At 41.0% G+C, this 72,089-nt stretch overlaps 3 protein-coding genes and 1 pseudogene across 4 annotated transcripts; 1 reads left to right on the top strand and 3 right to left on the bottom strand.

Annotated features, from left to right (window-relative positions):
* Positions 1 to 9,480: 9,480 nt before the first annotated feature.
* Positions 9,481 to 18,337, bottom strand: LOC145446646 (uncharacterized). Its single transcript, XM_080324997.1, has 7 exons — positions 18,210 to 18,337; positions 17,660 to 17,803; positions 17,314 to 17,481; positions 15,692 to 15,781; positions 11,597 to 11,701; positions 10,999 to 11,059; positions 9,481 to 10,942 (listed from the first exon to the last, which is right to left on the bottom strand). The coding sequence occupies exons 1-7, from the start codon at positions 18,252 to 18,254 to the stop codon at positions 9,621 to 9,623; spliced, it is 1,935 nt and encodes a 644-aa protein (XP_080181123.1). The 5' UTR covers positions 18,255 to 18,337; the 3' UTR covers positions 9,481 to 9,620.
* Positions 18,338 to 25,337: 7,000 nt separating this feature from the next.
* Positions 25,338 to 28,541, bottom strand: LOC145446197 (glutathione S-transferase 2 pseudogene; annotated as a pseudogene).
* A 4,013-nt stretch (positions 28,542 to 32,554) lies between these two features.
* LOC145445820 (uncharacterized) lies at positions 32,555 to 60,421 on the top strand. Of its 2 annotated transcripts, none has more exons than XM_080323961.1 (28): positions 32,555 to 32,838; positions 32,898 to 32,993; positions 37,605 to 37,686; positions 37,856 to 38,001; positions 38,798 to 38,904; positions 40,031 to 40,163; positions 40,398 to 40,453; positions 40,517 to 40,697; positions 40,759 to 40,899; positions 41,127 to 41,272; positions 42,024 to 42,214; positions 42,317 to 42,448; positions 42,892 to 43,033; positions 44,617 to 44,734; positions 44,794 to 44,975; positions 46,418 to 46,682; positions 48,140 to 48,312; positions 48,876 to 49,050; positions 49,112 to 49,351; positions 49,440 to 49,601; positions 51,272 to 51,309; positions 51,442 to 51,574; positions 52,504 to 52,737; positions 55,363 to 55,530; positions 56,335 to 56,454; positions 58,629 to 58,705; positions 58,823 to 58,962; positions 60,105 to 60,421. In XM_080323961.1, exons 1-28 carry the CDS (start codon positions 32,688 to 32,690, stop codon positions 60,265 to 60,267), a joined length of 4,092 nt encoding a protein of 1,363 aa, XP_080180087.1. In that variant the 5' UTR covers positions 32,555 to 32,687; the 3' UTR covers positions 60,268 to 60,421. The 2 variants fall into 2 exon arrangements, with proteins under 2 accessions (XP_080180087.1, XP_080180086.1); XM_080323960.1 differs by having other exon boundaries at positions 32,556 to 32,838; positions 49,434 to 49,601.
* Positions 60,422 to 65,155: 4,734 nt separating this feature from the next.
* Positions 65,156 to 68,546, bottom strand: LOC145446198 (neuronal pentraxin receptor-like). Its single transcript, XM_080324435.1, has 4 exons — positions 67,505 to 68,546; positions 67,106 to 67,190; positions 66,464 to 66,493; positions 65,156 to 66,065 (listed from the first exon to the last, which is right to left on the bottom strand). Exons 1-4 carry the CDS (start codon positions 67,577 to 67,579, stop codon positions 65,428 to 65,430), a joined length of 828 nt encoding a protein of 275 aa, XP_080180561.1. The 5' UTR covers positions 67,580 to 68,546; the 3' UTR covers positions 65,156 to 65,427.
* Between the last annotated feature and the right edge of the window lie 3,543 nt (positions 68,547 to 72,089).

The following is a 72,089-nucleotide window of genomic DNA, read 5'->3' as shown; positions in this document are numbered from 1 at the left end:
GCTTTGTACTACACGTTTCGTATGCTACGATACGGTCAATCAAGGTTTCAAGGCTTCAACAGTGAAAACTATAATTCTCGTTTATAAATTAACTTCCAGTGGCGAGGAGCGTATAATTCCAGTACTCGAAAAAACCGTATTTTAATACTCGATTCAGATTCGAGTACTCGAATCATTATGCCCAGCCGTACCACAAGACACTGTCGCTACAATAACAGTGAAATCAGAGATGGGCGGATTCCCAAATTTTGGGATCCGAATCTATCCGGATACAGCTGGCGGCAGGTTATCCGTGGGGAAACACCTGGTAACCAAAGTCACCAAAGTCATAGTTGAGTGACTTTGCTGGTAACAAGCAGAGGCGGCCACTAGAGGCACACATGTGTAGATTTACGCAGAGTACACTCTGATTTACGTGCCCGAAATTTTCGAAGATACCATAGCTTAGCGTTGCCATACGTCCGGAATTTCACTGTTCAATCTAGCGTCCGGGAGGAATTTCTAAAATAAGCCAAATGTCCGGAATTTTGAAGACTTGGCGTAGGCTCATAACTTATTCGTAAATAAGCATAAAAACAATATTTTTGGGGAATTTATTTATGCTCATGCATGATATTTTTCTTCGTGCTGCGCGTGAGCTGCTATCACCATAGCCTTTATATAGCCCTTATGAAGGCTATGCTATCACATTGATTGATTTTAATATGGAGACTACCACCCTCGCAAAAAAATGCAATAAAATATAAAAAAAAAACTTCATTTACTGGAATAAGCCTAATTGTAATAGCAATTATAGGAGAACGGTATATTTCTAGAGATCGTTAAATCGTCTAAATGCTTGATTCAAAGATAGTGATTCCAAACGGTGGGTGGTCGGGTGGTCGTCTGCCTTTATTCTGGGGTTTGCGAATATGTTGACGTAATCGGCTTCCAAAATAGCCCGAGAGTAAGTCTGGGCAAAGGTGCTGACGTCTTTTAGTAATCAGCTCGTCAAATTCTGATCTGGGCCACGGAACATTTTCAAATTGGAGATGGAGTCGCGACCATAAATGGTTTGTAACCCATGGATGTTGGGTGTTTATAAAGCTCCGTGGCGCGCACCGGCAAATGGCTGATAAACAATCCTATCGGTAGGACATGAACATGACTTAACCATGTGCAATTACACTCCCTCTAACGCTAACTCTGATCATGTGTATGGAGAGCATTAGCTATATAGTAATATATGGAACGACCAATATTATTGACAGAATTCATTCAAATAATTTAACGACCAGATGCATTTATAAATCAGATTCACATAGCAAGCACCCCACCCCCAGAAGTTGCATCGATTACTGTCGTAAACTCACTATTGCGTTGAATAACGAACTGAAGCTTCATTAAAGCAAAGGTAACCAATGTGGCTTTAAGAAACATAGAACATAACCGACAGCAGAACAGAAGAGAAGAGAATGACACGGTAACGATAAGGCGACACTGTACTGTTCAACGTAACTAATCAGAGAAAGAATAATTATTGCCTAATTGCGGATCACCACATTCTACCCCCCTTGCATTTTGTAAATTCACATATAAAATGACACAAGAATATCAATGACTAACAAAATTACCATACCGATCAGGCTGGCGCCTAACTCTAGTTGAACGCCGAAGCTCGACGTCTAGATTTCTACTCGAATCATCTGGTACATCCTCTGAATGGTTAGATTCTTGACGCTCTTCATCAGATGACTTCAACTCAACGTTAGAAACTTCGCAACTTGGCTCGTGGCCATCGATATCAACAGAACAAGGTTCAGCTTGTTTCGTTTAAGGATTAGTCGACGGTGTTTCTTCTCCAGTAGGAAAACGGGCCAAATCGTTGAGTGAGACTTTGGACTCGCGGCCGTTAGGAAAACGAACACGTGCGTAAGTCGGGTTGGCTTCAAGAAGTTCGACCTCAGAACATAGTTCGTCGCCCTTGTTTCCGACAAATTTGCGTAAGAAAACTGGCCCCGGTGTCAATAGCCAGGATGGCACGCTATTCCCCACCATACCTTTTCTTGGAAAGGAAAAAAATCGGTCATGCGGTGTTGAATTAGTTGACGTGCAAAATAGCGATCGAACTGAATGTAGCGCATGAGGAAGGGCGTCAGCCCAACATGATTCTGAGACTCCGGTTGATTTCAAAATGAGTTTGATAGTTCGCCATAATGTTAGATTAAGGCGTTCGCACTGCGAATTTCATGTTGGGTGGTAAGGCGTAGTGAAGCTAGTTGCAACCCCGCGAGAATGTAAATAATCCTCGACTTCCTTGGACACGAAAGCGGTGCCTCGGTCACTGTGAACGTATCCCAGAAGTCCAAAAACAGCGAATAGTGTCGACAAACACGAAACGACGGTTAGCGCGGAAGTGTTGCGACATGGAAAGGCGAACGAACGGAAAACGTCTATATTCGTCCATGACAACGAACATGAAAGGGGATTTGTTAGATTTCAAAGGCCCTTTGAAGTCTACGTTGATTCTTTCCCAAGGTTTCGTTGCTTTCACAAGCACTTGCGGATTGCATTTGTAAAAATTTGGCTTGATTTGAGCACAAATGCGGCAACGAGCGCAGGTCTCACGGACGTCATTTAGGGAGAACGAGAGATTTGTCGAACGAACGAAATGATGCAGCCTTGTGACTCCTGGATGACCCAGAGTGTTGTGTATGCGATTTAGATTAGAACTAGGGCTGGGCAAAATCGAGTACCTGAGTGATTCGATTCTGAATCACGTAATATGCTTTTATGCCACCACAAAGAATATACGGTAATGCTTGTTATCCATCACATTAATGGTACTTTGGCGTTTTTTCGACCATGCCGATTTTATTGCACTTGGTGACAATGTTGCGGGACGATCATGACTTCGGAAATCTACTAGTTCGGGCAACTTCGTAGCTTTGTACTACATTTTCGTATGCTACGATACGGTCAATCAAGGTTTCAAGGCTTCAACAGTGAAAACTATTGTCGAAACTATAAATCTCGTTTATAAATTAACTTCCAGTGGCGAGGAGTGTAAATTCCAGTACTCGAAAAAACCGTATTTTACTACTCGACTCGAATCATCATGATATGAATTTTGTCGAGAAGTTCTATTGCGGTATATCGTAAGTCGAACTTTCTTCAAAATAGGAATAGACAGACGACGACACGAAATTCGTTAAGATCTTCAACTTGTCAATCTGTGTATCTTGATCAAATGATGAAAGAAAATTATCGAAGGTCTTCTTCCAATGCTTATACTGTTTTTCAGCAGAGGTGGAGTCCGGACTGATATCGACCTTGTCTGGTTTCAGAATCCTTTCTGCCATAATTCTATGTTGCTTAAATTGTCGTAAACGGACTATTGCGTTGAATAACTAGGTGAAGCTTTATTAAAGCAAAGGTAACAAATGTGGCTTTAAGCAACATAGAACACAACTGACAGCAGAACAGAAGACAATAAAATGACACGGTAACGATAAGGCGACACTGTACTGTACAACCTAACTAATCAGAGAAAAGTAATTATTGCCTAATTGCGGATCACCACAATTACCCTATAGCAGGGGTTCTCAACCCGCGGCCCGCAGACGTTTCTTTTGCGGCCCGCGACATCTTTCATTATGAACGCAATTATTACTGACACGGTATTGTTACATATTAATTTAGCTGCTTAGCTCTCTTATCTCTATTTCGTTTAATTAATCATTTCTGATGTGTTGGTTTCTTGATATATGTTTGAGTTTAGATTCTTATTGTTTTGAATCTGTATTCGGTTGGACTCTGGTTCACGACAATCCCGATATACGTAGTAAATATTTTAAAGAGTGTTCCACTCACCGCGAATGGTTTGAACAGAAACAATAGCAAGGAATGGGCAATTAAACGGCGAAAACTTCGGGTTTGTAACTCTGCGTGGAACAATGAATTTACTTTCTCAGATATAAATGGAAGACCGTTGTGTCATTCTTGTCGAAGAACAGTTTTTGTATGTCATAACGTTTGGAGTTCATATCGCTTGATCTTATAAATAACGTGTCAAACCACGTAATCCATATTTCGAGGCATTTAAAATTGCCGACGACGTTGCAGACAGGGTTGTAACCAAGTCACAAGGCTCCGAGTCATAAGTCAATGTCACTTAGATAGTTTTGACTCGAGTCAAGTCGAGTCATTTTCAATTCACCACCGAGTCAAGTCCGAGTCCAAGTCATCGAGCAGAGGTTCGAGTCCGAGTCATGGTATTATGACTCGAGTCCGAGTCATTGTATTGACTGCTCAGTTTCCAGTTAAAGTCTTGTTAAACCCACTTTTATACGTCTGTTTGGTGTTTTCGAAGGGTTTCCATTTATAATATACTAATTTTCCTCACTTTTAGCAGTTTCTGGTTGCGTTTTCTAGTACTAGTACCAATAGACCAATCCCAATAGGGTGGTTACTTTACTATTCTTCGAAATGACAATGAAATGTCGGTCTTGGCCGTCTGAGTCTCGAGTCATATGACTTGATTCGAGTCATGCGCAATGACTCGAGTCCAAGTCGAGTCAATACATAGATTGACTCGAGTCGAGTCATATCTGTATTTTGAGAAAATGACTCGAGTCAAGTCGAGTCATAAGAAAATCGTGACTCGAGTCCAGAGTTGGGATGACTCGAGTCATGACTTGACTCGAGTCAGACTCGAGTCACTTTTTTCGTATGACTTGACTTGACTCGAGTCACTTTGCTAAAATGACTTGACTTGACTTGACTCGGCGTATCAGAAATGTGGATTGACTAGTGACTCGGAGCAAAATTCACGAGTCAATTTCAAGTCATCAAGTAATCGGTGTCTATAAAAATCACTGTATCTTGCATATGTTCGGATTGTTCTCGAAACGCTGGTGTCACCCGTGAGAGCGACCAATCATTGAATGACCGTGAATTTCACTGAGCCTCCATTGTTCTCTCACAAATAAAGTGACCGCAAACGAAGTGATCAAAGCTTACAGCTTACGTTGTCGTAAACTAGTAGTAAAGTAATAAAATAGAAAAATGTCAATTTCTGTTCTCACCTTAACCAAACCTCTTGCTTTATTGAAATTGAATCCGACTATAGTTTATACTTTAAATAGTCCTCAACCGTTGGCGCAGGCTCGAATTGTATCATAAAAATTTGTAAGTGGGTAATGTATTGCATCTTAGCAATTCGTTTCTCTATTCTCTATTTTGGCTGGTATGTATAAACTGACGGCTGTACAATTACTTACGTAGTTTAACAGTTCTACGTATATATATGAGCGATACATCGCCTTCCTGCGTGTAAATTTAACTCCATATTCGTTTGTCGGTTCGGAATCAGTGATTACTCAATCTGTATTTCAGACAGCGAGCAAAATGCAATGACGTAATCATGCCTCATTCTTCGAAAGGGCAACTTGACTTGGATTGTGACTTGACTCGTGACTTGACTTGACTTGACTCGACTTGACTCGAGTCACCTCCAAAAATTGAGTGACTTGACTTGACTCGAGTCAAAATGTGCAATGACTCGAAATGACTCGTGACTCGAAGGCAGTGACTTGATCCCAACACTGCTCGAGTCTGACTCGAGTCATTACAACCCTGGTTGCAGACAAATCGTTCAAAATTTCTGGGAATATCGCTAAACCCAAGAAATTTACTAGAGAAGGTGTGATTTCAATAAAACTCTGCGAGTAGCCTATTTGATGTTTCCGGAACTTGGCAACAGTGCATGACAACAGCACCTGACACATGTCGAAGCTACAGTTGTCTGATTCAACCATGACGAAAAGAGTTACAGCAATGTTAGTCGATCTTTTATTGCATGTTCTGAAACAAGTAGTCACGTAGACTACTTTATCCTAGCTTTGGATGAATTCACAGACTTTGCACGGTTATTATCTGAGTGCATTTTGTCAGATGGGACATATTTGACGAGAAAATTCAGGCTGGGCCAACGTGGGAGGGGGAGCAGCGAAAAACATCAACTTGACAAAGCTAAATAATGTAACTATAGTGATGCAGGGGGCCCTGCCATGCAATGAAAGGAGAAGGGTTGATCGGTTTGCTCAGAAATGACCCCCAACGCCAGACTTCTTCTCATATAACTGAGAGCTCAGTGATAATGGCTTATTCTGTTACGAAAACGTTACCGTAATTTTATACTTGCTCTCTACCTGTTTGAAACAGAGAGTTCGGTTCTCCGTTGAAAGGGTTTAAAGGGGCATATACCGGCCTGTATACGACTGGTAAATAGGCTACAGTAACCTAAATTTAATAGTAGCCCACAAATACATGGTAATAATGTTTTGCGGCCCGCAGCGTCTTTTGCTGTCAAAATGCGGCCCGCGATACAAGGGAAGTTGAGAACCCCTGCCCTTTAGTGTGGGCTCAAAATCATTGTATATTTGGGTGGGAGGAGGCTGGAAACATTTGCTTTCGGCCCCGGTTACACAACACACAGTAACACACTGAACCGGATCGTGATTCGTGAAAAGCACCTCTACCGACAAGATAGCGTAATGGTTAAGCGTCCGGCTTCTTGATTGGTAGGTCGTGGGTTCGATTGCCGGGCGGGTCAGACCAAAGACCTGATCAGTAACGCTGGTATACATGGCTTCCCTGATTGGCGCTCATGCAATACTGGGATAGCATGGAGGGGTGGTGCATGACTCAGAAAGCCGTAAATGCTATATCTGCACTTCCTTGTCCAGCGGCATATGCACATCATGCACTCATGCCATGCATATGCGCAGACCGTGTGTATGTGTATCATGTGTCGGTGTATATGCAGCAAAAACATCAAGGCCAAAAATAAACTACGTCCTTTCGTTTCCTCTGGTCTCTGAGCAAAGCTTTGCAGTTTGCTGGTGTGACGTCATGAATCAATTTGAAATCCACTAGTGGGGGCTGAAGAGAGTCCGAGATTTGGGTTTCTGAAATATGGTAACCCTACCATAATCGCTCCCTCGGCTACACTGGTAAATCTTGGTCTGGGAGAGGGTCCAAATGGAATAGTAATAAATGCAAATACCAATTATATTTAGGAAATTCAGTCATTAGTATAAAATTATTTAGCGCTTGGCGCGACTAGACTGCAAATCCAGGCTAACTATAGTCAGCGGGTGGTGACAAGGCCGGTCGTCGGAACAGGATCCAGCATTTTTCAAAAAATAGTTGAGATCGGATCAAATCCAGTTTCCGGTGGTTTTGCCGGATTTCCTTTCTGTTTGAATCCCAAACTATATTCTTGCACCTACTACAAGGGTGATAACTAGGGCGATTATTTTTTGAAATTGCAAAGAAGTCAGAATTTGGTCAAATTTGTAGCGTATTTCATCACAGTAAATATTGCCCATCATAACGTTTGAAACTACCGTTTCGCAATCTAGCATTTTCCCATCATATCGTAATCTAGTAGCCCATCATGGCGTGTCCTAATCTGGAAAAGAGGGCTCTGAAATTTTGAGCATTAGATCTGTTTTGCAGACCACAGTAGTTAGGGTAAATGTGCGATTTGCCCGCATACACCCTAGATCCTGGTGCGTGTTTTAGATTTCAATAGGCTCGGTTGTACAAAGTGACGCTTGTTGTCTGTCTCATACTGTCGCGAAAGGATGTGCTGCCTGCTTTTCATCAAATTATGGCCATAATATGAATACAAATGCCACTGTGACAGTCGGTACGTAGGACGCACATCTCAACGCTTGCTAGAACGTATCAGACAGCATGTTCATAAGAGGCATCGCAGTCTCCTGATTCTGAAAATGTCACACAGCAATGTAAACACACATCAAAATCCCAATCGTACAGCCAAGTGTTGGCACACAGTTCTTCAATTGGCCAGCATTTGATCGACAACCCGTCTTGCGCCTCAAACTATTCAGACGACATGTTTACAGTTTTATCCAAGGGTAGATCCATATTTCATTTAACAGCTTTGGAATCCACTTTCATCAAACTAAACAACCGGTCCTTTGTCGCCAGAAAGAATTTTTATATTATCTTAAAATTCCACACTAGTTGTCGTTGCTTAGCTGTTCGTCCGTAATTTTGTACAATTTTTTTCTGTGTTGCTGCATTGTCTCGTTGTATTTGTATGTTATTCCTCACGGGAACTACTTCTTCAAGTTGCTTGTTGCTATATACGTTGCATTGTTACTATTGTTGAATTTCCATTCATGTTATTTATATATTTTCATTATTGCGTCACAATTCGCCATTTGGTTTTGAATCCATCTCTGTTCTGTATCCTTTATCGTGCTGGAAGCTCTTGATAAAAGGCACACGAAAAGTTCTTCGAGTCAATAAATATGAATTTACTGTTAAAAGCCGTATATCAATTATATAAATCATAGCTTGTCAATCACTAATAACATGTCGCTTATTAATTGCAAGATGTAACACATGGTGACGGATTTACGAACATTGGTTGACACGTCTCAAGAGCAACACCGAGGAGAATGACGTCTCCTGGATGAGCATGAGCAATCGAATTGCGGAGAAATAATGCTCAGCCGGTGGCGTGGCAATGCCTGGTCTGCGCAGATTTTGATGGTATTCTGTATTGAGATGACTGACAAGATTTCATACGGTATGACGTGATGATGTAATATGGCACTCGATTATTTTAAAAGGAATGGGTGCGCGGGGATCAGACATACATATCTAACCCACTGCTCACCCATACTTCTTTTTGGTGTGGCGCACTGCGTGTCGAAGCGCCAATCTCCGCGTCGAGACTCGAGACTCGGGAATAGATTCCCGCTGAGACTCAGCGTGGGAGAAGACGAGATAAGCCGTGATCGAAAACTGCGTTGGTATGTTTCCTACGATCGACTTACCCATGTTCAAGTCCTGTTCATATGAAACCCTTCTCCGCTTGGGAACTTTCAAATCTCTCATTTTAATATTTGCTGATGCGATCCCGGGCGACTCATTTGATTCTCGCCGGCAACTGATTGGTGGTCGCCGCGTTGGTGACCCATGGACTATAGAGACTATCGGGGTATGAAGGCAACCTCGCAATCTTAGCATGGCATGTACGACTGAGCGTGTCTTGCATGAATTTATATTTGTATAAAATACACGATTAACCCGGGCCCATAGGATGGTCCGTGGAACTTTGATATGAACGTCAAGAAAGCATGCAATCATCAACGATTGGTATATTTTAACAAGATTATACGATATCTATAACATACGCAATCACCAATCATGGTATGACATTTACTTATTTTCTTGATAATGGCTTTACTATATTGCGCTGCAGTGCGTTGAATGAAATTAGAAGTTTGTATAATAATACAAAGAATAAGGACTAAACAGATTAATGAAAGAAACTAGGCCTGTTTAGCCTAGATAACACGTGTAACGTGGCAGTAGCGTTGTTTGACATCCGTTACACATGTTACATCAGTGACTTTTGTGTGCTGTGGAACAATTACTTCAGCAACGCATGTAAATCCACGTATCGTACAGAAAATAAGAATACACAAAAATGATAAGGTCTGCATAGGTGGAATGTAGGGTCGGTTGATTCTATAGATATAATGCGATCGAAAGTGATTGTAGATATAATGAAAAATAGGATTATACGAGAAAACCTATAATGTTTGCGAACGGCATCCACGCTTTACAGTCTCTGTGGGTGCAGACGGACTCAAGGTCAACGAACGGCGAACGTGTGCATTCGACATGTTATCAGACGATACGGGAGTCGAAATATTATGGGATTTTGTAGTGAAGTCAACCTCAACTGTCGATGAAGGCTTATCAATCTGTAATTTAGGTTTCAAAGCTCGCGACGGCGATGGAGGTGGTTTGTCGCGATTTGGTGAAGGCTGTGGCGAACAGCGCTCAGCTAACGAAGAATCGGTATTTGCATCGTCTTCAGTGATGTCCCTAGATGTGCGCTTCAGTATAGACGGTGAGTTATTAGAGTCCATGGATTGCTGGGCTGAGTCAGTTGCTTTATTTTCGTGAGTTTCTTTAGTGGGCGATGGCTTCGGCAATAATTTGGGCTTCCTAGACGCTGGTGGAGCAGGAGGTTCAGTGCTCCGGTCCGATAATTTTACATCTGTTTGTAACATATCAGCATCCACAGTTTTATTAGAATTGGTGACGTCTTCTCCCTGGGCTTTGACTTTCGGTTTCAAGGCGGCGGGTGGTAACTGAGGCGGTGATTTCGTCTCACTTTCTTTCCTTTTTGATTTCGCGGGCGATGAATCCGCAGATGTGGACTTTTCCGACTGAGAGATGTCATCAGATTTAACAGCAGCATCGCCTGAGTCATTGCTAGCGTTTGTTGGTGACGGATTACCCGCTTGCAAAGATTCTGTACCTTTCAAATTGTTCGAGCCCGAAGCTACAGTCGTTTCGGAGCACTGACTTTCTCCAGTGCTTGAATCTTTATCTTCGGAAATTTCTGTTTCCAATCGCGGTTTTGGTTTTAGAGCGACGGGTGGTAGCATAGGTGGCGATTTCGCACCTGGTTTATTTACATTCTCAGCGCCATCTTTTTCAGATTTATCAGATGCGGATTCCACAGATCCAGACCCCTCCGTTACAGAACTTACAACAGATTCGCTTGAGACATTCTTTGACTTATCTTCAGAGTTTAGCATCATCGGTTCACCTAGCTTTTCCGATTGGTTCTCCTCGACTTTCGCATCTTTCTCTGGGGAAATTTCTTCTATTGGCTCCGGTTTTGGTTTTGGTTTTAGAGCGGCAGGTGGCGACATAGGAGCAGATTTCGAATTTTCCTTTACGGCGTCAGAGTCATCCTCTTTAGACTCGGCAGGCGGTGAATCCTCTGATTTCGATTCTTCTGGTGTATCGGATTGATTGGAAACGCTACGCGGTTTCTTTGGCACCATTGGTTTGCCAGGGGGTTTCATCGCGACCGCGGGTATACGAGACTTGGTTTCTAAATTGTTTGTAAAGTTATATTAAACATTGTGACCGAAGAAAACATTCCCATACCTTTTTTAGTTTTTTCAGGTTCCGCAATAGAATCTTCCATTGCAATCTCAGATGTCAGTGCCTGTTGAAGTGTAAGTATGACAAACCGTGAGAGAGATATACAAAGACGTACTGGGCATCGAGTCATTTATTGTGTACAATGCACAGTCAGTGAAGAAGCACTTCTACTTTTTCGAAGTATACTCAAGGAGGCTCTGCTTATACTAAACTGATTATATGATATTAGTCTACTTATACTTATATTTCACTGTTTTTAGTGCTTTAGGCAAAACCTAGTCTAAAATACTTACTTCTTTATTCAAATGAAAACCACTACTTCTGCTAGAGCAGAAGAGTAGAAATTTACGACGTTACTTCTACTTGAGTACCAATGGTGACTACTGTGACCACGTCTGGCCATGAATTCATAATTCTATTGATGACCCGATATCAACCTTTACAGATAAATCACGAACGAAATATTGGTCAGATATGGTCTACGTAATGATTCAAGAACAAGATAACCAACCCCGCATATTACAGCCAGTGAAGAGCATATGATCATTGATCAGTCAGCTCGAACAGAACAACGGAAATTCGTGGCGTGTTTTTTCCTTACCCGTTCCTTCAGATGCTGCTTGGTCGGTGGCCTTCTGTTTCCTCCCCCGCTCCTGGGAGGCCTTGCTCTTGATTTGGTCACGTGCTCCAGTTTTGGTTTCGGTCCCTAAATTGATACGGTGAGATAGGAATTATTGGATCTCATCATCAGCATTACATTTTATTATGACTTTATCGTTTCAATGTACCATGAATTGAAGTGCAGCGAATAGTAAGGATCGAGTCGAATTCGAAGCTATTCCGTGAAATCAATTAATCAAACTCCTAACCTTGCCTTCGGGATGGTGTGAGGCTCTGAAAGGTTCAGGTTCGTGTGAGCGCGAACCTTTTTGAAAGGTTCTGTGTGAACGCGAAAGTGAACCTCATGACGGCACGTAACGTCATATTGCTAATGCTAACCCTACATTTCAGTGAAGTGGTATATCAATGTACACGATACCAAGCGACGACTCGGGCCTCCTAATGCCTCAAGGCTGAAGTTGGCCTACATACTGACTTTTTAAACGTCGTCAAATGTATCAACTGGGGCAATCAAATGATATATTAATTCCATCAATATCTTTTGTCGCTTGCCAACGATTTCGACAAGGACTTACAAGGGAATATAAGCTGACGCCTTAACGGTCCAGGCCAGAACGGACAGTGTATTCGGCGTCTGAGTGTCGCTACGTTGATATTGAGCAGAGTGTGCTTGTTACCGATATTACCCCATAACAAGTTACATATGAAATCGAGATGGACCCCGTACGCTTGCTAGATTCTTGACATCAGACAACGATATCAATTTCATTGATTTATCGAATAAGCATCATTCGCTGACTACCTACAGGCTACAGGTACGGTAAGGTAGCGTATTTCGTTCTTGATGTTGTGCGATTGCGAGTCAAGCTCATAGCAGAGAGTCACTAAATATTCACAAACGGAAAGCTGGATATTTCGTCCAAACCTTTGTAACAAAGCAAGTAAAATTTCTGAGATTGTCTAGGTACATGCTCGTTTAGTGATGATTTGTTATGCTGCCAGCGCCATGCATAGAGCGACCCGCAGTTGAAATGCAGTGTATTTCAAGTACAATGACGTGAAAATTGTAATATATGAAAAAGGTTCAAATGTGCAGAACTATACCAAGGTTCGTTTGTGAACGTGAACCTCAAATTTCTGAGGTTCACACACACAACGCGACCTCACGTTCACACCATCCCTATATAATATTATAATCAAAGAACATTTCTTCAAGTACTTGTTATAATGACGTGAAAATTGTAATATATGAAAAAGGTTCAAATGTGCAGAACTATACCAAGGTTCGTTTGTGAACGTGAACCTCAAATTTCTGAGGTTCACACACACAACGCGACCTCACGTTCACACCATCCCTATATAATATTATAATCAAAGAACATTTCTTCAAGTACTTGTTAAATGCACATCGCACACTCAATGGCAAATAATCTACAGAATTATCAAAAACAGGAAATGCGATGAAGAAGCATCTTACTCTTAAACAGGGTTGTAATGACTCGAGTCAGATTCGAGTCACGATTTTCTAATGACTCGACTTGACTCTAGTCATTTTCTCAAAATACGGAAATGACTCGACTCGACTCGAATCAATCTATGTATTGACTCGACTTGGACTCGAGTCATTGCGCATGACTCGAACCAAGTCATATGACTCGAGAATCAGGCGGCCAAGACCGACATTTCATTGTAATTTCGAAGAATAGTAAAGTAACCCGCACCCTATTGGGATTTCGTCTATTGATACTGGTACTTGAAAATGCAACCAGAAACTGTTAAAAGTGAAGAAAATTTGTATATTATAAATGCGAACCATTCAATATCACCAAAAAGAGTTATAAAAGTGGGTTTAACCAGACTTTAACTGGAAACTGAGCAGTCAACGGAATGACTTGGACTCGGACTCGAGTCAACAGAATGACTTGGACTCGGACTCGAGTCATAATACCATGACTTGGACTCGAACCCCTGCTTGATGACTTGGACTCGGACTTGACTCGGTGATGAATTGAAAATGACTCGATTTGACTCGAGTCGAAACTATAAAAGTGAGATTGACTTGTGACTAGGAGTCTTGTGACTTGGTTACAACCCCGCTCTTAAAGCACTGTGTAGGCCTAATAGCGAAGTTGGTGTGTCAAAATCGTTTAGGATTTATACAGTCAATCTCAAAACGCACCATAGTATTTAGCCAGTAATCACAGTCGTAATCAGAGTTTCTATCCATTTCATCCTTTCAAGACACACATTGTACAATATAGCGACGTAATGAACAGGTAGTAGGATGTCTCTCAGACAAGTGGTATTACGGTATCTGAATTAATGCCCAATGTAACGGTAACTTGTGTTTGAACTAGAAAACACGTGCATTTAAGCTTGAAGGTGGTCACTGATCATGGTCATACGCAAAGAGTAGCCTACGGTGGAGTGTGGTTCAGCACATCGAATGTTTTGTCTTAAATTCCCCCTACTTTGTGCTAATTCGACGAGTGCGCACTGTGCAGGTATGTCGTACTTATGCACTGTTATGTGACGAAGATGCTGCAATTTAACTTATGAACTTGCAAATTTCTAGCTTTCCCGCGTATCTTCTATGTTTACGACGCACAACTTTTCGATAATCGATTTGTTGGTCGAACGCCCTGCCGTCTGAGGCGCCTTACAAGTAATACGATATCACAAAATTACTTGGAATAAACATATTCATTCCTGACGGATTTATATCATGGATAGGTTAAAAGATCGACACTTTATAGTTTTAGGTTAGTGATAAGCACTCAAGGCGAATGCGTGTCGAACTATTTCCGACCGTCATTAAGCCCTATAAACCGAATGCGGATATTAATATGTACTAATTCATCATTTTAATATCTGATATTCATAAAACGCCTACAATCTCATCCGGATTCCTTTACTTATCTTACTAACATGCGTTAGTACAACAGTGCGGAGTCTATACAAATGTTTTGAGAGCACTACAAGCATACTATGCAGATAGCTTTGCAAAGGAACCGCTTGAGTAACATAAATGTCAATCATTTACATACATCTACCCAATGATTAATGGGTCGACTTGAAATAATATAGCAAAACAAATGTCCGAGACCGTCACGCCAATGGGTATCAAAAACTGATTTATCAATAACGTCTGGATCGTGAAGATACCAGTTAGGTTGCGCCAGTAGTTCAAAACCTCTTATAGTCGTGGCCTACTTTCCGTTTGGAAAATATTCCGTATCCCACCGCTTGAACATCGAAATGCAGAGAAGGTTTTAAGTCACGGGCGTGATAATTTTTGAAAAAAGTTATATTATCAAAAATGACTTGCCTACGTAATTTAATATTTAACTGCAAGCTCAACCAAAACTATGATTAGCCTAACTGCGAATTTTGGGATATTGATGACTAGTAAAACAGTTCCGACGCACTGGCGGAGCATAGAGAAGGCGAAAAGGACCATGCCCCACCTGTGTCATAAATATTTGTAACTTTATATGCAGTAGCCCGTAGGGCATTTCGCGGCTGATTTATTTAACTTGAAGTTTTTATTCGTGTCGTGTCGTGGTCCAAAATGATCGACGCGCTTTGGCCGAACCCTAGATACTGGTGTATATGCCCATTGCCCAGTCGCCGAATAGTCCTCTCCTGTAATCTGAGCACCGCGGTGAAAGCACGACCCACAATATATCCAATTACCAATATCATTGACCTACCTAAATAATTCGTTAACGTTGAAATATTTCCCTGCCTCGCGCGGCTAGAACATGAATGCACACTGATTTTTCATGGCATTAATGTCATCGATATTGGAGCATAGTCAGATAAGTCGTGCACTCACCGTTACCTAATCCGGGTCGCTCATATAGGACGACTACGAAAGATGACCAACACTCAGTGGCCCGCGCAATGGTTCGTAAAATCGCATGTGGCTCCTTATTCAAAAAGGTTGGCTACCTCTGATCTATAGCGACAATTCCCGAATTCCAATCTTTAAATATAAACTATACAACGGTAACCACAACATTACGAATAATAATTATGGCTACGGGTATCTTAAAAAATTTATGTAACGTACCGTGCAACTCAACGAAAGGGATTCCTTCAAAACTGAGATCCATTTTTTCATTTCATTTTCGTCATCAGCGAAGAGAAATTCTCTTGCAGCCTGCAAGAGAGTGACATTTCTAATGGATGTCATGCGCCTTATTTTACACAGGCCTCGCAAATGCACTAACATTTATTTGATTTGGGGCACTGCTAATGTAAGTGTTATCGAGATTGTCAAACTATCAATCATGTTACGACTGTAACGGCTTATAGTCATGTAGTGCATTAAAAAGGCACACTTCGAATCAAGCGAACCGCAACTCTGACCCATAGACAAGTAATACTTACAATTAAAAAAATCCTGAGAGAGAGAGAAAGATCGGTTATATTTTCGTCTTCACCATCGAGGTGCTTTGACGATGGAGATGCGATAACCTTTAGGCGAGGTTATCGTTTCCATCATAACTATACAGTATGTCGGAAAACATCTATTTTTATATCAACAGTACATCAAGTCTGTTACATGTATGCGTTATACAAATATGTCATATGAAGACGTGCTTCCTGCATTTCAGCAAAGTAATTTGGTGTACGAATATAGGTCCCACTGTGATTGTGGTTACGTGGGAAGAACGTCAAAGCGTTTGCAGCAACGCATAAATCAGCATGTCCCTAGATTTATTAGAACACGTGCATCACGCTCGGTGAAAAGCTCACCCTTGACTCATCCACTCAAGATTGATGCGGAACAATTGATCCGGAACAATCAAAGGCCATAAATTCTGCAATTGGCAAATATTTGTTGGATAATCCCGTTCGTGCGATTTTTATTATCGAGACGACAGATTATGTGTCGTTGGGAGAGGCCGTTCACACTTTCATTTGTGCCTTGGAGTCAACTTTTATCAAAATACACCAGCCAAGGCTGCGTCAACAAAAAGAGTTCGTGTATACCATCTACAAATAGTACATTGAACGCTCTCGTTTTTGAAATTTCGTGCTGGTGACGTCATATTTTGCGATACGATGGTTGATATACGTCGTTCTTTTGAATTCTCTACTAGTTGCTGACGATTACCCCTGACGAGTGTCAGCCGAAATTATTCGGGTTCATTTCAATATGAATATATACTATTCAATATGTGTACAAGTACATACATATGCATTCACAACTCTTATTTCATGCATAAAATTCTCTTAATTTTCGTTATCACAGTTGGTTAGGAATAGCATATATGTCCTCTAGAAATCTAAAATGAACCTCAAGAAATCTAAAATGTCCTGCGAGGACGCCCAGATGTCCTATTTGTCCTCATTTATAGCTTTCAAGCCAGATGGTCTTTCGGAGACAACTAAAAATGACATATTATACGTGAAATCTTGATTCAGACTGCAAGGTTGACTTAAAAAAATATGGTCAACACCAACCCATGATACGTGTGGTGGGCCATTCGGGAGTGGGATCGGAAAAATGACCTTTTCATTTAGTCAACACATCAAAAGTAGAAGTAAAATTTCCATATTCCCCGTATAAACGAATGCTACTTCATAATTTGTGATTTGTAAGTAGTGTCCTCTTTTCCGTAGATCATATGCTGTTCAGTGCTCCTATGCATAATATGAAAAAAGTTGAACAGTACACATACTTACACCAGCGTCGTGCTTTTTATTGCTCATTTCCGTGTTATTGTTCGAAGCCGCGGGCTCAAGCACTATCGTAAAAGGACTCTTCTTCGATTCCTTAGATGTCGCTTGGGTGCAATCGGAGAATTTACCGAGCTCAATGGCGATACTGGATGCATCCGTTCCTTTTGAAGCCTGAACGGGAATTAGCGATAATTTTATGTCGAAGCAATCTAAAAACACCCATGCTCGGAGTTGTATTGATGTAAAAATGTGACAGTGTAATCGGGATGCAATTTCATCGAATATGGCAGTAACGACATGCACAAATTGTAATATTTAGGTACATACACAATGTACACAACCTACATACCTGCTTCTCGTAGAGGTACAAAGTCCCGCTCGACAAGACACAATATCTTTTTCGCCAACGCTTTTTGAACAAGCCATCGGCAAAATGTTTTGATAACCAACCGGAATGCTCGTAATTTGTGAACGAATCGGCGGCCGGGATTTGCTGGACACAAGGTTGCGCATTAGCATGTCTGACAACTCGTCATTCACAAAGATAACGCGCGATTCACAGAACGACTGAAACGTATAGGTATCGTAAATGGACGAGGAATGGCGACTGTCATTCACCAGCTATGAGCAGTCTTCTGTTATTTGCTAACAAATAGGCTAGTTCTTGGGATTAGGGTCAGTTCCATGCGAGGATTTGCTAAACGCTGATTCCGCGGACTACATGACAGCGTCGAGTCATGCAGTTGTCGGCAACTAGTAAAATGGTTTTACGAGCTACTTCCTGGTACCTCATTACTAATATTCTCGCCTTGGCAATACAATATATAGATGAATAGACAATGAAGCGTTGTTTGGTTACTCTATTCGCTCACTATCACCTAATGAAGTTTCAAATTTACCGTTGCAGTTTTGTTATTCTTGTGACTCTTTTGCTTCTTGTCCATTGAGAATAAAACGATGCACAACTTGGTATATATGTATATTAATATTATATCTATATATGAAATCTATGTAGAAAAACGTAACGTTTACGAATTAGCACTTGTTATAATGTGGTCTGATCATTTTCAGCTATAGTGCTGGAAGCACGGATTATTCACATGTGTATTGTGTACACAATATTACAAGCGTTTATTTCTATCTTGAAGTAAAACTAACAATCAAATCTATCTTCTGAAACACCGTTCATGGTCTAGCCCGCTTGCATCTTGATGAACTACGCTATTAGTAGTCGCAGGAAATCATTAGGCTACATAATTGATGATCTGAAGCGCGAGACCATCGAATATACATGATGTTACTGTAGCTTCACCGTGTAGCCGAAGCATGTAGTTTTCGTTTTTACACTATCGCTGATTTGTGGGCGTGCAGGCATTTTGGAATGCATAAATGAATAACGGAAACCTTTCAAATAACGCCTTAGGTTAAAACATCTACCAATTAGGATGAAAGTAAATATCTGCCGTTTGCTATATTTTGATTTCACTCCAACAGTGATTGTAGTTCGACGTAGCTCGAATCCAGCGCTGACGGCATTTCCCATTGACGTTTGAATACTTCTATTGCTGCCAAGCTCTGTCCGTATTTCGACTTCGTTTAAATAATCCTGCAGCCAAACCGACACACAACTTCAAATCTTTATAATCACAACTAAACGTAAAGGAAGTTTTAAGTATAATAACGAAATGTGGCAGTAGTTTCTCAAACCGACTGCTAACTAATGTATACGGCTAAGCAAAACCTTTAGATGTCTGCGCATTCATTATCCGGTCTGTACACCAGAAAACATGATCTACAAACACCGATACATTCCAGATAGCCATCCTGAACTGCACTAGTCTTCCCCTATACATAGCTTTGAATGCTGTTCAGGACAAAAATGAGAAGCGGCCGAAACTAGGATACGTACACTTCGAGCTATCTACATTGTTACCATCGAATGCTCTTGTCCCTCTGCTATGCTTGCGTTTCGATGTGACGTACTTCCTGGGCAATATATCAAGGACTTGCATTGATAAGATCGACGAAAGAACTTAGAATTTTCTTTGCATCGTAAACAGACACATATCGATATCATCACATAATCTGATGGTTGTAAACACGACAACTACGGGCGTATATCGTTATATTTGTACAATTAGCCGATCGATCGCGTTATAGGTTCGGAGAAAGTAGTGTTTCGCGCATCTAGCATCTATAGCAGTTTGAAACGCGGCATTGCTGAGTCATTTTCAATAATTTGGGGAAGACCCGATGACTCTTATTTTGTGGATTTTCCATGCTTATCTATACACCAGAATATGTGGACTATTTGGCCTGTATGTGACTTACTGGTCGAGGACTGAAATTTCGGCTCTGTCCGTCAAAAGGATTTGATCATATTGGCCTATACATATGGTAATCATGCATTGTGCAGTGTATAGGATTATATGTCATTGGCGCTCTTCTTATCGCGAGCCTGGGTCTATTCGCAAAGGCATAGGCTACGCCCCCAGTGCACACTGCACATATTGTCTGGACGCCGCATCAGCGATCACAATCATCGGCGCTGCTTGTGCGCAACCCTGTCTCGAAGTCTGCTTATTTAGAAGAAGATCATCGTCAGTTGCCGCCGCTTTTCTATCTGACGATCGAGCGACGATGTACGACCAGCGCTCCTTCTTATGTACGATGCTCTCATCCTTAGTCCGTTCATGTTTTCTGTTGTACAATAAAGTGCAGGCCAACGTATCTACCGGTTATCTGTTGCGGACCCTAGAGGGAACGTGACGACACCTTTGGCTTTGGGTCTGACCGCAACTTACATGGCACCAATATAACATCCTGACTAGTAATTTCTATGTCGCAGCTCATCTTCAAGTAATTCTGGAATAGCGGTTATGTAAGCTATGTATATCACAGGAGAAAATGGACGATTTTGCGAACGAATTTATTCCTAAACCCCAACAAAACCTTTCTAATCAGCAATGTCAGTAAGCTGTTGGCAAATTGAGAATTAAAATGAGTTTGCACACTAGAATATTTCATCTCAGATGGCCATTCTGTTTAGGCGAGTCATCAAGTTTTAGTAGTTATGAAGTTAAACTGCTTGATGATTTCTCTATTTGAAGCAAGAAATTAAATTGTTACACATTTTGTAATTTTAGAGGTTTCGCAGACCTCCTGAAATTGCTTCACGGACCCCCGGTTGAGAACCACTGGCCTACCGCGTTCACACCATAGCAGCCAAACACTGTAGTCCAGGGGTGGCCAACCTTTTCGGCCAAAGGGCCACATGAGATTTACGAATCATTTCGCGGGCCACATGAATGTTGACGACAATGTTTTTGTCGTCTGAAATGAGCGAACCGGATTAGGTTACATTGAAAACTAGACTTATATAACTATACGCTAGCGGTCTTCAAAAATGATTTTTTTCTCATATCGTACTGGCTACTTGATAAAATTGTTAGGTTACCTAATTTAAGCCTAAACACCAAATTTGTTTCAATTCCAACCAGTATCCTCATTGCTACCGGAGAAGAAATTTATTGTCGTAAAAAAATTTGGATTATGACTAAAATAGTATTTACGGTGACCAATTCTTATATTACTTATTGAAGTGGTGCCCACCGTAATTACTATTTTATTCAAATCCAAATTTTTCAACGGCTATAACGCCGCTTCCACTGGTTGGATTTGAAGCAAATTTATTGAGCATCGATTCTATAGACAACCTAACACTTTCATAGGGGGACAGAAAATTTTCAAAATTTTTGTTTTTCATTTTATATAATAAATAAAAACTTTCTTCTCCTGTAGCAATGCGGCTACTGGTTGGAATTGAACCAAATTTGGTGTGTAAGCCTAAATAAGGAAACCTAACAATTTTATCAAGTAGCCAGTACGATTTGAGAAAAAGAGTCATTTTTAAAGACCCCAACTATACGCATCAAAATCGATAAGAATTATGACATGAGAACTCAGTGTACATTGTGCATCCATGTCCTAGCCGCGCGAAGCGCTAATTATTTTCAAAGGTAATGAGTGAATTCGGTCAAAAATAATGTTACTTGCATGTATTGCGGGTCGCCTCTGTATACCGCTGGGCTAATTTGCTAAGGACAGGATTAATCGGCGCACAAGTACAACACACGCGCGTCCACGTCGTCCAAATATCATATGATCGACCGAAAAGATCATCGCTCTATCAAATATGCCGGACCTGATGTGTGGAACAGTATCCCGCCGGCCATCCGACAGTCGACGAGCATGTCCACATTCAAGTCGAAATACAAGCAATTACTACTAAATAAATACAGTCTGTAACATCCGTCCCAGCAGGGTGCCAGTAATCTTCCCGTGCTACCCTCTCCTAACCTCATTTCCCACGACCTTAATCTCGTATCGATAAAGTATAGTCTGCGAAGCACGTGCTTTGAGAGATCGCCACTTCGCCAGTGTATAGCGCCGTAGCGGGCGTGTTCGCTCAAGTCACAGAGTCGTATACAGGCAATTAGATACATCTAACTTTGTTCTTTCTATATTCGTTAATATATTGCAGTATGATTTGAACCTGGTAAATCTACAAGTTTCTGACCACTAATTACTACTATTTGGCTGTTCTGTGCTAGTAAAGAAAGCTCCTTGGATCTGCGTGTGTGATCAGGATTGCAAGAGTACTCAGAGCGGTCATTAGTCAGTCAACTAGTGCGTGCAACGGGAACTGTAGCTGTAGCGTCGACTCCAATCAAGCATTATACCAGCGTGTCTTGCAACAAGTCGTTGCAGCGACCGCTACAGTCAGAAACTTTACCAGTCACAAATAAAAGTTGAAAGTCGGAGAAGTTGAAAGTAATGGAAGCTGCAGCAACGCCAGAGAAAGCTGACTGCTCAGCCGTACAAAGTCAAACTGTGGCAACGCCAGAGAGTGCTGGCTGCCCAGTTCCATCAAGTTCAGAGAATGTTGAAGACGAACGTGGAAGTGTCAAAAAAGAAAATGTGGACCAGAGCCCCGCGAAGAGCAAGTCAGTGGGTTCTGACGATCCAACCAGTAGTGACGGCACTTTCCATGGATTCGATCAGAGATTGGTTGAACTTGAACGCCAGTTCCGTGAAACAAAAAGAGAAGTTGAAAGATGTTTGGACGCAACTGAGACTGCCATGGCGCTATGCACAAATAAAGAGGAAGTGCGTGAAGAAATGAAAAGAGTTGTTAGCCATCGAAACGAAATGAAGAAAATTACTGAAGAAATTATTTCAAATCACGCGGAAAGTACGGAAACAAAAGACTTCACCAACAGTCTGAGGTTGGTTGAAATAGATTTTAAAAGAATGCGGCAAGCCGTTGCGGACTTCCTGATGCTTCCATCCGAAAATGGATCCGTATGTAGCCGCGCGAGATCTGGAGCCGGCTCGAGATCGAGTCGCCATACACAACACAGTCGCACCAGCCTCGCCAGCAACAAAGAGCTACGTCATACGAGAATAAGGGAAGCAGCCGCTCTGGAAGCGAAGCTGGAATTTTCAGAGCAAGAAGCTGAAATGAAGAAAAAGTTGTCGCAATTGGCTCTGAAGAGTCAAATTGCTGAAAAACGAGCCGAGATCAAGGCTTGTGAGCAAATTGAAAGGGAGGAAAACGAAAACCTCTTTGGTTTTGATGATGATGAAGATGTCGTACGTGAAGAGCCAAGTTATGCAGATATTCGGTGCAAGGTTCCCGTATTGAATTCGGAGGAAAAGGTACAAAACTTCGTTATTAGTGACCCACATGTGTGTCCTGAAGTTAGGCAATGTAATGTGAAATCTAGTGAACCCGTATCCTACGGCCCAGTTATTGATGAAACTCCCGTGCAAATGAACAATGTCCCACATGTTGAACCGGAAGCAACCGGTCGAAACACGTATGTAAAGATGCCCGTAAATCAATCTATCGATATACCAATTGATCGTCAATACAACATGAAACCGTTGACGCGAATACCTGATATAAAAGTTTGGGTTTTTGATGGCGATGAAACTAATTATATGGAATGGGAAAATTCGTTTAAAGCGTTAGTTGAAGATAGAGTGTATTGTGTTCATGAAAAGATGAATTTGTTGAAACAGCATCTTGGTCCGGGCCCGCTAAAAGTTGTGAAATGTTATTTTCTGCGTGGTTCTGAGGAATCCTATCGAAAAGCAATAAGTGACTTGCGAAGTAGGTATGGAAGCCCTGTCGTTGTTGGGCTGGCCTTCCTAGATAAATTGAAAGGTTGGCGTCATATAAAAGAAAATGATAGACTTGGGCTGCAAGAATTCTCTGATTTCTTGGAGCAAGTTTTTGTGAACAGAAGGTTTGTGCCGGAGTTAGGCATTCTTGACTACTCGTCAAGTCATATGTATGTGGTGAAGAAGCTACCTCCGTCACTGGTCGAGAAGTGGCGCGTTAAAGTGTTTCAATACAAAGTGGAGACCAATGATCAAAATTGCTACCCACCCTTTGAGTATTTCGTGTCATTTGTAAGAGATCAGTCAGAGCTTCAAAATATGCCGGAATTCAGAATGTTGACCGAAAATCGAAATAGTAATATCCCGCAATCTGCTCAAAAGTATGGCCGTGATAGGCCATGTGTTTCATTTGGAACTAATGTTATGTCAGGCGAATATAATTGCATGTTTTGTGGAAAAAATGACCACCAAATCCCAGATTGTGTGGATTTTGAGAATTTACCGTATCCTGAACGAATATCGTTTATGCGTGACAAGTTTTTATGTTATGGATGTGGGGAAAGATGTACTAGAATGCACCATGGTAAAGATTGTCCAAAACGTGTAGTTTGTGTGAAATGTGGAAAGTTACATTTAACTAGCTTGCATCCGTGCTCTGCTCCCGCTGTTTCGAATTGTATTGAAGTGTCCGAGTATAAAACTGTGGGTGATTGATGTTGTATAATTGGTGCTTTGGTCTGAGATTATCCTTCTCTGTTTGTATTATTGCTGTATAATGTATGTGATTAGCATTTGTTTGTGTTTGTTACCTGTTGCCTGTTAGGGTCTATTTCTCCCTTTGTGTTCGATGTAATGTTTGTAAAAGTCCGATTACCCCGACGTGGAGCCACATTGTTTACGAAAATAGTTGTAAAGACATTTTGTGTTGCACAAAAATGTCCTTAAAGTGGGGAATGTAACATCCGTCCCAGCAGGGTGCCAGTAATCTTCCCGTGCTACCCTCTCCTAACCTCATTTCCCACGACCTTAATCTCGTATCGATAAAGTATAGTCTGCGAAGCACGTGCTTTGAGAGATCGCCACTTCGCCAGTGTATAGCGCCGTAGCGGGCGTGTTCGCTCAAGTCACAGAGTCGTATACAGGCAATTAGATACATCTAACTTTGTTCTTTCTATATTCGTTAATATATTGCAGTATGATTTGAACCTGGTAAATCTACAAGTTTCTGACCACTAATTACTACTATTTGGCTGTTCTGTGCTAGTAAAGAAAGCTCCTTGGATCTGCGTGTGTGATCAGGATTGCAAGAGTACTCAGAGCGGTCATTAGTCAGTCAACTAGTGCGTGCAACGGGAACTGTAGCTGTAGCGTCGACTCCAATCAAGCATTATACCAGCGTGTCTTGCAACAAGTCGTTGCAGCGACCGCTACACAGTCCATCCTCAAGATTACCGGACCACGACTGACCTATCGATCTCGCTTCCCATGACATGCCGCCTTATTTATTGTCGCTTTCTTTTTCTATACTATCTTCTTTACTTTCATTCAGTGTGCATGCCTCCTCTTTACATCGCCTAGGCCAAGGTGGGTGTCAGATTCCATAGACTGCTCCTTGTCGCTTCGACACCTTCCTGTCTTTTCATTGTATCGCATTTTTTGTGGTGTATTGAACTGATAAAATTGCTAATAAACCAATGATGATGATGATGATGGACAAATCAATATTGAAGATTTCAGCGAACATACGTCGTGCAAAAGTTTCATCGCTGATGAGGTTTCTGCAGGTGCAGTGCAGACGCGAAGTAGCATGTTGGACGACACGTTCTCTATGATTGCGAATATAGTTAGACTCAATTCTGTAAATTGGGCGTATTTCTAATATTCAGGAGGGGGCAAAAATACTAACAGAAAGGAATCAAATAAATCTGCCACAAAACATTATACTTTATGGTCATATACGAAGATCTCCGAAAAATGTGGCTAACGCCTGGCTACACCAATGCGTCGGAACTGATATTTTAATCAATGTTCCACATTTCGCGGTCAGATTGCGGTTGGACTTGCAAGCTCACAATAACTTCCCTGGGAAATATAGTTTCTGTGAACTTTAAACTAATTTCGGGAATTACCTCGCGAGTCACTTAAAACCTTCTCGTGGTCCACATTTGACCAGTGGGCCATGGGTTGGCCGCCCCTGCTGTAGTCGCTGCACGCGGTTTGAATCCCACCTAAATGAGTTTTTGTCGATTGTTGCATAATTTTGAAGTGAGAGAAAGAGAGAATATCTTTATTCCCCACGTTACAAATCAACATCACACGACAAAAATGCAACACAGTGAAATGCGACATGCAAGGTATACGGATCGAGAGGTTCGATATGACAAAGTCATCAGAGCCAACCAGGACAGGAGCAATTATCACAGTTGAACTATTTGAGATGAGAGACGGCGGCATATTTCAAGTCAAATTTAGCACAATCATCAAAATAGTCCGGGTTAAAACCGTGATTTCCCTTAATTGCGCGTTTCTAAGCTGGCTGCACTGGTACAACCAATGAAAAGTTGCAATGAGATTGCTGGAGTCTAAATTGGAAAATAGTCTTGCATGGAGTAGAAGACCAAATGCATCCAGTATAGGGGAGATGTAGTACCGATGGATCAAAAATTGCAAAATTATCTCTGGCCCTCAAATCTTCAGACGAGAATAGCAGATCTTTTGTAGGCTAAACACTTTGATCCAAGCTCTACCAATCGCGGACATTAACATGCCTTATCAAATAATATTTATAAATGTTTAAAATTTGTTGCTCGAACGTATCATCAGTCCCCACCCGGTGGGTCCAAAGGCACACGACCACGGGACCTATGAGACAAACGCTCATAAACTCGAATACTTCAACTTGTTTTGTTGTGTACTATAATCTAAGCTACAGCAAGTCAATGAAGAATTTAGAGGTGGTCAAAGTAGTCAAGAAAGCTACTCAAGTAGAAGTAGAAGTAGCGACGAAAAAATATACTCAAGTACGAGTAGAAGTACTTCTTCCATAAGCAACCTAATGGAAGACTTTTTTTTTTAATTTTCAGACTTAAAATTGTGGAGTAAAATTCAGAAAAAATTGTAAATTTTTCCCGACTTTGTGGTTGGCTGACTAAAAAGAGGGGCCAACTTTCCGGCTCAAGTCCCGAAATACAGTTTTTCTGTCACATTATCCGTTGGATGACTAAAATGAATAAAAAAAAGGTCGTCACTTCCGTTCGAACCACGAATTTCTTATTGAGCGTCATTTATGCCCATTTTCACTCGAATCTATCCATCAACTTAGCTCAGAAAGCTGTAGAGGACGAATTGCCAAAAAGAAGGACCTTTAGGCGTCCTCGGATGACATTTTCAAAAACCCGAAAAAGGAGAACAAATCCTCCTTAAGGGGGGCGTATGGTAACCCTATCGTTACCAGGTACTGTCGTCGTGATCTTTGCCTCCCCAAGCAGCCATTGGAGCAAATATCGGGAACCTCTTGTATTTGTCAGAACTAATATGAGCAGATACTGTTGGCAGAGCTTCAAATCTTTTAATGTACGCTTGCAAATTATTCACGTCGGTGAATATATACTCGGATATAGCATGTGGTAGCAATCCATGACTTCGTACGCCACGAAGTCCACGTGCGTCAATCTGGCTCCTGCCGCAAAATCCCGTCCCGCCAAAAACTTATCCATCAATCTGAATTTTACCAATGGCGTGGTCCGCGTGCCTTCTCGTTTTTCCGCTACTTCATTTCCGTATGCGAGAGTTACAATTGCGACGACTAGATCTTGAAGCACCCCGGCCACCATGTCAATATCGCGTTCCTGGCAATCGCTAGTTGGCGCCAGGTCGAACTTTCTACTAGCCAGATAACGCATGATTGCCCACGCCCAGCTTTCAGTTAACTTCACGTCGCCGTCGATAAGATACGGTAAATTGGGGAATGCGAATCCGAACGTTTCCTTTTCTTTATACCACTGCCTTTCAGCTGGATCGGAAACGTTGAATTTATATCTCACGTCTTCGTAATCGACTTCCTTGTAGGCCAACATGAGCCGTGTTGGCCCAGCCCTGCCTCGAATATCCCAATAGCCAAGCTTCATACTTCCCCGGATTCTTGTTCCTTTTCTCAAATCATAAGTCACTTCGATTGCCTTAATACCTGGTGTTTCAGTTCTCCTGATGGAAATATAGATGAAGTTGGACAAGCTATATGGGTCGGGCAAAGATATTTAAGGACATCTGACCTTAGCAGCTACGTCCCATATAAAACACACAACGAAAAAAGGTTAACATGATACATTTCTAACACTCTTTAAACCCCTATTCATGTTCTTTTATCAAGACTCTAAAACAGTGCTTCTCAAACTTTTTCAGGCGCTTAGCCCACTAGCGCTTAGATCAAATTTACCTGACTAACGGAAACGAGAAGCCCATTTCGCGGATCGAACACCATTGAAAATGCGGACCAAAGCTTGCACACTCCTATTGCGCAATGCGTATAGCGTATCCCGTACCAGGGTTCGAAATATACCGTCAAAACCTCGGGGTCAATATGATACAAGCTCCCAATATCCTGTATCTCTGTATACTATGGTGTTAGAACACATCCTTGCATGTGTATTGTGTATTGCTTACCCACGTATACTGTATATACGACGATGCGAGTCTTACAATCTGCACGGAAACCGGAGCAATGAATACGAACTTTTCAGTTGTCATTGATTGATGAGGCTTTCCTGTTCTACCGATCACGTTGTGCAATCAATCATCAAGCACATGCCATTTGTATGTAAAATGACAACAGCTGTAGGATGATGGTTGTCGAGCTCGGGAAACCAAAATTGGATAATATTGAGCACGTACCCGGAAAAGCATCTGCGTTTTATCGATAATTTCATAGTATAAGAGGATCCATTGGTCTGTGGATTCATAGCCATCTGTAAATGCTGTGATGCCGATAACTTTTCACAGCAAAATCTAGCTCCGCAAGCTGATTTTTGCATGTACCATAGTCAATCCGAAAACCTGCTATAAATCACCCGATACCAACTCATGATCGACGAGTCGTCGGTAGGGCTGGGCAAATTCGAGTACCTGGGTGATTCGATTCTGAATCACATATTATGTTTCGAGTCGAGATGAGTATTCCAATATCTCTCATTGTGACGTCATAACAGAATGTAATACGCCTCCCTCTATGATAATGAAAAATTTCGCGCCCCTTATGATGATATCACAAAATATTCAAAAGTGCAACCAGAATGCTAGCAATCCCAACGGATAGTTTGATGGCATGGAAGGTTATGGCTGTTGATGAGAGAATCCTGAAACATAAAAGTCGGACAAAACACAGAGTAACAAGTATCAGCTGGGGGTAGATCACGCGGAGCGCGAAAAAAATTCATTTAACTGCGGCTTCGCACCCCCTCAGATGCTTTCACGCCCACCCAATTCTAGAACCACTGCACTGAAATGTAGGGTACATGCGACAGTATAAAGATGAGCACCGAGCAGGGTGCAGCTCAAATAGCTGGCTATAGCAAAACTTGCCGTTTTTCTGAAATTCGCCTTTCCTTTACCGAGTGTTTCGTGTTTTTGTCAAAAGACCCACATCCTTAATCTCGGCGACATCCTCGGCAAAACTAAAAGGACGGGTTTAGCCCTGACTCCAGTATAAAAATATTTAGTGCTCTAAACGTTCTTTGAATTTCAGTTTGAGGCTTTCTTTTTCTGACATGCCCTTTCTGTTATTGGTGATAGATATGACGAGTCATATATAGCAATCACGAGTACTGATTGACTTGTTTAACGAGTTTGGGACTCGGAAATCCCCCACGTAGCAATTTGCAACACATATCGTATAATGTGAATTGTGACAATATGGCAACAAAGAATAAGGTTTAAACTCAACTATGGAAAAATCATTTCTTGTTACTTGAATTGCTACTGATTAGGGTTACCATACGTCCTCTTAAGTTTCCTCGGAGGACGCCCTTTTGTCCTCTTTTCTGAGATTTTGTCCTCTTTTTTTTAGTCAACCACCTAGCAATATGGAGAGGAAACCGGTATTTTGAGCTCTGAGCGGGAAGTTGACCTTTTTTTCTCTTTTTTCTTTTTTTTCAGTCAACCGATCACAAAGTGGGAAAAATTCGCCGATTTTTGAGAATTCTTCTCCGGTTTTGCAAGTCTCAAATTTCTGAAAAAGTGTCCTCTTTTTAGATTTCCAAAATATGGTAAGCCTACTACTGACACTTTGCCACATTGCCTTTATTTTGAATCTGGATTACGCATGCGAAGTACGTAAGCAGCGTAATCGTCGCAAATTAATGAACTGGTTTCAAAGTAAACGATTTAGGTTTTAGTCATTCAAAAAGCAAATTTTATGTTTTGAATTCCAAATAACCTTTCGATTGCCGCACAAAATAGCTTCGTGGGCCGCATTTGGCCCGCGGGACGCACTTTGCCCAGGTCTGCTCTAAAATACGTTGTCGTGTTTGCTGTTCAATTGCCAGTCATCAATCGCGCAATAGCTAGCGCCCCCACCAGTACCGATACCAATCCTTAATCAGCTCAGAAATCGGTGCATGCTGGCCACCGTGGATGCAGATCTCGTGCTTTTATTAGCAAAGACTTGGGACTCGAGTCATCACAACGCTGTACAAGTGGAGCATGACGTAGCCTACCTAATTATCGTTGTTTGATCAACACCGCCTTACGTCATGCCGCATCTTGATTGCTCTGTAGACTTGTGCGCCTGATATCAGTGTTGGGATCAAGTCACTACCTTCGAGTCACGAGTCATCTCGAGTCAAGTCAAGTCACCCGATTTCTGGAGGTGACTCGACGAGTCAAGTCGAGTCAAGTCAAGTCAAGTCACGAGTCAAGTCACTAGTCGAGTCAAGTTGAATTTTCAAAGTACGATACGTGATTCAAGGTCATTGCATTTTGCTAACTGTTTTAAATACAGATGGGGTCCCCGTTTATTCTGAATCGAGGAACGAATAAAGAGTTGATTATAGACGCAAGAAGGCGCTCTATCGCTCATGCATTGCATACGTATAAATGTCAAACTACGCAAGTATAGCGATATAGCCTCAGTCTATAACAGGGGTGAGAAAACTGCGAATCGCGAGCCGCATGCTGATCTTTGAGTCTTTGATTCCGGCTCTTCAATGAGTGTGCAATGTGCATTCGGTGATAATGAACGTAAGCCACTGTGCCTTCTCTGCCAAGATTCGCCCAATAATAATCATAAAGCTAGAATTACGTCATTACGAAATCAAACAACAAAACCTTAATTGCCAAGAGTTACCCGAAAAAGACATATGTACGAAGTATTATGATTATACCGAGCTCCGCCCTGTTTGACGTCATATCAGTCCGATTTCAAACACCTTGCAGCCTATAGGCATCGTCTTATATCACAAATGATAAACTTCATTCTATATCCAACATTTCCTTGTGACAGAATAAATTTGTATTTTTAAATTTTTGTGTTGTGACTATTTTAAGGCAACGATTTTTGATATGCGGCTCGCGCATGAAGCTGCTCTGCCCACCCCTGATCTATAATTATCAGCCAAAATATAGGATAGCATATGAAGCATCAGAAAGTTCAATAAACTGATATGGAGCAATACCCTACCCACATATATATCCATGCTATACAATTACAAACGTATGCACGATATTCGTTCGATTTAACATACGCAAGAGGGTTGGTTGAGGTGTGCAAGTTTACGAAAACGTAAGCTCTGCGTTAACGCTCAATTCATTAGTGATGTAATAATGGAGGCTCGGTAAAACGCACAATCATTGAGTGATCGGTCAACAATCCGAACTTATTCAAGATACGGCGATTTAGTTGACATCGATTACTTGATGACTTGAAATTGACTCGTAAATTTTGCTTCGAGTCACGAGTCAATCAGCATTTTTGAAGTGTCGAGTCAAGTCAAGTCAAGTCATTTTTGCAAAGTGACTCGAGTCAAGTCAAGTCATACGAAAAGGGAGACTCGAGTCTGACTCGAGTCAAGTCATGACTCGAGTCATCCCAACACTACCTGATACATACATATATTTAGGTGTCGGATTTGGGAATACTAACATTTAGGGTGGCTGACAGATGTGCCTGACGAATAGCCCTAAATACCGGATGCGTAGACATTTCCTATAAAGAAAGGATAGGAAGGTGCCAAATCGACTTGGAGTAGTCTTTTAATCAGACCTATAATACGTAATTGCGAATGTGCGTATTTCTTCCAAAAAATCGTAACCAGAACTAGAACTACCCACTAGAACTAATAATAAAAACGAGTTTTAGTAGACCTTCAACCAAGTAGATTAGTTTGTTTTGTACAAGCCGCTTCATCAGTCAAACAAGTTTTTTACTCTTGATTAAGTGTAGGCTACATGCCTCATTTTAAGTCACCTAGGCCCGGGTGGATGCCTGATTTCAAAGACTGAGTCCAACTCGTTTCTACTTATTGCTATCTTTTCATTTTATCGCAGTCATGTGGTATTTTGAAATGATGAGCCACTGTACTACCACCGGGTATTAAGTTTATTTGAATTATTCTACAACATGAAGAGTAAGAAAAGATGCTAAATTTTCATCCGCACTGCATCATTTTTCATCTGCACCATCCCACAGGTTGAAAACCACTGCTCAGCACCTCGCCTCAACTCTTCGGCTCAAAACAACGGTTCGGTGTCGAATATGGGAAATCCCCAGTAACGAAATTCCTATTTTTGTCCTCTGCAAATTTCTCGAATAGTCATGTAACTGCAAAGTGCATACTGGGATACTGCATACTCTTATGTTCAGTCCCGGTATATTTATCGGAACGAAATGTTCATACTGATTATACTGCAACAATATTTTATACCGATAAAGTAATTCTTTTTGTCGTGATTAGTAACAAATGAATGATTTACCGCGAGACTAAAGTAAACAAATCCCTCGACTGTTACTTCACTTCCGCTTTTTCGGCAAAGTGACTAGGCGCAGGCGGGGTTCTTGAGTCGGATTCCTAACTCTAACCTACCTTCATATTTCATATGATTCTTTCAGGTTTCCATATAATACGAGTGTCACAATTCCATATGCGTCGTTGAGTTGGGTTGGTCACTTGGGTGTGTAGCAAAGTTGTGTTATAGGCATGGATGACAACAGAGTTATCGTGGATGGATTACCTCCTACGTGCAGTTCGGTTAAATTGAAATTGCAATTCGAAAAATGTTGTGGTGTCAAAATTTCGAATTTAAAGATTGCAGCAGAACAGGCGGAAGTAATTTTCGATAATCCGGAGGGTATGTTTTATGCATCGGTTCATTTATTCCCCCAATTGCTATTATGATTTTTTATGTAGATGCTGAGAAATTTTGCAGAAACATTCCACCGCAAATTAATTTTGGAAACACAAGCTTCAACATTTCTGCTAGGAAAGCATCCCATGATATCAATGGTGGGTAAACTGCCTTATTTTTTTTGGAAAATGTTATATTATGTTTATTTGATACTCCGAAATATTGATGGGAGGCTAATGAGTTGTGTTGACAAATACTACAGCGTTGGCTCGATTATGATCACAATAACAACAGTTTTGATCAAAATATGAACAGTCTCATGTTCACAATAAGAACAGTCATGTTCGCAATAAGAACAGTCTCACGTTCACAATAAGAACAGTCATTATATCCACAATAACATCAGTCGCAGCACCAACATATCTCAGACAAGATGTCCGAGTGGCAACACAGTCCGAACACACCCCAGACATGATGTCCGAGTGTCAAAGCTGTCCGAACACACCCCAGACATGATGTCTGAACACCCCCCCCCCCCCCCGACACGATTTCCGATTGGCAATGCAGTTAGTCCGGAGACACCCCAGACATGATTTTCCAAATGCTCCTGGACATGATGTGCGAACACAATTTCTAATTGGGAACGCAGTGCGTAGACACCCCAGTCATGATATCCGAACACCCCCAGACATGATGTCCGAGTGTCAACGCATTCCAAAGACACCCCAGACATGATGTCTGAGGTATGATCGGACTGTGTTGGCAGTTCACAATAAGGTCATTCATGTTTAAAATAAAGTCAGTCTGCAGGATTACCGGACCACGACCTAACATCGACCTCCGCCACATGCCACCTTTATTTTGTCGCTTGCGTCTTATATTCTCTGCATTACTTTTCATTCAGCGTGCATGCCTCTTCTTTACTTCGCCTAGGCTAAGGTGGGTGTCTGATATTAAAGGCTACTCCAAGTTGTTTCGACACCTTTTTCATCTTTTCGTTGTATCACAGTCTTGTGAATTTTGAAATTATGAAAATATTAATGAACCTGACGGACTGATAAAATAGTAAGGATAGTCATATGTTCACAATAAGAACAGTTTTCTTCAAGATAAGAATAGTCTCATGTTAACAATAAGCACAATCGTTATATTCATAATAACGTCAGTCGCAGCACCAACATATCCCAGGCATGATGTCCGAGTGGCTACAGGGTTGGTTCGATTGGTTTGAAATAAGGACAGATTTGTTTGAAATGAGGAGAGTCTCATGTTTGAAATGAGGATAGTCATGTCAGAAATAAGGATAGTCATGTTTGAAATGAGGATAGTCGCTATATTCACTATAAAGTCAGTTGCAGTACCAGGCACGACTTCCCAGTGGTAACCCAGTCCGAACACACCCCAGACATGATGTTCAAACACGCACCAGACACGATGTACGAGTGTCAATACAGGCCTAACACGCCCGCACCATGTCTGAATGTCAACACAGACCGAACACGCCCCAGACACGATGTCTTAGTTTCAACTCAGATCCGAAAACAACCAAGACACCATGTTTGAATGGCCGAACACGCCCCAGACACGATGTCCGATTGGCAGCACAGGCCGAACACACCCTAGACATGATGTCCAAACACGCCCCAGACACGATGTCCGATTGGCAGCACAAGCCGAACACACCCCAGACATGATGTCCAAACACGCCCCAGACACGATGTCCGAGTGTCAACACAGGCCGACACGCCCCAGACATAATGTCTAAATGGCAGCACATGCCGAACACAACCCAGACATGATGTCGGAACACGCCCCACATACGATGTGCGATTGGCAACACAGTCCCAACCCCCCCCCAACCCCCAGACACGATGTTAATAAGGTTGGTCATGTTTGAAATAAGGTCAGTCTCGTGTTTGAAATAAGGATAGTCATGTTAGAAATGAGGATAGTCATGTTTGATATAAGGATAGTCATGTTTGAAATGAGGTTAGTCTCATGTTTGAAATGAGGATAGTCATGTCAGAAATAAGGATAGTCATGTTTGAAATGAGGATAGTCGCTATATTCACTATGAAGTCAGTTGCAGTACCAGGCACGACTTCCCAATGGAAACCCAGTCCTAACACACCCCAGACATGATGTCAAAACACGCCCCAGACACGATGTCCGATTGGCAGCACAGGCCGAACACACCCCAGACATGATGTTCAAACACGCCCAGACGATGTACGAGTGTCAATACAGGCCTAACACGCCCAAGACACCATGTCTGAATGGCAACACAGACCTAACACGCCCCAGACACGATGTCTTAGTGTCAACTCAGATCCGAAAACAACCAAGACACCATGTTTGAATGGCCGAACATGCCCCAGGCAAGATGTCCGATTGGCAGCACAGGCCGAACACACCCCAGACATGATGTCCAAACACGCCCCAGACACGATGTCCGGGTATCAACACAGGCCGAACACGCCCCAGACACGATATCCGAGTGTCAACTCAGTCCGAACACAACCCAGACACCATGTTTGAATGGCCGAACACGCCCCAGACACGATGTGCGATTGGCAACACAGTCCCAACCACCCCCCCCCCAGACACGATGTTAATAAGGTTGGTCATGTTTGAAATAAGGTCAGTCTCGTGTTTGAAATAAGGATAGTCATGTTAGAAATGAGGATAGTCATGTTTGATATAAGGTTAATCATGTTTGAAATGAGGTTAGTCTCATGTTTGAAATGAGGATAGTCATGTCAGAAATAAGGATAGTCATGTTTGAAATGAGGATAGTCGCTATATTCACTATAAAGTCAGTTGCAGTACCAGGCACGACTTCCCAATGGTAACCCAGTCCTAACACACCCCAGACATGATGTCAAAACACGCCCCAGACACGATGTCCGATTAGCAGCACAGGCCGAACACACCCCAGACATGATGTTCAAACACGCGCCAGACGATGTACGAGTGTCAATACAGGCCTAACACGCCCAAAACACCATGTCTGAATGGCAACACAGACCGAAGACGCCCCAGACACGATGTCTGATTGGCAACTCAGATCCGAAAACAACCCAGACACCACGTTTGAATGGCCGAACATGCCTCAGACACGATGTCCGATTGGCAGCACAGGCCGAACACACCCCAGACATGATGTCCAAGCACGCCCCAGACACGATCTGTCCGGGTATCAACGCAGGCCGAACACGCCCAAGACACCATGTCCGAATGGCAACACAGGCCGAACACACCCCAGACATAATGTCCAAACACGCCCCAGACACGATCTCCGAGTATCAACACAGGCCGAACACGCCCAAGACACGATCTCCGAGTATCAACACAGGCCGAACAGGCCCAAGACACCATGTCCGAATGGCAACACAGTTAGGCCTGTATTGACACTCGGACATCGTGTCTGGCGCGTGTTTGGACATCATGTCTGGGGTGTGTTCGGCCTGTGCTGTCAATCGGACATCGTGTCTGGGGCATGTTCGGCTATTCAAACATCGTGTCTGGGTTGTGTTCGGACTGAGTTGACACTCGGATATCGTGTCAGGGGCGTATTCGGTCTGTGTTGCCATTCGAGCATGATGTCTTGGGCGTGTTCGGCCTGTGTTTATACCCGGACATCGTGTCTGGGGCGTGTTTGGACATCATGTCTGGGCAGTGTTCGGCCTGTGCTGCCAATCGAACATCGTGTCTGGGGCATGTTCGGCCATTCAAAAATGGTGTCTGGGTTGTTTTCGGATCTGAGTTGACACTAGTACATCGTGTCTGGGGCGTGTTCGGTCTGTGTTGCGATTCAGACATGGTGTCTTGGGCGAGTTAGGCCTGTCTTGACACTCGGATATCGTGTCTGGGGTGTGTTCGGCCTGTGTTGCCACTCGGACATAGTCTCTTGGGCGTGTTCGGCCTGTGTTGATACCCGGACATTGGACATCATGTCTGGGCAGTGTTCGGCCTGTGCTGCCAATCGGACATCGTGTCTGGGGCATGTTCGGCCATTCAAACATGGTGTCTGGGTTGTTTTCGGATCTGAGTTGACACTAGGACATCGTTTCTGGGGCGTGTTCGGTCTGTGTTGCGATTCAGACATGGTGTCTTGGGCGTGTTAGGCCTGTATTGACACTCGTAGATCGTGTCTGGCGCGTGTTCGGACATCATGTCTGGGGTATGTTAGGACTGTGTTGACGCTAGGACATCGTGTCTGGGGCGTGTTCGGACATCATGTCTGGGATGTGTTCGGACTGGGTTACCACTGGGAAGTCGTGCCTGGTACTGCAACTGACTTTATAGTGAATATAGCGACTATCCTCATTTCAAACATGACTATCCTTATTTCTGACATGACTATCCTCATTTCAAACATGAGACTCTCCTCATTTCAAACAAATCTGTCCTTATTTCAAACCAATCGAACCAACCTTCCTCCCGAGTGGCATACCCAGGGTGTGTTCAGAAAATCATGTCTGGGATTGCCAATCGGAAATCGTGTCTGGGGCGTGTTTGGACATCATGTCTGAGATGTGTTGGGACTGGTTTGGCATTCGGACATCGTGTCTGGGTTGTGTTGGTGCTGCGACTGACATTATTATGAATATAACGATTGTGACTGTTCTATTGCGAACATGAGACCGTTCTTATTTCGAACAAAACTGTTCTTATTGTGAACATAATCGAACTAACCCTCCTCAACAAATAGGCTATCTTGGGTTTAACTGCTGGAGTGTATCCTGTGACAAATATCATTTTTGAAGAGACGCAAGGCTCTGCAAGTTCTGTGGACTTGGATAGAAAGTGTAGCTGGTATGATTTGAAAGAACTTCCAAAATGCAAAAAGTAAGATTCTGATTCTCTATTGATCTTGAAGACAGTTGATCATAAGCTTGTCTGCCTCCTGAGAGCAATACCATTTAAATACTCAAATCTATATAGACTAACCTTTTTATCGACCTAATGGTTGTCAAGTTCATTGTAGAAAATAATGATTTCTTTATCTCTACTTCAGAGGATTGCTTGTACAAAGCAAAAATAAGCTTTCATGGCGGAGTCTGAAGTCGTACTTTGAAAACAGTGATTTATCAATGGGAGGGCGTATTGCAGAAGGAATAAACATGATGGACGGTTTACTAATTATCTTCAAAGATGAATTGAGTAAGTGGAAATGATATTATGCTTGTGAATATCATTTTTTTTTATCAAGACATTACCGCATATAAATATAGCAATAGCATTGTAAAATTTGATATATTTTTCTTTGTGGGCTTTGCAGACTTTATTGTACCAGTTATAAATTGAGCTATTGCTAAACTGACACTTCTAATGAGACATGCCAGGGTCCGATTAAGTCAAATGGCATGTCAATCATCAAGGTAACATATGTAATTTTTATGTTGCATTCACCTCACCACAAATTGTTTTCTATTCCTCCGGCAAGTAGTTTTATCTGTCTTTAAGTAAACTACCTGTTGAGTACGGTTTGAAGTACCGGTAATTGAACTGTGAATCTATGAATTTCCGAATTTGAGTCAAACTATAGTACGCGAGTGTATTGCAAGCAATGAAAATTTGTGTTGATCCGCGAATCTAGATTGTGCCAACAAAAGGAGTTCGTGTACAATCTAAAATGGTACACAATAATAGTAGACCTACAATGAACTCAAACCATCTTTTCGCCTCGATTACTCGAATATTCATGCTGGTTACGTCATATTTGGTGATACAATTATTGGACAATGTTCTTTTCGTTTCTCTACTAGTTGCCAACGATTACCTCTGACCGGTGTCGGCCAAAAATGTTCGGTTTACTCCGTTATGTATATATTTTTCAATGATTTCATTTTATTTTTCACTGATCTTTTCATCCGCACGGATAGCTTTAAGTAGCATATCTGTCATCAGTTTATTAAGCCGTGGAAGAGTTATCTAAATTTGATATATTCCCTTGTAGCGGTTGACAGAGTCTGGGAATTTCGACCTCATCGTGTTGGTGACGTACCGATTGTGGTGCATCTGAAATATATTCCAGCGATTCGCGAAAGGACTCTCGTTATTGAGGTACAGTGAAGATTAGTGCTCTGTTAGATGCTGTGGCCACCTTCATATGGAAAAGGTTGAAGGAAAAAAAATACCAACGTTTTACATTATAGTATAGCGGTTCCTAAATCTGAGTTTTATGAATTTCTCATGACTGAAGCCTCACACATCCAAAATATGCACATGTTATGCTGTTTCGGGCATGTATGAATGGACAAGGTAAAGTCAATTATTGGTTGTGGGTTTTGTGTTACACAGTTCTATGGAGCATTATTTATTAGAAAAATATCATTAATTCAGTGTGATTGATGTCAATGAAAGTCTATGTAATATTTTCAATGCACAATAAACCACCGTTTTCTCGGGATGCACTCATATATCCTCAAAATTGATGCTACCCAATGATAAAAATAACACGCTTTGGACAATAATGTACAGTCGTACACCCTTATCATGCGAAAGGTTGCTAGGTCTCTATATCAAGACATCTATAAGTTTCCTTTGCCGGGGCCCATTTTACCCAAGCCTGCAATAACCTGTAACAAACTCACATGCAAACGCGACAGTGAGTCAGTGGTTGGATAGCAATTCTTTCTCAATTTGACCGGCAACTGCTCGCCTATTACTAATGCAAGCTAGGGCTTTCAAGGGATTGGCTACTAAATGCCAGGAAAACGTTTTTGCGAAATCAAATGGCATTGCATTGATAACAGAAAGGGCGTGTCATATATGGTGAAACCAATTGTTCTAACAAATTATCTGCTCTGGCCACTTATTTGCTTGTGTCGAACGCCATGGATTTGCAGTGGCAGACGAATTTTCGTAATAGCCAACTGCATAAATTGCAGCAAATTTTACGTACATTAAACGGTGACATCTACAATTTTGGTACTTGGAATAAACATCGCGAACTCGGCCACGACCCTTACCTTGGGAACCACAGTTCTGTTGTATGATACTGGTACTGGCAATGTTCACCAAACTGGGGTCTATCTGTAATAACATGAATTTGAAGCATGAATAGTATTTTCAACAACGAAGGAATGTAATGGTGCCAAGCAATGACAATATCTATATACAGAAGCTGACTCATTTCATGAGTTGTTTGAGAATATTTTGAAACAAAGTCATGGTTAACATTCTTCAGGGTACGGAAGGCTATACCACGGAAAATGCAAGGAGTGATCTGGCGCTTTGTCTCCCTAAGAAGGGGGATGAAATATTGGAATCTGTTAAATCCTATGAATCTGTTATTCTGGCAAGATTTTCAAAGTCAATAGGTAAATTATAGCTGTATAATACTTCTGTGTTTTTCTTATTTGTTGTTAAACGAAAACATTTATAATTTGTGATGGTCTGTGGTGACATCCGCACATGTATCTACTACTATCAGTTTATTTGCTCTTGCAAAATGTTGATATCTCAACCTAGAATTAGACTGCACATTGTGTGTTATTGGTAATTTGGTATCATATATTTTATAATGTTCAACTATTATGCAATTATTTTTTTAGATGAAAAATGCATTGAAGACATCTTGCAGGAATTTAAAAAGCTGGCTGGAGATAAGGTTAGTCTCACTTTCATTCATGAGCGACGTGTAAGTATAGATTTATCAAATGTGTGATATCAGATTAAGATAACACGCCTGCCTCGTACCGACTGTATCAAAGTGGCTAATTTACCGCAATCAATTACTGAAATTGAAATTACATCACTCTTCGAGAATCGATCTCGCACGCGCGGTGGCCCGGTTACATTAGTTGAAAGAATTGACGAAACCTCGGCGCTGGTATACTTTTCATCGTCCATGGGTAAGTAGTGGTATTTACAATATATCCACTTATACATAACTTGAGTTATTGTGAACTATAGATGCAATAACTGTTCGTGATAAGATTCGGTGTGACGGACTGGATGTGTTTTCTCATCCAATCAAAGTATCGTTCTATCAGCATCGTATTCATAGCTGCTTGACTACTGAATCCGATCAGTCATCCTCGAAAAAAGATGAAGGTAATGCCTGTTATAACGTATGCTTAATATGGCAATAACTGTGGTGCGATTTTTACGCAAATATACACTGTACTCTGGCGTTAATTCAGTTTGAACACACACTCTCAATCAAGACTAATCCGAGTCCATCATGCTTATTTACTTACGTGCATGGACGCATCACGCCAGTACATCACCAAAATGCAGGGGAAATCAATCGTTGACACGTTTCCATTCTGTTCATTCAGATGGTCCTGCTTCTATCACTTTCGCTTACAATGATGTGACGGCAGATTTATTGAAATACTTCTCGGAAAGAAAAGGAATAATGAATCTTTTCCAGCAGTTTGTTCATCCGGCCACGATACAAATCAAATCGAAATTACAGATCACAGTAAGTTTTTGTATTTTTCAGATACGCGCAAAAAGTTTATACTCAGGAAGTTGATCTCTCTATGGGAATTAAATATGAAGCCACAATAATTACATCAATCTGAAACATATTTGTATTTAGACATCCAATAATTTGTTCCTCAGTTGAGCAAATCAATATTTACCGGTACTAATTAAATGAGTTTGTAAGAAACGGCATGGTGCACTCTGAGTCGCAAACCTTAACATTTGGCAATGGATTTTGTATGATTATGGATTACATTTCAACAGCTTCTTTGAGGTACAAAACTTCAATATACAATTGAATAGTATATTCATATTGAAATGAACCCAAACATTTTCGGCTGACACTCGTCAGGGTAATCGTCAGCAACTAGTAGAGAATACGAAAGAACAGCGTATATCAACAATCGTAACACAAAATATGACGTCACCAGCACGAAATGTCGAATAGCTGCTGACGATTACCCCTGACGAGTGTCAACCGAAAATATTCGGGCTCATTTCAATATGAATATACTATTCAATTGGATTACATTTCATGCTTTAACACACAAAATATTTAAATTGAACTTGTTACAGCTATAAACATCTCAAGTCTGATCATCTTATGATATGATTCAAATTTTCTGTCACAATTTTTGAAAAGTAAAGCGAACCAAAGAGTATTGTACAACAGAAGTACATCAGGCATATTGCAGACATAACAGTGGCGTTTCTCGGCATATCATATCGAGTTCCTTATTCTTCAGCTTGCCCGTGGAGGTTTGGATCAGGCGATGACAGTTGACGATATCAAAAACAAGGTAAAAACGTTTTTGGCGGGATACGTTTCCAAGAAATGTGAAGACTTCTCGGAAAAAGATGTGGAAAAAATCCGAGAGCAGATGCTTGATTATCGATTTCAAGTTGATTATCGTGGAGACAAAGATTGTGACGTGCGGTAATCTCAAGATTCACCATATGATGCGTTTTTGTTCCTTTTACGCTATTCCTTTCGGTTGTGTTGCGAAAGTGCTCTGCATTACGACAAATCTTTTCTCAGGTGGTCAGGCGAAAGAAAGGTGACGCTGGTGTGTGTAGGATCTAAGGATAAAGTGAAATCTTTGCTTGCAAGTATGAAAAAGACAGTGGACGCTACTGGTTATAGAATGGTCCTGCAAGAAAAGCATTTCGAGTAAATTTTATTAGAATCTTTGAGTGTCTGTTCATATTCGATTAATCAAGTCTGTTTTTATCAATGTTTCATTGCCAGGGAAATTCAAACTACCATGTTGGTTAACGCCCTGTTAATTTGGCAAAGATAACTGTTCAGATAGCAGTCAGCTCTACGTGGTGTCTGGGCTTAGGGGACCGTTGCAAACCCTCGAATTTACATGAGTGCTTTTCTAAACTTCATTATATTATCCCACTTCAAGTAGTTTGAGATGTCTGCGAAACAGCTGATTATGCTTCTATTGAGTACAAATTGACGGCAACGACTACTTTGGCCAGCCATCTCTGCATTATGTGTGTTTGCTTTGTCCCGTTCTGTGGGCGAATAGTCGGCTATATCCTTTTGTCGATATAGTGGCAACAATCGTCTTGAACTAATTATTTCACGCTGTGATTTCCACCCAGCTGGTACACTCGTTTCCGCGGTCTAGAGGAGAATAGGAATGGAGTCAAAATCACTGGAAACGCAGCACAACTCGCTCTCACCTTTTCCGGCAACGCTACCGAAATCCCCCGGGCTCAGCAAGACATCGTCAAAATTTTACAGGTTTGTTTTTCAGTTTCTTGTCCACGAATAGGGCTGGTCTAAACTGAGTAGTGAGTACGGTAGCGTACCCGAGTAATTCAATTCCAAAATGAGTAGTAGTCGTAGAGCAGGGGTCGCCAACTCAAAACGGGTAGCGGGCCACTTTTCAAATTTCGTAGCGGCAGCGGGCCGCATGAATTCAATATCGATGTAAACATGGCAACAACGTTTTAAAACTCCACGTCATGACAACTCCGTCCTACCTAAAATGGGCAATAGACATAGTCGTCCACAAAAGAAGTAATATTTTATGAAATGGATACAAATATAACAAAAAATAATTATCAATTTTATTTTGAACTCCGAGCTGTTCGCGATAGCTGGAGACGCTTTTCAACGACCAAGGAATCGATATTGGGGCTAGCGAGATACATTACCAGCTGAAAGACCATCTCCATGTTAAGCTTGAAATTGAGGGGAAGCCCTAAGCCAGTGGCTCTCAAACTTTTTTAGACACGCCCGGCGGAAGATTATGAATAAAATAGTATTTACAGTGACCAATTCTTTAATTATTTATTATAGTGGTGCCCATCGTACTACTATTTTATTCAAATCCAAATTTTTCGACGGCAATAACTCCGCTTCTACTGGTTGGAATTGAACCAAATTTGGTGAGCATCGTTTCTATAGTCAACCCAACACTTTCATGGGGTGAACAAAAAATTTTCAAATTTTTTGTTATTTATTTTTATATAATAAATAGAAACTTTCTTCTCCTGTAGCAATGCGGCTACGGTTTGGAATTGAACCAAATTTGGTGTGTAGGCTTAAATTTGGTAACCTAACAATTTTATCAAGTAGCCAGTACGATTTGAGAAAAAAAGTCATTTTTGAAGACCCCTAATGCCCAGCCCATTTATATCAGCTGATTATTCTCCCTCAATGGAATGCTGTTGCCATCGCCAAAGCCAATAGTGATGTTGGGCACAAGAGAATAGCTTGTTTTGAAGCAACAACAACACGATGTTGAAACTGTGGTCAATTTCAGCGTTTCAAAATGGTTTCTTAGCTTTCTTCCAAAATCTCAAATCAAGTCGCGGGCCGCAAAATATGACCTCGCAGGCTGCGTGTTGGTGACCCCTGTCGTAGAGTATTCAAGTATCATTCGTTATGATGTCATAACAGTATGAACGATGTGGAAAGTTCATATACAATATACTTTTTACGTTGCAAAAAAATCATAATGCAAGTTCTATATAACGGTAGTGATAATGTCGTATTTTTCAATCATTTCATTGCACTTAGTGACAATGCTGTGGATTGATCACGTCTTTCGAGATATGTCATTTCCCATAGGTGTGTAGCTTTGTGTTACATATCTCGTGATATGGCCAACCGAGGTTTCAAGGTTTCCACGAAACTGTAATTTCCATTGATAAGTTTGCTCTTAGTGTCAAGGAGCATATAATTTCCATACTAGGATAATTTATCTCTCACTAGTAGACTCGAATCTATCGAATTAATACTTGATTCAGATTCGAACACTCAAATTATTGTGCCTAGCCCCTATAACGAAGCGTATATCAAACTGATTCTTGTTACAGCGATTGGAAACGGATGAGTATATCCCAAAATCGGAAGGCATTAGACTTTTATTGACAGGGCCATCGACTTGCAAGGATGTGACGGACTACATCAATGCTCGGCTGGATCAGAGTGAAGGTCGGTGTACTCCTGTTACTAAGCGTCAAATACTAAACAACGGGACACTGTATGTCTAGTGATACTTGTTGGAGAAGGCGCCGGATTTTTCCTGTTCGGATCTTCCGGCAATATTCTTTTGGCAAAATCCAAATTGAACGAGCTCTTGGTCGAAGAACGTTGTGTTATTCCGCCTGATATTCGCCAAGATTGGCGTGTCAAGAAAGCCGTGCAGAGTGCGTTCATCCGTGTCTTTGATGAGGTGTGTGTTGTGTAACTCTCTTCGGACATGGACAACTAGATAATTCTAGTTCTAATTAAACTAATTAGAGCGAGATGCCGGTAGTCTAATTCTAATCTGTATTCCGGTTTTTCAAACTGCTTCAGGAGAACTGTATAGTGCGTATCGAGTCAAGCTTACTGTACAGACTTTTTTCATTCTCAGGCTTGTAAGCAGAGGTGGTCAAAGTAGTCGCCGTTGCTACCACCTCTGCTTGTAAGCATGACTTCTGATTTGATATGAACTGAACTTAATTGAATTTCCAAGTTCTCGCTAATTCAGTAATTCAAATTTGGAAAAGCTGTTCAGCTATAATTCTATGCTAATTTGGAAAAACTAGGTTTGTATAATTCTAATTGTAGTCTGATTTGGAGTAAACTGTGTAGCTATCATTCTAATTCTAGTCGAATATGGAGAAGCTGATAACTTTCTTGGTGTCCAACTCGGACTCACTTTTCAATTTTTGTGTTTGTTTGGTTCTAATCAATTTTCGCTCTCATAGAACTTCAATAGAGTCGATGGGTGTTTGACGCAGTCAAGAGTGTTATCTTAGTTCAGTAGGCTACCATAAATTGTACGGTCATGGTTTTTAACCGGGGTGCTCTGCAGGTCAAGACACACATACGACTCATACCGCAGAAAAGCAGGGTTGTAACCAAGTCACAAGTCAATCTCACTTTTATAGTTTTGACTCAAGTCAAGTCGAGTCATTTTCAATTCACAACCAAGTCACAAGGTTCCTTGTCACAAGTCAAGCTCACTTTTATAGTTTTGACTCAAGTCAAGTCGAGTCATTTTCAATTCACAACCGAGTCAAGTCCAAGTCAGTGATTCAAGTCCGAGTCATAGTGTTGTGACTCGAGTCCAAGTCATTGCGTTTACTGTTCAGTTTTGAGTTCAATCCGGTCAAACCTACATTTTTCCAACTTTGCTCGAGTGATATAGAATGGCTCGCATTCATAATATCGTAATTTTCTACAGTCCTGGGCCTATTTTCCAAGTATCAGGACTAATAGACGAAATACCAATCATGTGGTGACTTCACTGTTCTTCAAAGTCTCAATGAAATGTCTGTCTTGCCGTCCTAGTCTCGGGTCATGTGACTTGGTTCGAGTCATGCACAATGACTCGAGTACAAGTCGAGTCAATACTCAAAGTAACTCGAGTCGAGTCATTCTACGCCTTTGAAAAATGAATCGAGTCGAGTCACCAAAAAATCGCGACTCGAGTCATAACAGCCTTGTGCAGAAGTCACACTGATTTGCATTGCATATTCATTATAGTCTTTTTGTTCTGTGTGAAAATCATATTTTAATGGTTTTGAAATTACTTTTGGGGATGGACCGTTTCCAATATCCTTATCTAGTCAATGCCTATCATATAGTTCTACTGAAAACTATCTCCAACCTACTTTCTCTATTCAGGAAGAGGCAACGAAAATAATAGGACTGAGGGAACATGTTGAAAATCTCAGGGAATCTGTAGAAGGCGCGAAGAAAACAGCGAAAGAATCACGGTCATCAAAGCCTGATCCATTTGTGATACCACTGCCTGCGATTAAGATCGATTACATGCTACGTCGCCACACGGAATTCATTTCGATGCTGGCTAAACATTCGGTTTCGGCTCGAAAATCAGATACTGCTAGTGTTATTGAATTGAGAGGACAAGAAAAGGATGTTGTTACTGGTAAGTTGTTACTTGCATTCCAGAACATTTATCAATCTAGTGATCTGGTCAGGGTTTATTAATCTGAGGGATTGATACCCCAAATGATGGCCGTGGAACAAATTTATGGGTCTTTGAGTATATACGAATGTCACAGAAAGTACTGCACATTCAACCATCATTGTAATGACACGAGTCGCGATTTTTTGGTGACTCGACTCGAGTCAATTTTTGTATTGACTCGACTTGTACTCGAGTCATTGTGCATGACTCGAACCAAGGCATATGACTCCAGACTAGGACGGCCAAGACGGAAATTTCATTGTAACTTTGAACAATAGTAAAGTTGCAACATGATTGGTATTTCGCCTATCAGTCCTGATGCTTGGAAAATAGGGCCAGAAACTGTTAAAACTGGAGGAAATTACTACAATATAAATGCGAGCCATTCTATGTCACTGGAGCAGAGTTGAAAAAAGTGGGTTGAACCAGATGGAACTGAAAACTCAACAGTGAACATAATGACTTGGACTCGAGTCAAAACACGATGACTCGGACGCGACCCACTACTTACTGACTTGGACTCGGACTCGACTAGGTGGTGAATTGAAAATGACTCGACTTGACTCGAGTCAACACTATAAAAGTGATATTGACTTGTGGCTCGTAACCTTGTGACTTGGTTACAACCCTGCATTCAACTATTGATTTTTGAGACTTTACAAGTTTACGTGCACGCCCTGACCAGTGATAAAATCGTCCGATGCATTTATGTGTCGGTGTCTTGTCTTGTTTTGGGGTTATCATGTATGAAAATTGAAATTGAATTAAATTGTTTTGCTGTAAAATATTGGTTGGTGAGGCTCTTCAGTCTTTCAAGTATAAGCGACATCTTCACAGTAAGCTCTGGTTGCGGCAAGCATGTCGAGTAATTTTAAGTCAGCGTTGCTTATATAAACTGTTAAGAGAATAGAGGGAATGAAAAGTTAATGAAGTCATGGAATATGCCACTGAATATAGTATCTGAAAAGTTATATCAGACATGTTATATGATGTCATACTCACATAGGCCTACGCAGAACTGGGTTGGGTTTCTACAAATGAAATTTGATCTTGTTCATTATTATCACAAACCATATTACAGTTACATAACTACATTATGACAATATAAGAATCTTTCAATTTCCAAGAGGTATCGGGAAGGAATGTTAATTCGTTTATAATATCGTTGTATTCTGTGTAATCTCCACGGTGTGATGACTGCATAATGACTTTGTTGCTTAGGCTAAGTCATTGATAATGAAATTAGATTTCCCGATTGTTATGTCTAGGTGTGATATTTTCTGGGCGTTATTAATACCAAACGTCTGATAATGGAAAGTCAAGATCTCACCAAGTGCTATCGGTATTACCGAAGTTTTATTTCTTTATTCCCCATTTGAAGTAAATCAGTCCTGAGCTTTTCTTCTCTTTCAAAGTATCTTCAATGATGCAATCCTGGATTTCGAAACTGGAGGAGAGAACCAAGGCGATAAATCAACCAGGGGCTATGACTTATTTCATGTCGGCCACAGGGAAGCGTGCGTTGGAAGCAATTGGAACTACATGCGGAACGTCAATTATAGCGACAAGAGCCAGCTCTGTTGCAATGGTGAATTTAATTTTGTGCAAATTCTGTGTAGTGTTGATAATGTTATTGCGCATTTTCTCCACTGCAGATCAATGTTTACCGCATATCTGTATTTATGGTCTGACCCCATATTCATTCAAATAAATAATACCCTGCAATATTCTTTTACTACCATCCAATTCCTAATGAGGGAAACAAAATAACATTATCTACAAGCTGCTTTGGAATTACGCTTGCATGCTATTTACAACAAGCTCAGAATCATACCCAATATGTCCTTTAAAGGTTACCTTGATTACCAGGTTCAGTCACTCTTGGTCATTCGAATCAAATTTCTTGCTGCACAAACTCTCTTGAAAATAACAGTTGTAAATAAATCATTTCATGCTTGATGTATTGTAGCAACGATAAAATTTTGCATAATATCATGAGACTCAATAACTTCAAATGGGTCAGATTTTTGATCACTAAACTCAAGTCATGCTGTAAAATTGCATCTATCTCCTCACTGGTATCTCTTCATGTTATTCAACCTTTTTCTCCCAGTCCTTTTTCCTCTCCAATCCTATTTGATTTTTGCGCAGGAAATGCAGTCTGGACACGGGTCGTCGGCCACAAGCGATACAGCTCCTGGCGCCGTATTGTCTACGGCACTAATCAAATCAATCAACGTCTCCATTAAGAAAGGAGATTTAACCGAGGAGAAGACCGACGCTATTGTAAATCTTACTGGCCCAACCTTCAACCTATCTAAAGCAGGTGAATATATATTTTTAGGGATATGTTGGTGTCTTGCATAAGGTGTGTTTACCTATTTTAGGTGCCCTTTCTAGAGCCGTGTTGGGTAAAGGTGGGAAATCTGTGCAAGATAAACTCTATTCAGTTGAAGGCTCACTTTTGAGAGTGACCCACAGCGGTAATTTGTCATGCAAGCACATAATTCATATTGTGGTGCCTGGAAATGTAAAGGAGATCGTAACTCAAGTTAAAAAGGCTCTGAAGCGAGCAATCAAGCTCAGATGCGAATCAATATCCTTTCCTGTTGTTATAATTGCACCAGGTATGTACCTGATTTAAATATAGCCAAGATTTGAATACTGCTTCCAATATAATTTAACATTCGATATACATTGCTATTTCAGCATCAGCAGGATCAAGTTCTGTTGCAAACAAGGAAATTGCTCAAGCCATGCTTAAAGCTATCTGTGATTTTGCATCTGGAAGCGAACGAGTTCTCAAACAAATATTCCTTGTTATCCGTGAGGATTTTCGAGTCAACGAATTCTGCTCTGTTTTATCACCGCACTCTGGTTAGTCAATCTTAACAAAATCGGATTGATTTAAAATTTTTGCTTCAAGTCACACCATTTGCATGTACGTATATCGTACAGTACTTTTCACAGAACTAATCTATGTGAACGAATTTGATGACCGCTTTAATGAGATCTGCAATTTATGCAAGGTTTGACATTTAATAAGCTAGTGTTAGTACATCGACCTAGTGTTTGATTTAGTTGGTTGATTTAGTTAGTTGATCGACTTAGTTGGTTGATTTCCACTCGTGTTGATATCTTTGAAATACCTCCACCATGAGCAAATATTTATTCAATACTGAAAGATTAACCATGATGCATTTAGCATTATATGATTCAATTAGGACTAGGACGTGGTATATTTTTGTCCTTGATCTCTTTGCGGCATATACACCGACTCATGACATACACATACACAGGATCGGTACACATGCATACCATGAGTGCATGATGTGCATATGCCGCCGGACAAGGCAGGTGCAGATATAGCCATTTAAGGCTTTCTAAGTCTTTCGTCGCCCCTCCATGCTATTCCGGTGTTGCTGAGCGCCAAGCGGGGAAGTTATTGATACCGGTGTTACTAATCGGTAATCGGGTCTTCGGTCTGACCCGGCCGGAGATCAAACCCAGGACCTACGGATTCAGAAGCCGGATGCTCCACCATTACGCTATTTCTTCAAACTAGTGTTTGCTAGACTTTAAACTCAATAACCAACTTTGAAAGTTGATGTTGCATATTTGACAATACTAGTCTTGCATTCCATCACTGACTATGCAGGCAAAACCCATCCTCAAATATATCTTCGACACAATTGCTTCTCACTCACGAAAGTTCAAGGAAAATCACTTCACCTGATTTGCTTTATATCTGCTTGCTATGATAGGTTCCCAACAGCCAAATCTTTTTGTCAACTCGGTGCACAAAACTTGGTGCATATTAGTAATGTCAGTGTCGCCACTCGCCAGCAAGTATTTGTATTTCGTATTAAAATTGCACAGTTCCAACTTCATTCATAATAAAACTTGAAGACATGCCCACGAATTTCATCAGTAATACACAGGGTTGCAACCACGTCACAAGGTTCCGAGTCACGAGTTATTTTCAATTCACCACCAAGTTAAGTCTGAGTCCAAGTCAGCTAGTAGAGGGTCAAGTCCGAGTCATAGTGTTTTGACTAGAGTCCAAGTCATTATGTTCAATGATCCGTTTTCAGTTCAATCTGGTTCAACCCTCTTTTTTCAACTCTGCTCGAGTGATATAGAAAGGCTCGCATTCATAATATAGTAATTTTCATCAGTCTTAACAGTTTCTTGACCCTATTTTCGAAGTATCAGGACTGATAGACGAAATACCAATAATGTGGTAACTTTACTATTCTTCAAAGTTACATGAAATGTCTGTCTTGGCCGTCATAGTCTCGAGTCATATGACTAGGTTCGAGTCATGCACAATAACTCGAGTACAAGTCGAGTCAATACAGAAATTGACTCTAGTCGAGTCATGACTCGAGTCACTACAACCCTGGTAATACAATATAAGCTCTATGGAAGACTTCCCCATAAAGTAGAGAGTCTACAGGGTTACTAACCTCGGTTTGAGAACTACTGCGGCAGTAGGTTGATTGAGATTGAGAGGGCTATCACTTTTATATTGAAAATATTTTTAGATACGCCATTGGGCGCTGCAAGAAACCCTTCACCACAGGTAAGAATTGTTCAGTGTTGTTATACATACAATGGTTTCTCAATAGATACTGCTTTGGAGCTTAATACTGATAATGAGTAGATATTGAAAATATGCCCAATAAATTACTCGCTTTTTGCTTTCTTACAACAGTCGCAACTTGGTAGAACTCTTTTCTCGATTGATTATGGCAACATGAAAGTCAGCATCCGGCAAGCCGACATCACCGGAGACACGAACGATGCCATCGTTAACAGTACCGGACCGAAATTTGACTTGAGCCTTGGTATGCCGCTGATGTAATTAGATTCTGTCAGTGATATCTCGAACTCTAGATATCCCTGGATTCTGTAAAGATATTGCAAAATTTCATATTTAGTGATTGTATGGGGCATGTTTAGTGAAAGTTACGATGCAAAACATTTACCCCATATAATTTCCTGCTGCTCATTAAGAGGCATCATTGGGAGTAACTCTGTATCTTGCTGGTGTTTGGCGGGTAAATATAGGTTGAGAGGTGAGAGATCGACATTGTGGCAAATCTCCATAAGATAGCGAACCTGCGTTGCTGCTGATAAATTGACACGGCACACATCAAATTAATTATATGCTGTGCACTGTCTTGGAAAAATAATTTCCCTATAAATTTCAGGACGGATTGTTTCGCTCAAAACATGTTCTCCCCTTTCAACAAAACCGTGCTTTTATGTTGTTATAACACAGTCATAATCACACTGTAGTTTTTTCTACCTTGATCAGTATTAGTGTAGGATTTTGCATGATTGTGTGATTGCAAATGTTTGATAGACCAAGATCCAGCTTCACCATTGTATAACCCTAATAGGAATAGGACATTCAATATTTTGCGGCATCTACACTGACTCATGATATACATACACATGATATGCGCGTATGCATATTGCATACCATGAGTGCATGATGTGCATATGCCGCTGGACTAGGAAGGTGCAGATATAGCCTTGTAAGGCTTTCTAAGTCTTGCACCACCCCTCTATGCTATCCCGAGCATGGAATCCACAGTCACAGATACCAGTATTACTAATCAAGTCTTTCGTCTGACCCGGCTGGGGATTGAACCCATGACCTTGTCCTTACCGATGAAGAAGCCAGACGATTCATCATCGCTCTATCTTATATAGCCGGCTCCCATATCCGAAATAAGACACCTTTTACGAATTGTTGTGTTCTCTATAGGAATGGTTTCCAACGCTATCACCAAAAAGGGAGGACGTTCCATACAGAAAGAGCTGTCGAGTAAACAGGACCAAAAGATCCGAATCACCTCAGCCGGAAACCTACATTGCGGACATATCATTCATGTGGTCACTACAAGAGACAGAGAGGACCTGCATCCACTGTTGCTGGATATACTGAGAGTGGCTGAACAGAATCATTTCCGCTCCCTCTCCATTCCTGCTCTTGGGACGGGTATATTGCTTTATGTTTGATCTCTTTTGGAGTTGTAAACTTCATTTCACATCTGGTCTAGACTACATTTACTCGTCAGTTGTGATAAGAAGGATTGTTGTGGGATTTGACATCGTGTATAAGAATCTGGTACAGTTTTTTTAATGAAGTCTGTTGCGTTTTACTCCTAACTCAGTAGGAAGCCATATTCTAAAGCTTACAGCCGGTGTTAACAGGGCTACTCAAACTAGTAGACCACGGTCCGAATGCGGACCTTTTCAGTGTTGAATCAGAATCTTATCTATCTCAGTATTTGCTTACTTTTATAAATTACATGAACTCTATAAAGAATAGATTTCCGTTCTCCATGACCACTGACCAGTGAAGACCTCCACTACTGCCTTCGACTCGCTTTCACCACTATATACTGAAATTTAGCAGCTAGCAAGAAATATGAAATGTCAATTTTCCCACAAGCTGTGACTAACAGGAAATTAAATATGATTTTCCTATCGCTTAATTGCTAATACCTGGAATTTGTATATAGTTATACCGTATTACATTTGTATATGAATTATTCCATGAGAGTTATAATGGACTTGAGCAAATCTTAAACTCTATTTAGCTGAACCTTTGCTAAAGATAGTTGAGCAGCCCTGGCCTACAACTTCATTCAGTGACACTGAACTATGTTAACACTGATACCATACTTAACCCAGACTTAGCTTCCGACTTAATATGTTAGTTGTTAGAAGTTATCTACAATTACCTAAAACTACTATTCGAAAACTAAAACTACTTTGGTGGTGCAGACTAGATGACCTTACTTGAAGGCCGTATCGTATCGCATCTCCATCGTCAAAGCATCTTAATGGTGCAGGGGATAATATATCTGATCTCTCTCTCTCTATTCATGCAGAAACAGTGTACTTGTTTGATTCAAGTGTGATCGGACTAATTGACTCATGGTTGTATCGATCATTCCTATCCGTTACCGAATACTGCGGGACTTCTTGAAGTATGGGTCGTGAAGCCTTTAATTTTGGGTTGCCATGACACCAGAGAGATCTGTTGATATCTATGTAATATTTGTTGAATTTCTCCACGCGATTTGATAGGCATAGTTTGGACATTAGGGCTGTTCAAAAATAACCTTTTTTCCTGAATCTTGCAGGTTACTTGATTAAATCGTTAGGTTGCCTTAAAAATCGACGCACACCAAATTTGAATTCATTCCAACCAATATTCGCGGATTTCGTAGAGTTTGAAAATTTTGAATTCGCCTAAAAATGCAAAAAAAAATTTTTTTCAAATTTTTCTGCCAACCCCATGAAATTGTTGCGCTGTCTTCGAAAACGACGCAAAACAAATTTGACTCAATTCGAAGCGGTAGGAGTGGAGTTATTTCAGTTTTTCTTTGATAATTCTGGGATTATCCTTGATTGATGGATCATCCCAGAATTATCATCAAAAAACTTGAATAACTCCGCTTCTGCAGCTTGGAATTAGTCAAATTTGTTTTCCATCGTTTTTGAAGACAGTGCAACAATTTCATTAGGTTGGAAGGGAAAATTTGAAAAAAAAATTTTTTGCATTTTTAGGCAAATTCAAAATTTTCAAACTCTACGAAATCCGCGAATATTGGTTGGAATGAATTCAAATTTGGTGTGCGTCGTTTTTTAAGGCAACCTAACGATTTAATCAAGTAACCTGCAAGATTCAAGAAAAAAGGTTATTTTTGAACAGCCCTATTGGACATATCTGAGGTCACTGTGTTAAGTGCTATAGCAAATAAGCGAGACATGTAGAAACGCTGCTACTACATTATGGCTTGATCATGATAATATGCCAACCTTTTTATCTCACAAATTGGTTTAAATGATGAGATTTGTCCGAGAATGGTTCTCTGGAAAACACCGTCGGAGACCGTTGGGATGCTTTAGTGTAGGGGTCTGCAACGTGCGGTTGGGAGACACGAGAGACCTGTATTTTGAGGCCAACCGCTTCCGCCCCACGACACATTGAGTTTTGGCCAGTACGGCTGTGCAAAGCGCGCTTCCAAAAAGATCGGCACCGATAAAACCTAGGGGAAATAACCGTTGCTGTTGTCTGATACCTTCGATATTGATACGGCAAGTCGTCGAAATGGTCGGCAATTGGAACTGAATAGTCCCGCCCTCTCAATCTGAGTAGATATCGTATGAACGCAGTAGAAATGTAACTTGCAAAGGAAAATAATGCACCCCAATTTGAAATCGCGTTCGTCAGACATGTTTTACAGAGCGGTGTTGCGTACAATTGTTGTCTGCGCGATCTCTATGTCTATCATGCATGCCCGTTAGGTTATTGCATACTAATATTAAAATGCATTCTTTTTGGTGTGTGAGGCTTGGGCCTCGAGACACCACTAAACTCAGATTTGTATCGCGTTCTAAAAAGCTCAAGAACCACTGGAATACTGTGTTTTTGTTCGATATCATTATCATTATTGTTGCCGTTTGTTCGTTAAGTATTTTGGTTAAAGCAAAAATAAAAGTCTTTCTGTCAATGTTTGCAAGAGAATGTTAACATCTTCGTAATTTAATGGACTGATATCCGATATTGACGATGTAAATTGTAACACTGTTTATTTAATCATTACTGCAGGTAATATGCGCATGCTTCCCGCAGATGTAGGAACAATTTTCGCCCGAGCATTTTCTGAATATTCAACCGCGTTTCCAAGAAATAACTATCTAAAAATTGTGGACATCGTGATATATGACAAGGATCATTTAGAACCATTCTGCAGTGGTTTCACTACTTCCAGAACAGGTAAATTTCCATTATATATGCTACATAGGGTTATTTGCTTACGATTAATACCATTAAGGGATATATTTTCCATGGTCCGCGGTAATGATCATTTTTTTCACTCACTCCGGAAGCCTCTGAATATTTGTAATTACATCTGTCACCTTATCGAGATAAAATAGGCCACACAGTTTAACCACCACTTTTTTTAAAGTTTACGTCAGTACAATGCTGTGCTCTCTAACATGGGTGACAGGCATAGATACCACAAAATAATTATTATTTTATTAAATAAATACAAATATATTATGTTCATCACTTTCATTATATTTTGAACCATGAGCTGTGCAGTGCGCACGTTACGGTATTTGCTGGAAAACTATCTCCGACTCGTAAAGCTTGATCTTGTGGGAAATCCCCGAGTCGTTTGCTGAGCGTCTCGGTCTTGGCAGTGTCTGGGCCATTGCACGTTAAGGCAATATGCCCCCATCATGTCAGCTAATTTTTCCTTCATGGAATGCTATTACCATCGCCGAAGCCGTATCGGCTATTGAGGCGCAGGAGAATAGCTTATTTTGGACAACAACAACAAACTCAAATCAATTTCAGCATTTCAAAATGCTTTACTAAGTGTTCTTGCAAAATCTCAAATCAGGTCACGGGCGGCGTGTTGGTGACCCCTGCCTTAAACCATAAGAGAAGTAAACACAATATTCAGCATTAAAGATAGCTGTTTATTACTGCGCCTAATTAATGCTCTAAAATTCAAATGCAGTAGATTGTAGTAGATGAACCCATATGATTTCTCCATTATTTGTTGTTCAGAAGGATCATCAGACTTCGGCAGTTCTGTACTGCGCACCATGGGACGTTTCTTGCCGATACCAGATGCCTGGATAAGTACCGACACTAGGAATAGCGTTCAGCCCAAACATCTGTACCAAGGTCAGCTCCAATTTGCTGTCTGGCTTGTGCGGGGTGATTGTTGAAAGGCTATAGTTATGGATTTTTTTCAGAAAACCTATCCTATTTATATAGAATATTATAGAACAAACGAGCGAGCGTCGAATTTGGTTCGGATTCCCTCTGAAATTCTGGGGTTTAGGAGTAAACTCTAAATATGATTGATTTCCCTTACCTATTATGATTTCTACGGACTTGGCATCTTGTAATTCAGTGGTTCTTAACCTTTTTTCTCCCAGCGCCCCCTTTCAAAAATTATCGTGCTCCAGCGCCCCCCAACTTCATATTGTAAGGAATGTAATAAAGACAAGGAGTAAGAGGGAGGGCCGTAACAGCACTTCGTTAACCCACCTAAAAACGATTGCCTTGCGCACCCATAGCGTGATAAACCGAACTTCTGAGGGCTTCGCCCCCACGAACCCCATATCGTTATTTTGATGGTCAGCAAAGTTTGTGTGGCCTGGTCGCCCTAGGTACCAAAATTTTCCATAATGCATGAATGAATAGGTGGTAATTACATATATAACTCGCTATAAACTTTTTATCCTCTCAGCCCACGTAATCAGATTTACCAGTAGCACTGAGTGAGCTGTTGTATAGGACAAATAAAGGGCACGTAATTAATAATTAAACATATTCGGGTGTGCCCGCAGGTACAATTATTCGTTACCAGGGCCGTAACAACACTTCGTCAGCCCCCCCAAACAAAAAACGTTGGTACTGGGCCCCCGTCGGGTGATAAACCGAACTTCCGGGGACTTCACTCCCAGACCCCCATTAGGCTGTCCGCTATTTGCTGATAGCCTATTAGGTATCTACATTGGGTGTCCATTTACTAAGGCAGCTATTCTCGCCTATTCACAAGAAGTGCGAAAAATTTCACTAATTAATGATTGAATTGGTCAATATCATCGGGAATTGCATGTAAATTGAGATCAATTTTTATCCTCTCTCTGCTCACGTAAACACATTTACCGGTAGAGCTGAGTGAGGTGCAATGTTCCCTCTAAGCTGCGCACATGCGCAGTGCTGACACGGTCTCTGCACACAGAAAATCTACGTTGCGCACAACAAATCCGGAGTTATTACCTTTTTTTAGTCGTTACGCACTGTTGTCCAAGGGTCAGCGCAGTGAGTTGTTGAGTGTGCACAGACTCATCAAAACTTAAAGTGAACATTGTGAGGTTTCTTGGAAACTGTAGGGCCCGCTACTAATAATTAAACATATTCGGGCGGGCGAACGCGTTGGTATGACTTCGTTGCATGATGTTATTTCGTGACCCCCTGTCTGCAATATCAAAAAAAATATAGAATCGATCAACGGGGATATCGCCCAACAGGAATATCCCTGTCGCCCAATCGTACTAAACTAAAACACGCACACGATTTCAGATTGGTATTTCTTCACTGACATATAATTTTTCCCTGCCAGATGGAATTCGTCTTCTGGTGTTCAGATTGCCAAGACAGGAACATTCGGTGTCAGTCATTTAGGCTAGGCTTACCATATTTTGGAAATCTAAAAAGAGGACACTTCTTCAGAAATTTGCAAATTGCAAAACCGGAGTAGAAAAAAAAGGTCTTTTTTTCGCTCAGAGCTAAAATCACTGTTTTTCACTCCGAAATACCCGCCGGAGCGTCGCTTCTGTGCTAATTTGCGGCATATCACTCGCAATTTGCTCTAAATCTTACCTAAATTTTCAAAAAAGAGGACAAAATCTCAAAAAAGAGGACAAAAGGGCGTCCTCCGATGACACCTTCAAAAAAGTCAAAAAAGAGGACAAATCCTCTTAAAAGAGGACCTATGGTAAGCCTAATTTAGGCGCCCATGGACAATTAAACCTATATGTATTTTGAAGGCTATATGTAACGAAGTTTTCGGTGTTAATTTGCTCTGAATACTCATTAAGGATATGTCCTATCACCACGTCATCTATACTGCGAAGACATTTTTCTCCAGCGCCCCCCTAAGCCCAGCGCCCCCCATATCGCCCCCTGAGCGTTTCCGCCCCCCTTCAAGATCGCCAGCGCCCCCTGGGGGGCGCTGGGGGCAAGGTTAAGAACCACTGTTGTAATTCGTCTCTGTAGTGTTCTCATGTGAAGGATTTGCATTTAATTGCTGTCGGATTGGCATCTGTAATGTTGTTGTTTTTTAGATTTACAGGAGACGAGTGTTGATGAAGCTCGGATCACGCTACAGTTTTGTTCTACAAGTGTTGAAAACATCAACAAAGTTTGTGAAATTTTTACTGCTATATTAGTCACACTTGCTGATTTGGGTGGGATTGCTTTACTGAGTTGATGGATTTATATTCTGAATAATTATGAGTTGAATTGTTATTTTCTTCAGGCTGATAATGCCATTACGGTTGAAATGGACCTTGCATTGAAGACTAAATCAATTACGGATGGGAGATTGTCTTTGCTCGGACTAAGAGAAAGAGAACAGCTCAAAGCATTCGGGAATATGATCGAAGTGTCGGTGATAATGTAAGACTTGTTGAAAACCACACTAATATTAGTTAACAGCAGTTGTATTAGGACCTAGATGATTCTTACATTCAACGCATTGGCTTAACTCGGTGTACATTAGTGAATCACAGGAGATTAATTAATGTACGAAACAATCGGGACGCGAAATTATGCATAATGTATGCATTTGGAAGGTCATGGAAAGCCCATTCCATTCATTGACCAGTTATTTCATCCTATGGTCGAGGTTTCAGGGTTATATTAACTTACAACCCTAACCCTATATCACATATTCAAGTAGCACATGCTTATGTATCCACTGATTATATAAATTTGAACTACATCATTACCGTAAAATGACAGTGAGTCACTTGAGTGACTTATCTATTTCCCACGTAGAATGTAAAACCACCAACTGCTTAGCGACTGATCCAAAATGACTAATATCACTGCAAATAGGTACACAGTTCTACAAGTCTATCTCACACAGGGTTGTAACCTAGTCACAAAGCTCCGACTCACAAGTCAATCTCACTTTTATAGTTTTGACTCGAGTCATTTTCAATTCACCACCGAGTCAAGTCCAAGTCCGAGTCAGCGGGAAGAGGGTCGAGTTCGAGTCATGGTATTATGACTCAAGTCATTGTGTTGACTGCTCAGTTTCCAGTTCAAGTCTTGGTAAATCCACTTTGTATAACCCTTTTTGGTGATATCGAATGGTTCGCTTTTATATAATATACTAATTTTCCTCACTTTTAGCAGTTTCTGGTCGCATTTTCAAGAACCAGTATACCAATAGACGATATCCCAATAGTGCGGCTACTTTCCTATTCTTCGAAATTACAATGAAATGTCGGTCTCGGTCGTCTGAGTCTCGAGTCCAAGACGAATCATTGCACAGATTGACTCGAGTCAAGACAAGTCATTTCCGTATTTTGAGAAAATGACTCGAGTCAAATCGAGTCATTACAACCCTGATCTCACACAGTTTTTATGTAGCAATATACAAATTTTAAAAAGTAAGTAGTTGTCTGATACTAACCACCTCAGCAATACCCTCATTTAACCATATTCATTTACCCATTACTACAAATCTGGTTGTAAATAAATGACGTTAGTATAAACAGACGCAGTTAACGTAAATATTGTGTCATTTGAAGATCCGGCAAAGCTACATTGACGGTATCGGGCAGTAAGGAAGGCGTCGATGATGTCTTGAAGGAGCTTGAGAGGCTCCTGGAAACTGTCCAGAACCAATCATTGGCTGCTGGTGGATCAACTTATCCGGCATCAACTTATCCAAGATCAACTTATCCGCATTAGAGTCGTCTCTAATTTGAAATTCCAATCCTCATTTATGTCCTTTGATTATGATGAGCAGTGCATTATGTCAGCACGCTGTCATATCTGACTCGCTTGTAATAAAGGTTCCACACTCCTGGTTATAAAAAGTCACAGGAGTTACAATGCTACAAAAGTGCTGCTATTGCGGACTTTGGTTGAAAAAGGGGGTTGAGAGCCGCTGTGGTATTTGGTGTAATTGTGCTACCACAGGAATACGGAAAGCCGAACTCCAAAAGATCGAATGGGATCTGATAAGAACTCCATGAGTACTCAGAGCGGTCATTAGTTCAGCTCAGTATATAATACGGTAATTTTAACAGATATTTTTGTTTTGTTGAGTTTGTATACAAAAACGATGCGAAACGAATTTGACGCAATTACATCCCGTAGAAGAGGAATTATTTTAGTTTTTCATTACGTGACCGGTGAATGTCTGATTTTAAAGGCTACTCCACTCCAAGTCGTTGCGACACCCTCCTATTTTTGCATTATCGCAGTCTTGTGGTGAATTGAAATGATGGAATCCAACAATTTAATCAGTGAATCCCCGGAATTGACAAAAAATAACTTTTGAACAACCATTATGCACACTGAATGAGAAGTAATAAGAAGATTACGTAAAAGGGTCAGCGACAAAAATGAGGTAGCGTGACGGAAGGCGAGGTCGATTTATTAGATCGTGGTTCAGTAATCTCGAGCGCTGACTAGTAGGCCTGTTTATTCAGTAAGCCATATCTGGGCAAAGTGCGGCACGCGAAGCCATTCTGTGTGCGGCCAGCGAAAGGTTGCTTGCAATTCATAACATTAAACCTACTTTTTGAAAGTTGACGCGTGGACTAAAACCGTAGGCTGTATCAACTATACAGGAAATTCGTTGACTTTGAAGCTTGTTCAATCAGTGCTCGCGATTACTATACGCCTCATCATATATATTATAGCGTGCTGTGCCGTTGGCGCGCGTTATTCTTGGTCCGCGGCTTGGTATAGATAGCGTGAAGTCATTTATTAGAACAACTTACAACAATGGCGATGTTCTTTGAACGGTTACTAAAAGAGCGACTGATACAACATAGGTTCGCAAACGGCTACAAATAGCAGCATGATTGATGATCAGTGCGGGTAATCAGGGAGCGGTACGCTACAAGGGCCCCCCTGGTTGGTAAAAGCTTTATGATATTATCGACACGACAGTCAACGATTCAACTACGGCAGGAGTGGGCAAACGTTTGAGCTCGCGGGTCGCATTCAACATCCGAATCCATTCGCGGCCGCACTATATAAAATTTGGATCATAAACCAAAACGCAATATTGGTACTTGATTATATAGTGAGGACATGGAGATAATATATACTATATAGGGGAGATGTGGTACCGATGGATCACTGGGACCGAAAATACTTGAAAAATTCTCCATGATTACACTCCGTGAATTTGTCTATAATTGCATGCTGACAGAATCTTTCCTCACATGCAAAAAAATTCGACCTGCGTGAGTTATGGGATCTGTGACGAATGATTTACGTTTTAGGGGGTGTAAAGTAAATTTGGACCGACATTTGCATTTTTCTATATCACCTTTCAGACTAACAAACCCGCCATAATTTTTGATGTGAAGTGTAGGGCTTGTATCAGGGTATATAATGGCACATAGTTTTCGAATCAATACCATCCTCGAGTGGACTATTTTCAAGTCAATTACAATATTTATGGGGTGGGGGACCTATGGTATCATAGCCAAATCAAGCAATATAGATGAGCCATCTAATCACTTAACAGAAACTCGCCTACACATATATAGGCTGTAAATCATAGTTACCTGTGGTGTTGTATCGCTATTACGAGGTATTTTAAAGTCAAAATGTCGATTTGCGGGTAATATGTATGTGGCATTAATTCTGTAAGTTTGGGCGTAAATCAAAACATGATTTTATGCCAACATTTTAGTTGATATAATTTATTTTATTCTTGGAGGTCGCGACGAAACATTCTTCATTGGCTTGCTGTAGCTATTAGCTTATAGCACACAACAAAACAAGTTAACAAATTTGAGTTTTTGAGCGTATGTCTCATAGGTCCCATGGTCGTGTGTCTTTGGACCCACCGGGTGGGGACCAATGACACGATCGAGCAACAAATTTTAAACGTTTATAAATATTTTTTGAAAAGGCAGATATTCGCGTAAATGTCCGCGATAGGTAGAGCTTGTATCGAAGTGTTGAGACAGCAAAAGATCTGCTATTCTCGGCTGAAGATTTGAGGGCCAGAGATCATTTTTCAATTTTTGATCCATCGGTACCACATCTCCCCTATGCTTATTTAAAACGGGGGAAGCGAGTGGCGTGTAGTTGCGGTAAAACACTGCAGTCACGACCCCAATGGAGGTGGGTTCTAATCCCGGTTCGGACCAGCTTCTGTGTGTTGTAGGTTAATCTGGGCTCCTCATCGCCGACCTCGCTGCATAAGCGGTGTCGTACGAAAAGCCCAGACGGATAACGTGAAGTCGAGCTATGAAAATCGACAGCAACAGATACTGGATACTGGACGTACGGAAGAGAGAGTGAACGATGATGAATGCGTGCGAGACTGGAAGTCGCCCGCGAAGCGAAAAAGAAAATCGAACGTTAAAACATTTCACGTTATGTACACAAATGACCAAATAGGCGTTAAGTGCCCCAAATGCTGTGCAATAAAAAATATAGAACGAATCTACCTAAGACACGGCCGAATCGTTTTTATAAGCTAATCACTGAATTAAATGAAACCGATGTGGCGAATCTGAAATCACACTCGTGATCCGAATTATGTCAAATTCATTTAGGATTACTGTGATGTTTAGCAGTTGAAAGCCTTCAAACTGTTCGGGCCTTGAGATCGGGCTATCGCACCGGAAATTAAACTTCAAAAACACAGGAAGTATTTACCTTGGAACGGGGGTTCCTAAACTTTTTAAGACACTCACCCAACCCACCCCTTATGATGGTGAAAGATTTCGCGCCACAATATCGTCATATCACAAAACGCAACCAGGATGCTAGCAAACCCAACTGATAGTCTGATGGCATGGAAGGCTAAGACTGTGGATGAGAGATTTTCAAATATGAAATTACTAAAAAACTAAATACGGAGCAATAATTATGAATGGGATGTAAGTCGCGCGGAGCGCGAAAAAATCTCAGTTTAGTTCAGCTTCGCACCCCCCCCCCCCCCTTCAGATGCTTTCACGCTCCCAAGGGAGGCGCACCTTCCAGTTTGAGAACCACTGCCTTAGAATTATCATGATGAATTATACTAAGAAATACTTTAATCAAGTCCCTGCATTAATTCGATTTCTAATATGCATTTTATCAATATTTTATTAAGTTTCTTTTGACTCTCGCTGGCCGCACAGAACGGTGTTGCGGGCCGCATGCGGCCCGCGGGTTGTATAGTTTGCCCACCCCCAAACTACGGAGTCAAGGACTATACCAGCATGACAAGGTAGTGATTACAGACTATATTCGAACGACGGAGTTAGGGGTAAACCCGTCCTTTTAGTTTTTGCCGAGCATGTCCTCGAGATTAACGATTTCAATTATGGCAAAACCACGAAACACTCGGTCAAGGGAGGGCGAATTTCAGAAAAACTGCAAGCTTTGCTTAACATCAAAGTTAAACAATTTGAGCTGAACACTGCTCGGAAGGCAGTGACCGAGACAATAAGCTCTGTACTATGCCATATACACTTCATTGCAGTGGTTCTCGAACTTGGGGCGTGAGAGCATCTGAAGAAGGGCGCAAAACCAAAGTTCAGTGAAAATTTTTTTCGCGCTCCGCCCGATTTATACTCCGAGATTGTGGTGTTATAGTTATGGCGACTTGGATATTTCAGAATTCTCTCATCATCAGCCATATAGCCTTACATGCCATCAAACCACCCGCTGGGTTTACTATCATTCTTGTTGCTCTTTTTTAATATTTGTGATATCATGATAGGGGGGTAGAAATTTTTTACTATCATTAAGGCAAGCGAACCTAAAAAAGACCCACTGTGTCTTAATAGATGAAAGTGGATATAGGGGATTTAATAGAGTTGAATAACACTGTTTCGAGTCATGACGACAAATAGATGATTTTATAATTAACCGTTACTCTCTCATTACCTAACATCAACACATTCACTGAGCAGCATTACGAACAATGTATTCCAGAAATAAAATTAAAATACGCTGGAAAATATAGCTAAAATATTTCACTCGGCCCGCCAACGAATTTTCTACTTCTCATTTGACCCGCGGAGGAAAATAATTGTCCACCCCTGCAGTAGACCATAGTGCTTGCAACAGGAACTGTAAAACCGACTCCAATCTAGCACCAGGCGAGCGTGTGTTGCGATAAGTCGCACCGAACGTTGCTGACTCGATCTGGCGAGGGATTGGTGTTGCAGCGATGAAACGCACGGGCAACTGGTCACCCGGATCGTGACGCCCGTTGATTGTCGTGAAATAAAAATTAGCAGGTGCTCAAGGAGACTGTGAAAAATCTGTTTCTAGCGCATTGGTGTAGATTCCAGTAAAAACATCCAACACTCGTAGCAGCCCTATCAGTAGAATTATGACATGTCTATAGCAAACCCGTTGTGGTCAGTGACCACTGGTCACACTTTCTCCTCACGTAGCAAGACAACACGCAGTATCTGAAGATTAAACGCATTTTGTTTCCCAAAAAATGAAATGGAATGTGAAAGCACTTACACAGCGAGCAACAATGCAAAAGAGTGATAATATGCGTATATAGTAATAATATTCATAATAAAGATAATGTGGTATATATATACAATCGCAATTGCGACCCATCAACTAGTAGAATGTCGCCTATGAACTAAACATAATCATGCAATACGTGGAAATAGGGAGTAAGCCATACCAATTCATACCTTTGGGGTAGAAATTAGAAACACCATTTGAGATGTCTTAAACCTATCGTCACCATGTCCGTAAATGCTATATGGTTGGCTTTAATCGAGGTTGGGTGGGAATTGTGAATATGACATTGCGAAATTGACAGCCTCGCAGGTTATAGCTTATCGATTCAGTGTGTGTTCTATCGGCGTACGACATATATTTTCATCATTTTTTAGTACGCTAGGACTGTAGCAATCATTACGGCACTGTGGGACATTGTTTTATAGGTATTGCCGTGACATTCCCGGACAGAATGACATCCTCGTGATCAAGAGTAAACAATATATCACTCGGACAGATACACTGTTTGGCTATGTCTTCGATCTCCTGTGAAGTTAGTTCACGTTTCCAGAATAGGTAGTTGGTAATGGTTCCCGTTAAAGCTTGATGTTGATCGAAACCCCCCGCCAACGTGTCTTGGTCCTGGCCTACGATATAAATGCCACCGCCTTGTAGCGCCGTCGCGTCAGAAAAATTTCGTTTATTGTGGAATTTTCCGTCGACGTATAGAGAACTGTAACCGCCCGCTGCGGAGAAGCTTACGCACAAATGAGTTAAGTTTTTCTTGAGTAATGGCATGTACACGAATCTTCCCGGGGAGTTCAAGAACATTCTGAACCTCCTCTCTGTGTCGTAGGATTCGTAGAGAATAGTGAATGAGTTATAATTTGTCCCAACGCTGTAGCTTGCCAATGTACCCTGGAACATTCCATTTGCACCGAGAGTTACCCATGTGCAGATTGTTCCATTTTCTAGAGGCGGGATGGGAGTCTTGACACGGATCATGCTAGTGGCTTGCATATTGTCGGGAAACCTGTAGCGGTTGAGCGGGCATTCTGAAAGATCAAATAATGATGCGTGGAAATGCTGTGCGTGTTCGATTCAATAATATCGCATAGGGCTGTGCACTGTGCAGGGCTGATTCGATTCCTAATCGAGTATGGCATATCATCCATTAAGGCGTAATAACTGGCATGGTAACTTCAAAAGTTCACAAACGTAACCTTTTTGCGGCCACTATGAAAATATGGGAATCACGATGGTCCTCGTGTTTTGAATGTTCCTGTTCAATGGTCAGATTGTCTAGTCTTATTCAGATAATTCAATTGTACATGTACAAGTACATCTTATCTCCGTACCAAATAATAAGTCGCTAAAATTTTAGTGGTAGACAGTGTGCATCCGAAAAAGATGTCAATCAACCTATATTTGCGTAGCCTATAGCTATACTTACGTGAATATGTGATAGAATCCGACCCGTCGCCTGCAAAACAAGATGTTCTCATCATCGAACGGAAAAAAATATTCAGAGATGTCCGTTGTGTCTCATCTACATTGCGAGTATAGAAATTGTACGAATTGAACGGAAACATCACCTGCTGCCTACAGAGGCAGCGGTCAGTGTCTTGACGCATACAATATTGCGTTACCAGGATTTCAACAATTTCGCTATGGTTGAATTCAACATAAGTTTTTGTCGCACCGGCATCTTCCTCTCTTTGTACTACGAGTAGGCCTACACATTGATAGGTGTTTCTTAATTACAAGAACCCAAAGTTTAGGACGATCGGGGTATTCTCGGAAAGTATATACCATGAGATTATTTTGTAAATACGTACGTCTTACACACGAAGGAGCTCCTAGGTGTCAGGCGTGCCACGCGACACTCGTGGGATTTTAGTTACACGCTATTCAGGATTGGTGCAGGCCGATATCTTGTTCAGTAATGCCACCGACAAAACATTTTGACAACACGCATGACACGTTCAGACTATATACATTTCTTCTATTGTTAATTGAGCTCAAATGAGACCGTCACGTGTCAATGCGTTAAAACAGGTAACTGCTGAAATGAACGCAGTATATGTGGCCTTACCTTCGCAGGTTAAATGGGTTTCAATACGTACTCGTCCTCCCGGAGCCAAATTGACGACATTAGACGTAGATTGAGCAAATGTCGTCTGAAAGACAATTTCCAATAAAAAATTACTTCACTTACTACAGCTATTTGTATTAACGAGATAATGTCAGCTAATAATTCTGGTTGCTATGGCCTGATCGGTTTCAGGGAGAAAATGTTACCCGTTTTGTCGAAAAGACATCAAAACATGCCAACAAGAAAATTTCCTTTGGAGGCAGCAATTGACATTGGCCAACTCTACGCCAGAAGTGGACTGAATATGATCACAATACCTCTGAATACAATTTTCATGCAGATGCAACAAACCTGTCTATCAGAAGCTACAAATTTATCAAATAACAACAGAAAACTTACTATAATCATCGTGCAATAGGAAATTGATATGCTGCACACAATCTTCGCCATCATTGACGAATTCATATTGAGCATAAAAGGCCTGCACTGCAAGTAGTTTACCTCAGGATTGGAAGTTCAAGTCTGAATGTTACCACACTCAGACTCTTATATAAATGGTAGGAGTGTTGAGATAATTATAATGGCACTTCAATCGTCGACGTAAATTGGATTACCGTAACGGTAGACGCAATCCGTAATAATCGTTCGTCGACAGGCAATACTTGTTTTGCAATATTAATAAAAGTTAGGCGTTCGTTACCTTCACGTGAATATGTCTGTCTGTGAGCGGCGATCGCCTGATGTTCGACAGGATGTGATGAAAAGATTCAGACGAAGCGATTTACACGCCGTCTTAAGTTCTGATAATATTGGATTGCCCTCTATACCGATAATAATTACAATGTGGAATCGCCAACAGCGAGGGTCAATGTGTGCGACCATCCTCTCATTATTTTTCAAAAACGGGGTACCGATAATATACATATACGTATATGGAGGATATATGAGGAAGCTGTTAAATGCGGATTTCATATATCAGTTCAAATGTGGTATATGTCCTTTCAGATTTAACAACTTTTACACCCACAATATTTATCTTGATATTCACAGTGGAATCATTATGTAGTCAATTGCCAAGTTTTTTCACGTATTAATCTTTTATTTCTTATACTATCCCCCAGGGTGATTGGTTATCGTTGATATATAACGCAACGAATTGGTGCGTGTCGCCTGACGGACTTGTGGGCCACAGTCAAGGAGAAGGCACACTTGCACAGTGTATAACACGGCAGGAGGTCATATGAAATAATGATCAATAATATCAGTATTGACTATGAACAGTTTGAACACACACGTCAGAAATTGCGATTACGCTACAATACAAATTTAACAACGTAAGTATGCGAAAGAGACGCATTGCTCATCAAGTCTATATGTTATTGTCACATAATGATCGGCGTACGAGATTTGGAAATCACACTAAGGCGAAAATACAATACATTCAGATTGATTAAAATGGATTGACATTTTATGTTTCCGTTATCAAGAGTAAACTTCAAGATTAATGGGTTTGATTGCCGAATACTCGATAGTTTAATAAAATTAACGATGTCAAATTGAATCTTAGCATATCGTTGTTCCGTGAGCGTAAATCCCCTATCGCTCGGTGGCCACGCACTTAAAATTAGCAAGCGTCCGGGGGCAACTATGCTTGTCGATATGATGAATCGAAATAGGACTGATACTTGTGGATAAAGCTGTGGAACTTTCCTGGCATATAAAAAGTCCCTGTAATGCTTGGATTGCAGATATCTGTTTAGAAAAAATGTACGCTATGTTATAAAATATTTATGCTCTGTCGATATCAATGCATCATATTCCTCGAAATGATGCAAGAGCGACATAATTTTCTCGGAAATTGCGCTAAATGTTTAACGACACGTTTCCTTCGAACCATCACATACCTCGCATTGTGAACCGCACAGCAGACTACTAATGGGCGAGATATTAAGGTAATTACTGCCGCGAGTAAATGATTATACAATATTAAACCATAGTATGAATTACCGTTAGCAATATCGCATCAGGGAAACAATTACCTTCTATATCAGTCGATTTGGATTTCAAGCAATTTCCGAGCACAAACACACATGACATTTAAGAATATATTTTGGTTAATATTATACCTGTAACCCCAAAATGCTGGAAAATCATTCATAATGTTTCACGATATCATTTATTCGCTTTAATTATGAAGTCTGGTAAATTCATTCGTTTAAATCCGGCATTCGGAGCATTTTTGATTCATGATATATGCTAAATATTAATAATACCGATGCTCCGACTGCTGAACCGGATCATTATTACATTTGTGGCACAGGTGCAGGAATTTGTTACGGATTCAAACAGAAAGGAAGTGCACTAACAAGTCCGATTGTCCGTAAACTGGATTGGATTGGCACTCAAGCTACACTTCTAAAAATGCTGGATTTTGAACGTGTTATTCTTACCTGACGGGTCCATATATAGTAATACTCTATTCCGTTGGTGTTGCTAGCAAGGCTTCACAGTAGGGTTGTTCAAAAAAAACTTTTTTTTCCAAATCTCACTCGCCTAGTGACTAAATCGTCAGGTTGTCCAAGAAAACGATGCACACCAAATTTGACTCAATTCCAACCAGTAAAGGCCGTGCAATCTTGAATTGAAATTTTTAATTTATTAATAAAAATTAAAACAAAAAATTCTCAAATTTTTCTGTCAACCCCATGAAATTGTTGAGCTGTCTTCAAAGACGATGCAAAACAAATTTGAGTCAATTCCGACTAGTAGAAGCGGAACTATTTGAGTTTTTCGTTGATAATCCCCGGATCAAGGATAATCCGACAATTATCAACGAAAAACGCGAATTACTCAGCTTCTACGAGTCGGAATTGACTCAAATTTGTTTTGCATCGTCTTTGAAGACAGCTCAACAATTTCATGGGGTTGACAGAAAAAGTTGAGAATTTTTTGTTTTAATTTTTATTAATAAATTAAAAATTTCAATTCAAGATTGCACGGCCTTCACTGGTTGGAATTGAGTCAAATTTGGTGTGCATCGTTTTCTTGGACATCCTGACGATTTAGTCACTCGGCGAGTGAGATTTGGAAAAAAAAGTTTTTTTTGAACAACCCTACTTCACAGTGGTTCTCAACCTTTTTGTATGTCGGAGCCGCATTTCGAACTTCGGAGTACGTATGGAGTCGCATGAAAACACTCGAGCAGGCTACCGGTACTTTTTTAACGGTAGCTAGCCTATAGCTCTGGATCTCACCATCCAGCATGCACGTAGACTTCTATAGATTCCATATCGGTTATTTTAGCATTGATGGCGCAGATTGGTGAGTACTATGCAGTGAAATAGACATAAAATGCATATCATTACCACAACGATCATACTATTACATCGTTATGTGATAACTGGGCAAGTTTTTGTTGCAGTTAAATCCGTGGAAAGTTGCATTTATTTTTGAAAAAAGTCGAAAAGTTGCAAAAGTTGCAATTTGACCACATTTTGCTCGGTTGATTAAAAAAAGGTCAATTTTCCGGTTCAGCTCCCGAAATACCCGTAAAAGCGTTACTTCGGTGCTGATTTACGGTGTTTCAGTCGAAATTGGCCGTGTATTTCACCAAAATCGAAAATACTTTCATGAAAAATCGAGAAAGTTGCAAAAAGTTGCATGCAAAAACTGGACAAAAGTTGCAAAAAGTTGCACTATAAGATTCCTTCAAACAGCTTAAAACAGCATTCTACATATCTTACGAGTATTTAGGAAGCTGCCGGAAGCTGTAAAAATGTTGCAAAAGTTGCAAAAAACTTTATTCAACATTCCAGAACTTTAATGCACAAGTTTTCTGGTGAACGCGGAGCAATATTGGACTTATTGCAATTTATAGTTGGCTATAAGTCGCTATTTTGATGTTAACAAAATTGTGTCGAAATTTACTCTTCACAGAGACGATATATATAGATATATGACCAGCAGAACTCAAGATATATCCTCGTCTGACGGGTATTCACTACTCATCCATGCGTTTGACTATAGATACGCAACACCCGCCGTCACGCTTGCCTGCCCGGAAGAAATTACTGCTCAGCAATCTGAACGCAACATAATTACTAATCCCACAGGTGACGACCCGTGCGCTCCAATAGAGTAAAGTTAATCTTATTTGAAAGCTACTATCGCGCTAATTCAGAAAATATACATGAAAATTTCATCAAGGCAATGGAACCATGCCGAAATTGCCTTCAAAGTCTGAAAATTGGCATTGTTCTAAACAATCGCAGCGATTCAGCACAATAAACAAAACAATGGCCCTTGTGTGCTTGCGATTGTTCTGAACACTCCCGATTTCCGGACTTTGGGGTGTATTTCGAAGGGGTTCCGTTGCCCTGATCAGATTTTAATGTATATTTTCGAAATCAGTGTGACAGTAGATTTCATTTTAGAGCCCCATCGAGCATAAAATAAGTGTTGAAGCTTCGTGCACGAAATGAATAGCTTAATATAATTGTATCTAAGAGCTACAAAAAAATGCTGGGCGAGACTTACCGGGGCCCCCCTATAAGTATCTAACCGTAACTTCTGGGGGCTCCGCCCCCCAGAACCCCCTCTCCCGCGGTAAGGTTTGGCTGCTGGATTCGGCAATAGCCATAGCTATAGACATAGATGTCTATTATTGTATGTGTCTAAGGATGGACTACATCAAGACTAAGTAATTCTACTGCATGCAGAGACGTGATGATCATCGGGATACGGGACTTTTCTAACAAATGCAGAGATTTGAGGATGATGTACACATCCGTACGGGATCATATTTTTGCTTGGTACACGGAATTCCATGTTTATTCGTTACTATCCTTAAAAAAGCGCATAACCCGAATAGGGGGGCCCTTCGACCAGGGGGGCCCCGGGCGACCGCCCACCTCGCCCACCCCAAAAGCCACCACTGATCTGCACTCCACGGGACAGATAACATCCATCAGATAAAATTATTTGC

The sequence above is a fragment of the Botryllus schlosseri genome, chromosome 9, assembly GCF_051294905.1.
Source record: "Botryllus schlosseri isolate E-star chromosome 9, Bs_hap1, whole genome shotgun sequence".
NCBI classification, from domain to species: domain Eukaryota; kingdom Metazoa; phylum Chordata; class Ascidiacea; order Stolidobranchia; family Styelidae; genus Botryllus; species Botryllus schlosseri.
Note: the sequence above shows the minus strand (reverse complement) of the source record. Positions and strands in the feature narration are given on the sequence as shown.

Coding starts and splice junctions, on each gene's coding strand:
- LOC145445820 (XM_080323960.1), top strand. CDS start 32,688: ATGGATGACAACAGAGTTATCGTGGATGGATTACCTCCTACGTGCAGT. Junction 46,683..48,139: donor AGAAAAGGATGTTGTTACTG/GTAAGTTGTTAC, acceptor TCTCTTTCAAAG/TATCTTCAATGATGCAATCC. Junction 48,313..48,875: donor GAGCCAGCTCTGTTGCAATG/GTGAATTTAATT, acceptor ATTTTTGCGCAG/GAAATGCAGTCTGGACACGG.
- LOC145446646 (XM_080324997.1), bottom strand. CDS start 18,254: ATGGACAAGAAGCAAAAGAGTCACAAGAATAACAAAACTGCAACG. Junction 17,804..18,209: donor AGAATAACAAAACTGCAACG/GTAAATTTGAAA, acceptor CCTTGTGTCCAG/CAAATCCCGGCCGCCGATTC. Junction 17,482..17,659: donor TGTACCTCTACGAGAAGCAG/GTATGTAGGTTG, acceptor ATTCCCGTTCAG/GCTTCAAAAGGAACGGATGC.
- LOC145446198 (XM_080324435.1), bottom strand. CDS start 67,579: ATGCTCAATATGAATTCGTCAATGATGGCGAAGATTGTGTGCAGCATA. Junction 67,191..67,504: donor CCTATTGCACGATGATTATA/GTAAGTTTTCTG, acceptor ATTGTCTTTCAG/ACGACATTTGCTCAATCTAC. Junction 66,494..67,105: donor AACCCATTTAACCTGCGAAG/GTAAGGCCACAT, acceptor CTTGTTTTGCAG/GCGACGGGTCGGATTCTATC.